This window comes from Lathyrus oleraceus, chromosome 2 (genome assembly GCF_024323335.1).
Source record: "Lathyrus oleraceus cultivar Zhongwan6 chromosome 2, CAAS_Psat_ZW6_1.0, whole genome shotgun sequence".
In the NCBI taxonomy this organism is placed as follows: domain Eukaryota; kingdom Viridiplantae; phylum Streptophyta; class Magnoliopsida; order Fabales; family Fabaceae; genus Lathyrus; species Lathyrus oleraceus.
Genome location: NC_066580.1, coordinates 402170616 through 402242704, shown reverse-complemented (window position 1 = coordinate 402242704; position 72089 = coordinate 402170616).

Genomic DNA, 72089 nt, shown 5'->3' with positions numbered 1-72089 from the left:
CTTCGGCTCCATAAATTTCCAAGGTGCCTCGGGAGAGTAAGTTCGGGTTGTGTCTTTCATCCACTAAACATCCTTCCATCACGCCTCTGGTTTTTATCCATCAATCTGTAACCCAACACCAAAACAGTTGAAAGTAACAGAAATCAAAGTTAACTTAAAAAAAACATGAAAAACCAAAACGGAAAATAACTAAAACAAAAAAACATGAAAAACCAAAACGGAAAATAACTAAAACAATGAAAAGAACCCCCCCACACTTGAACTAAACATTGACCTCAATGTTTAAACCCAAATGCAAGAGGGACTTACAGTGCCTACTGCGGAGGAGGGTGCTGTGGAAAGTGCAACATCATCTGTTGCATCATCCTCTGAATATCATCAATGGCAGCCCCTTGACGGAGCTGCTCTGTCACGATCCGATCAATCTCCGCTCCCTGGCGAGCCTGCTCGACACGGAACTGATCCATGTCCATGGGTGTCCATCCAGCAGAGGAGGCTCCCATACCTCGGTGGTGAGAGGTGTAAGGGTGAGGAACACCCATCTCCCTTGTCGGTGCATCTTCCTCCATCGTTTCACCTGCACGAACATCATCTTCTCCTGCCTCTTCGGGGTTAACAGAAGTATACAACCAATTTTCATTGTTATCAACATGAGTTTTATCAGTGTTCGGTAAGCGGAACAGCCGGCGTGTCCGGCTTACCAACACATACCCCTGACGGCTTTGTTCAAGCATCCCTTGCGTGCACAGAGCATTGAGGTCAAGCTTGCCCAACACCTGCATCGGGGTTTCTCCGTCCAAAACTGGCCTACACCCACACCAATCAGCAATTTGTGTTATCATACCACCCACAGAAATGGCACCTGAGCTGGCACGCCCCATGGTACCTAAATGGTCGGCGGCGAATGCCGCCACATTCACTGGTTCCTCATTAACCATGGCATGCATCAAATATAACTCCCGCTTTGCCGCTACACCTGTACTATCTCCTCGTCCGAACAAGGTGAACGCTAACCCTTTTTGAGCATATCGGAAGCACGGGTTTTGAATCCACGATGCCTTTGCACTCCGGGGTTCGTACTGCGGTAAACCTGTAATAGAGGACCAAAAGGAACCTGCAGAAAAGTCATTTGGCACTGCCCCAGATCCTACCAATGGTAACAAGAGGCATTGCCCAAGCTAAATAACCGACATCGAATAATCTTCGTTATAAAGCCGAAAACTCATAGTACCAAAATATTCATAAACATGACCAGTCCAGTTCTTTTCCAATTTAAATTTAACAGTGCTTAGGAACTCTAGAGTGATGCGTTCATAGGAAGGCACATCAGCATGCATAAATTTAAAAATACCTAAATTGGGGAACATTTGAGATACATCATCTAGAATTCCTAAAGCACTCATAGTATCATCACACACATACCTTGTAGGTACAAGGTTCCTTTTAAGGTGAGTCTTGTACCTTTCAACATGATCATCATCCTCAAAAATGATTCCGTGTGCATTTGGCATCCTCCGGGCCCTTTGTCTCGGTCTTGAGGTCTCTACCACAGCCTTTCCTCGCTCGGCTCTTTTCGGGGGCATAATGGTCACCTGAAAAAAAACGGTGGAGATAGAGAAAAATAATACTATCACGGTGTAGAGTGCGAGAAACGGCCCAGCTTTTGTGAAGGAACTTTGAAAAAAAATGGTTGGATGATGATGAAATATGAGGTTTAAGGTGAAGGTGGTTATGGAGTTTGAGAGATTTGAGAGAAAAATAGGGTTGGAGGAGATGAAGTGGCTGAAAAGTGAGTGGGGGAGTGGTAAAAGGCATTTAAAGACGTATGGGCCCCACTCCAACGTCTCTAAATTTTAAAAAAAAATCTGAGTTACGCACTGCAACACGGCCCGTGCTAGCCCACCTGGCCGGCCGTGTTGCACCCCTGGAAAATGTATGGGGACAAAGCCATATGAGCAACACGGCCCGTGCTGGCACACACGGCTGCCCGTGTTGCTCCTCTGGAAAATGTATGGGGAAAATGGTAAGCATGCAACACGGCCCGTGCTAGCCCACACGGCCGGCCTCCAGGATAATTAATTTTTTATTTTCTTCTTTAACTCTTCCATCCTCTTCCATTGTTGCCTTGACACTTTCGACTCTTCAACTACTTTTGAAATATGCACAATACCATGGAAACGACATCAAACGCATCTAAAAACTTAAATTAACATCAAAAGCAAAATAAGCATAAAAATACTCAAATATGAAATACTTAAAACTCAAATACTCAAGCTCAAAATAAAGTGTTACCACATTGATGAATTTTTGCCGAAAACATGATGAAAATCAAGTAAAATGGTGACCGATCACTGAACAACTCCAGTTTGACGCAGCTTTGCACCAACCCGCAACCAACTTACGAGGCACTGACCTTGGAATTCCTTAGTTCTTCCTCCTACATTACCCCTCCTGGCGCAACTCAGTTTCTCACCGGAGTTGCCACATTTAGAATGTTCGGGTGGTCAGAAATAGCATTTGGAGTGTGGCATAGCCTTACCAACATCAACGTCGCAAGCTGGGATGCGCTCAACGTAACTTACATTCACAACCCAACTATAAGATATTTCCACCGAGTCCTAGGGCACACGGTTTTCGGAAGAGTCAACAATCACAAGGTAAACTCTAAGGAGCTCTTCTTTCTTCACTGTGTGTTCACCCCGATCGCATTCAATGCCACCCCATTCCTATTGGCCAACATATAGGCTGCATGCATGAGAGGCAGCTTGCGTTCTGTTTTGGAGGAATCATCACCTCCATAGCACTAGGCTAAAATCTGGGGGATAGGCTCGGCGACTTACCCTCCTTGCCATTCGAGTTCCTCAACATCGACTATTGTCATTCCTCACACATCATCAAGGCCAGAGACAACGGGAAGTACCATCCTGTGGTTAGAAACAAGATAGTTCGAAGCATCATTATGCCCAACAGGAACCGTACAGATCCGCAGAATATGGCGAATTGGATTTTTATTCTGAACGCCCCTGAACCAAATGAAGGAGATCCTAATAATGGAGCAGATGAAGTCGAAGAGGAACTTGACCGAGAAATGCCACAACCACCTTCTGAGTACACTGCGGAGACATCTTTCCGAGGCCAACGAAGAAATGAGCGACGACGCGCCACCATGGAAGACATCTACGCTAAGATGTTGCGACACAACTAGAGGATGAAGGAGCGCTAGACATAAATGATGCAAACGATCCAACAGATACAGAGGGACCAACACGACTATGCAAATTGGCACGACTAGGGGATGGCAGAGCTTTCCGAAGAGATGAATGCCCTGACACGTCGAGTTGATGCCATCCATGAGTACACTCAGCATGTGGGGTTGGATCCTACCCAACGTGGAAGAAGTGAGTGTTCACGAACAAGAACCAGAGCGCGCAGAGGCCAACCTCGTGACGAAGAGTAGTGATCTTCGTGTTTCCTCGTGGGAGGAAATCCTTATCTTTCCTTTACTTGTTTCTATTTTTAGCCATAACAAAAAAAAACTTTATCTAATTGTTCATATCTAATTTTCCATTACAAAAATTTTGTTTTTAAGTTAAATGCATACCCTACGAATATATAGGTTGCCTTATAGAGGTTCGGTTAGGAAGCTGAGAAAAATCTAACAAGATTGATACCGTCCTAACACCTTAGATCTCTCACTTTTATGACATCAGTTTGAATACCCATTATACCAATACCTAAAGTCTCCATTCTAGATTAACCCCTAGTAGTTTATACTAGCAGTCAGCACCGTCTTAAGCACAAACCATGTGAAGAGCCGATGAATATAAGTGATTGATGCCTACGAATTAAAAAAAAATCCTTCATACTTCTACCAAAGAAATTGAAAAATGCACCATACAAACGGTTGCAAGATAGAAAAGGAAGGAACAGAAAAACCCGGCTGGTTGGTTCAGAGGTAACTGGTACTGGACACGATAGGGAGAACTACGGTTCGATCCCCCACAACCTTCAAATGGGATATATAAATGGGTACCACACTAGTGTACCATACCCCGTTCTAAGAAAAGGATCAAAGTCACTAACCGGCTACTTCACTAAGTGCGTGTGAAGGAAAATGGCTTAATGTGATTGCGCTAGAATGAAACCGGGTGAAATTGGAAAGAGAAACATTAGGTTGAGCTATAATAGCATGATTCGAACTGGCTTATACAAAGGAGAGATCTACGTTAATGCTTATTTCTTGTGTCGTCACGGTATCTTTAGTGTTTTACTTGAGTATCTGTCATCTTAACAAACTACCTAGCAACCACGTACGAATTGGAAATGTATTCGCGTTTAACTAGTGTTTTCAAATTTTATTTTCTTGAGGACAAGCAAAGATTCAAGTTTAGAGGAGTTTGATAACACGAAAATACCTCGTATATTTGCCTTGATTTACACTCAATAATCGTTACACTTTTATTTATATTCTGATTATTCCGCAAGTGTTCGAGTTATTTTTGTAGGTATTTCAATCCCCATGCTTAAATGAGCAAAGTATAGAAAAGGAAGGAAAAAAAGAAGAAACAGAAGAGAAAGCAACAGAAAAACAGAGAATACAAACTTTGTGGATGTGACGACCGTCACAAAGCATGTCACGACCGGCACCCCCATTCTGTGACGACTTTCACAGTCCCATCATGAACGTCACGCAACCAAAATCAGCGCCTAGAAACAGTCAACAGAAGAAGTGATCCAACAGGCTTAAATTCTCGTTGTTCAGCCACTTGCCCGTGAGTTCCTCACTCAACCAAGTCATCCTTGTTTCTCTCAACTGCCAAGACCTAATGGGGGATATAAAAAGACGGAAGTTGGAAACCTACGTGGGACGCTAAATTTATCTCTTGGAAGCCAGCTTTGAAGACCTTTTTCTCTCTGCATTTTTTCACAACAATTCTATTTTGTCTTTTACTTTTCTTTAGCAACATTAATTTTCTTTTACCGTTCAGAGCTTTAATTTTCCCCTTTTCATTTCCGCCTTTCATTTAGCCAAAGTAGTAGTTTCCTACACTGGGGAACTACTACAATTTATTTAATTTAGTTTGAGCCAATATTTCGAAGACGCAGAATCCTACCGACCTGTGGAGGACTACTCAAGTACTTCAAGATTCGGCGTATTCTATTAATCCAATTTCTAGGTTTTTATTCAATTGTTATTGCTTTATTATTATTGTAATCATGTATGTTTTATTGTTGATTTGTTTATGTTCGTCTATGCCTGCGTTGTTTAACATATCCGGCTAAACTACCGGTATCGGTATGTAACAATTTAATTAGACAGGATTTAGTAATAATCGGTGTAAAACTTCTTTCCTCAAATAATCTTTTTGGCTGTGGCTTTTAATTTAAATTTAATTAACTTTGTCACAAGAGTGAGAAGCTATTTAATACGATTCTGCCACGAGAGTGGCAAAATTAACTAAGGTGAGAACCAACAATCGCGAAAGCGTGAGGGTCGAACTGGATAGTAAAAACTAGGCATTGATTTTAAAAACAGCGAGAGCACTTTAAAAGCAATTTGAACTTATTTATCTTCAAAAAGTATTTTTAACTTCAAATGGGACAGCGAGAGCGTACATTTTGACTTAAAGGTATAGTCCGAATCAACAATCACAAGAGTGTGAGATAAAGCCTTTTAAATAAGTATTTTCTACTGAAAGATATTTGGCACTTAAATTATACACCGGTGACTTATCGAATCCCTGACGATTAATGCGTTGCATACTGACATCCTTATATTAATATTTTCTTAAAACTTAACTTCCCTTAGATTTAATTTTCTTCAACCAAACTTCCAAAAATCATTCCCTTAGCTAAACATAGAAACGTCGGTAGCATTAGTTTGACCATCGGTCCTTGTGGGTTCAATATCTTTTAAAGCTAAAACGATTGGACTGTGCACTTGCAGTCAAGTACTTGATAGACTATATTCTATATACAGTCACGAGACGTATCACTTATTGGAATTCATGGTTATGGCTTGTACTTCTCCCATAAGTTGTCTTTTAGAATTATCACCTGCAAAATGTTCCTCCCCATAGTTAGCACATAATACAAATACTACCTCATTTGAATATTCTTGAGTTGTACTTACTACGTTCAACTTTTGATTTAGCACTTCCAACTTTTTGAGAAGTTCTTTGTATCTTCTAAAGTCAACTCACTATGAGATATGTTCTTTGTTTCCACCTTTTTAACCCCTTTAGTATTTGCAAAGTTGTACTCATTTAGACTCATCTTCTCTATCAGCTTTTATACCTGCGGTGTGGTCAGTGTTGAAATTCTGTTATCAGATATGAGATGTCGAAGGTAATGTCACGACACTAATATCTGAATAATATAAACACGATAAAAGATAAAGAACAGTAGTACAAGTGACACAAGTAATTGTTAACCCAGTTCGGTGCAAACTCACCTACGTCTGGGGGCTACCAAGCCAGGAAGGAAATCCACTAAACAAAATTAGTTCAAAGACTCTCAGTAAACAACTTCAAGTTACAGTCTTTTCACCTAATCTCTACCCGTGTGACTTCTATCTAAGAACTCTTAGATATGAGATCATACTCACTCCCCCTCAGTCACAGCAGTGATGTAAAAACAAATATTACAATGAAAGAAGACACTCTTCAAGAACACATACTTGATTTTGCTTAAAAGCTTCAACCAAGTAAACATACACTCATGCTTAAAAGCTTAGAGTGGACATATTACAACTCAAAAGTCAGTCCAATTCAATCATCAATGGATGAATGAATGGCTCATAATACACACGACCACACAAGACTAAAACCCTTATTCTCTCTCACTATTTCGTTCGTTATTTCTTGTGTGTTAAAACCAGGTTTTCCATGCCCTTTATATAGAAGTGTTTGGCTGGGCTTGGACATCATAAAACCCTAAAACTATTTTCCATTCGTATCTTCTTATGACAGCTTATCATATCTTGTTGGAAAGTAAATCACCCTGGTTTTAATTACTGATAAAATGACGCGTTCAATCATCACATCAATTACACAGAGATTAGCATAAAAAGCACAATCACACAATACATAACATTCAGACTGAATGTTCTGTATACAGATGTCTTGACATCGGCTCTGACGTCTCAGCTAAATCCCGCACCACCATATTTTAAACACCTTGCAGGAACCTGTTATCTCATGTCAAGACAACACTTGTGACAACTTGTGAAAACTCCAGGTTTTATCAAAATTGATGCCAACACACAGAACCAACAAACTCCCCCTTTGGCAAATTTTGGTTAAAACATACATCAGATCATTTGTTTGACAAGAGTTTAATCACAATATCAGTTTATCAGCAGAAGTAATAAAACACACATTACTAGCTAAGATAGCAACTAGTAAACACATATTAAACACACATGCGCTTGTGCTCCACCTCCCCATCAGTCTGCTCAACACAGACAAAACACTTCTCTTCTTTATCATCACCTGTAACATACACCTCCCCATATAACATCACCTTCAACATCACCATACACCTCCCCATATAACATCACCTGTAACATACACAGATTATCTCCAACGTACATCATCTTCAACATCATCTGTCATCTGTTTATAGTATAGCATAGCTACTTTAGCTACTTCTCCCCCTTTTTAGCCAAAAGAGACCAAAGAGACAAAATAAATGTCTATTAGTCAAACAGAATGTCAAAGTAGATTGTTAAGTGTTACAGATCCCAGAACACACACAGCTATACAAGCTGAGATAAAAACCCAGAAAAACCAAAAAGAACCCAGAAAAAAATACATCAAGGTAGCAGAACATGACTACCAAAAGAAACACCAGAACATTCATCACAACACATCATCAGAAGAGTGGGGGACAACTTCAACAAAACTAGTCAGAGGAGCTTGCATCTTCATCAGCATCAGAACCAGAACTACCACTTGTTTCATCTTTAGATTCAGACCTCTCACTAGAGGTTTGGGCTTCTGTTTCCTTGGCCTGTCCAACATTCTCTCTATCAGCTTGCTCCAAGCTTTCAATCAGAGCCTCCAAAGCTTCCTTCCTGGCTTTTTCTACCCTTATCCATGTATCCAATTCTTTACAAGTTTATTTCAGTTCAGCAATAAGACCATCTTTTGAGGCTGGCTTCTTCACAGCAGATGTCATGACAATGTCTTCGACATGACTACCTTCAAACAATTTGTAGTTAACTGATAGAAGAGATTTTCTTCTACTAGGAAGATCATTTGTGCTCAGAATTCCAGGTTGCTGGCTCAAGATAATCCCATAAATTGTTGAGGGAAAAGCTATGGGAAACTTCACTGCAATTGTAGAAGCATGTTTGACAATTTGTTCAAACATAAATCTACCATAATCAAATTTCAGCTTGGTTCCAACAGCAAAGATGAACCTTCCAATGGCATTTGAAATTGTAGAGATGTAGTTGGTTGGTACCCAATTTGCTGACCCTATCTTGTTCAATATAGCATATTTCACAGACAACTTCCCAGCAGGGAGATGTTTCTTGTTAGGCCACTCCTTTACTTGTCTTGCAGTGATTTCCCTACAGACCTCATTATCTGTGGCTTCTAGTTCACATGCACCTTCTGTTCCTCTTCCTAAAAATTTGTCAATCACAGTTGGAGAAAATGTGATACATTTCCCTCTTACAAACACTTTACAAAATTCTTTGCTATTTTTATCAGCAATGTCTTCAGGAATGTTGACCACAAATTCTTTCACCAGTCCTTCATAACACTGAGATAAACCAGCAACAGTTTTCATTAATCCAGCAGTTTTAATACGGTCTGTGACCTCTTTGACCTCCATAACATCCTTTCCTAATTCTTTCTCCACTGCCACCCTTCTTTGGATTACAAACTTCCATTTTGCTGCTCCATCTTCAAGATGGAAGGAAATATTGTCCAAGTGTACAGCAACAACTTTTGCAGGAGACTTCCTAACAGTTGTCCTCTAGATAGGGGAGATGTCAGGGACATCTTCTTCAACATATTCATCTGACTCAGAACTTTATCTCACTTTCCTCTTCTTCACATCCACTTTGCTCCAAGATTTTAAGGGGCCTACACTAATGGTCTTCTTAGCAGTTTTGGCTGACATCATTTCAGCCACAAACCTACCCTTTCTGGTCTTCATCCTCTTAGCCACACTAGGCTTCAAGTGATGAAGCAAGCTATCATCTTGATCATACGAACTATCAACTTCTAGGTCAATCACCTTCTTTGCAGAATCATGCTTCTTAGACTATGAAGCATTGGTAGTAGGTGATGCCACATATTTCTTACCAGACAAAGTTTTCCCTAAAGAGCACAAACCTTCAGCAGCCATATCTTTTTCAGACCTAGAGGAATCATCATCCTTCTCATTATGAGGTCCAACCTCAAGAGAGGGGTCCCTTCTTGATAGAGGAGTAGAAACTCCTTTTACAGAATGTCCTTCATTGAGAATCCTAGTGACTAGGTTTCTTATGACACGATCAGTGTGATGTATGTCGTCCTTAGGACTAGGAGTATGAGTAGAGCTGGAGGGGATATTAGAACTGTTACCTTGAGTAGGGCATGCAAGACGAGCCAGGAGCTTCGCTTGGAATGACAGACAGGGGAATCACGTCCAAAATATCTTCATCAAGAAAGTCCATAGAAGGTGTTCTATCTTTGTGATTAGGTTTGGTATTTTTAGAACCAGATGGTGTTGGATGTTATGACATCTTGTTGTTTTTGTGGAAAGGTTTTAGTTGCCCTAGCAGAGAAGTTTGATGAAGTTGCAGGAAGTTGAAGATGTTTGAGTAGAGGTTATGTGTGAAAAGGCAATAGATGGAATTTCCAATACTAGGTGATGATTTACCATAAATGAGGCACTTTATTTTAAGTGGGCAAACAATATTTTTATTACCTTTTCCACTCCAAATTAATTGCTACAAATTCTCATAAATACAAATCCCTAATTTCCCTCTTAGAGATTCAAATTAGTTTGCATCCAAGGCCTTTGTAAAAATATCAGCTAACTGCATTTCAGTAGCAACATGCTCTAGGGCTATAATTTTATCTTCCACTAGTTCTCTAATAAAATGATGATGAATATTAATATGTTTTGTCCTGCTGTGTTGAACAGGATTCTTAGAAATATTCATAGCACTCAGGTTGTCACAGTACAATGTCATGACATCTTGCGTGACATTGTATTCAGTCAGCATCTGTTTCATCCAAACCAGTTGAGAATAACTACTTCTAGCTGTTATGTATTCAGCTTCAGCAATGGACAGAGACACACACTTTTGTTTCTTACTAAACCAGGATATTAAGTTGTTCTCCAAGAAGAAGCATCCTTCTAATGTGCTTTTCCTATCATCAGCACTTCCAGCCCAATCATCATCACAGTATCCAGTCAACACCGATCCCGATTCATGAGTGTACAACATCCCAAAGTCGCTGGTGCCATTGACATATTTCAGTATCCTTTTCACTTGGTTTATGTGACTGACTTTTGGTTCAGCTTGATATCTAGCACAAACACCTACAGCAAAAGCAATGTCAGGTTTGCTTGCTGTGAGATATAGCAGACTCCCTATCATGCTTCTGTAGAGACTTTGATCTACACTAACACCATTTTCATCTTTAGAGACTTTCAGATGAGTAGGAGCAGGTGTCCTTTTATGACTTGCATTCTCCATGCCAAACTTCTTAACAATATTTTTGGCATATTTGCTTTGAGATAGAAAGATAGAATCTTCCATCTACATGACTCGTAGCCCAAGAAAATAGGCCAGCTCTCCAACAAGGCTCATTTCAAATTCTGACTGCATTTGTTTAACAAAATGTTCGACCATCTTATTTGATATCCCACCAAACACAATATCATCCACATATATTTGAGCCAACATGAGTTTTCCTCCTTCATTTTTATCAAATAATGTCTTATCAATGCCTCCCTTCCTATATCCATTGTCAATGAGAAACACTATGAGTCTATCATACCAAGCCCTAGGAGATTGTTTCAAACCATAAAGGTGTTTCCTCAACTTATACACATGCTTTGGAAGATTTGGATCTGTAAACCCTTTAGGTTGTTCAACATACACTTCCTCATTTAGGTAACCATTCAAGAAGGCACTTTTTACATCCATTTTGAACACTTTAAACTTCAGAATACATGCCACTCCAAGCAATAGTCTAATGGACTCTGTAGCGGGGTTTTTGTTACCTTTAGATTTATTGACTAAATCAAAAGTAAATCATACAATTCGAGTCGCCATCGCACTTCTATTTATCCAAAGGAAAGGTTAGAGAGCAAACAAAAACCGAGAAGTTTTATCAAATCAAAAACTAATAAAAATGTCAGAGATCTGGGTATGGGAAGGTTTTAAGCACCCAAAACATCCTTAGTACTCTAAGGGAGCCCTTTTTGCAAAGTTGTATGGTAGGTTGGTATTTGTGAAAATATTTGTGCAAACATGATTGGGGAGATGAGAAAAGAATATACAAATTATTTACAATTTTTGTTTTTTGAATGGATAAACCCATTGCCTACGTACCATCACATAGGTAGGACCAAAACCTCGTAGTTCGGGGTAAAAATCTCAAAGATTGGTGAATTGATTTGATCAAAAGCCTTAAGGTCTTTTGTTATCAAAGGGAGAAAACTCAACCTAAACCAACAATCCACCATGTGAGGAGAGCTTCAACATACTAGTGAGGGATCCACCCTATAATAAGTATGGAAGACTTATAGTCCAATCACTAAGGATAAGGTGAGGTTTACATCAACCACTATGATAACTCAAACCTATGGCTAATGTTTATGAAAAAGGTTTTAACAAAGGTGGTCATTGGAACCACAAAAACAAACTTGAGTGAGTTGTATTTACAAATTAGAAGTATTCCCAAAATGAAGTCAAAGTTGACTTAAAGTTAAATTCAAAATAAGTATTAATGAAAAGAGTTGGAAAAATCAAAGGCATATGGCCTAGGTTTCTAGTTTTGAAAATAATGTCAATGTTTGCACAAAATGAGTTTGACTTGGGTAAGAGTGGAGAGAAGAAGAGAAGGGCTAGTCCTAAACATGCAAAGATGAAGGAAGAGATAAAACCATTGGAGTTCCTTTCTTGAGATCATAAAGATGATTCAAGTTTTCCTTTCCTTTGGACTTAGCAAGCAACAAGCAATCAAAACAATATTCAATCAAGCTCCTAGGATCTCCATTTGGCTTGTCTTTCTCTTAACTTGGATGCTTATGACAATGGTCTTTGTAACTATTTCAAGTTTGGAATCCCTATCACACAAGAACAAACAATCAAAAAGTTCAGAATGCAATAAAAAGAATGGACAAAGAAAGAGTTTTGGATTAGGGGTCCTTTGAAGACAACTTCAAGATTAAGCATTCTAAAGGCATGAGGCCTAGTTGCTATTCAACAAAATTAGCATTCTAAAGGAGTGAGGCCTAGTTTCTCTTGAACTCCATTAAGAAATAGGTGAGGTCCTAATTCTAAGTCCTTTCTCCTTTTTGCATTGGGTTCAAACAAACAAAAACAAAACAAGCACAAAGCCACAATATATTTACACAATAATGTGCTCAAATGAGCAAAAGAAAAATGGCATAAACATAAACATGAGCTCAAGTGAGCAAAGGGAAAAGGCAATATGAATAAATGAGCAAGAAATTAAATTGCATTAAAGTAAATTGCAAGAATTAAATGCTTGAATTAAAAGTTAGTAATTAGTAGTTAGTGTTAGTGTGCCATAAGGTAGTTTAGCGCTATGTTAAGCAATCGTAAGTGGACTAATGTAGTAGTCACACCTATCTGAGGCAGGTCAATAAAACTATAGGAAAATAAACACAAGTTAGAGATCATGACTAGTAAGCCAAGCTCCTACAACTTGTCATGCCAAAAGAAAAGAAGAATGACCTTGTATGGATTTTAGGTTTTTTGCTTGACCAAGAAGCAACCTATCTTGGACACAAAGCAATTCACTTGATCTTTGATCAAGTTGAATTTGATTTGGATCAAAGAAGGTTAAGCCTCTCATATGTCAAGGCTAACCACAAATCATTAACTCATTGGTCAAAAGAAAAAGAAGAAGATGAGAGATGAAAATGGAATGTACAAAATGAAAATTCAAATGACATAACCAAAACACAATGATCAAATGTAAATGGAATCAACATCAATCAATGGTAAACAGAAGTGAATTGAAGATTAGATGTCAAGAAAAGGTCAAACATATTTTTTTGGTATTTTTTGGAATTAAAATAATACATAAAATAAAATGAACAAAGTAAGGTCAAACTTTAAATCCAATTCAAATCAACTTGGAAAAGTTCAATTGGACCATCATAAGTCTAACATGGTCAAACAATGTTTGACAAATTTTCTCAACATTTTTTTAAAACAGAAACTATTTTTAAACAATTAAAAATGAAGAAAAATAACACAAATGGACTAAAATCTCAAATAAATCTCAAATCAATTAAGAAATTGATGAGAATATTTTGCATAGACTTATCATCATCCATATGTATTAAGAAAATATTTTTGGAATTTTTGAATATAAAAAATTATTTAAAATGAATTAAAAACAATTAGAAACAAAATAATTCACAAAAAAATATTAAATGGAATTACAAAATTAATTAAAAATCAGATTATGAAACTAGATTTTAAAAGAAAATTTTTGCTATTGGTTCCATATTTTTTTGATTCCAAATAAAAGAGTTATGAATTTTTAAAAATAAAAGGAATTAAAGAAAATAAAACAGAAATTAAGAAAATCTGGAAAATCCACAGCGCTTGGATCAACATTCATTAGTTGACGTGGATGATCCTAAGGTCATGAGGCGCGCGCGCATTGTGTTCATTAGTTAACAGCATCACATGTTGGATTTAAAAAAGTAAACATAATGCATGGCCACGATTAGAACGAAGAAGTGAGATCCAAGGGATACAAGCTATCCACGTGGGAATAGTGGTGGAAACCATCGTCTTCTCTGGCCACCAGTTGCAAGTTTTGCAACCTCAACCAAACCACACGTGCCTTATACTAAATTAAAGTTGGGGTGATGTACATCACCCATGTAACCTTGGATTGTTCTCTAGATCTCTATGGAAGGAGAAATCTGAGATGGAAAATCCAGGTGTTCAATCTGAAATGCATCAATTCATGAAATTAAAGCCACCATTGACTTGCCTCTCACACGAGGACTTTAGAGAACCAAGCAAACACAAGCAATGAATAACATATGAGGAGATTCGAATCAAACCAGTTGAGATGTAAACCTTTGAAGTGCAACTTTGATGAGCACGATCCACTCCAATTCTTGCCTGCAGCTTGCTCTTGAGGTATGGTATAAGTGTAAGGCTAAGGAATAAGTGTTGAAGATCAACTGATTTTGTTGAAATTCAAACGTGAAAAGAGAAATGAAAATTCAAAATTCCTTTGGTGTGATATTGGAATTCAATTTCTGCAGAGCTTTAGGTGCCTTCAGGTTGAGAAATGCATGAAGCATGGTCCCTATTTATAGCTGAAACGGCAAGGAAAGTGTGAAGAATCCGTGTGCATGAAGCTTTGGGTCCTCCATGCATGGGCCTGTACAGGCGCATGTGAGGCCCAAAAGTTGATGCAAATGAATGCTGAACACATACCAAATGGAAATGGACGTGCAACTTGAATGGTATTTGCTTGTGTAAGAAGATTTCATGTGAAATGCATAAATGGTCACAAATGTTCCCCTCTTTGAAAGTCCCGTATGGAAAATCCAAACATAGGCATGTGAGTAATGGTTGGAAAGGTCTTGACATAAGGAACAAAAGCTATGTTGAACAAAAATCCATTTGGAGTTTGGAAAATTGTGAAAATTGGCCATGAAGTTTGATGTACAAAACATGTCTTTGAAAAATTTGCCAAAAGTGGCCAACTTCAAGCCCTTCTGTTTCAACGATGCAAGCCTCAAATGGAAACACATCCAATATCAAACTTGTAGATCTTTTCAAGATGATAAATTTAGACTTACATTTTGCATAATTTATATTTTTGATGAGAAAGTTATGGGCACTTAAATTTGGACTTTTTCAAGATTTAATGGTTTTGGTCCAAAGAGACCTATAATATTTTGTATTATCACATGTGTTTCTTTTAGGATTATGAAATTTTGTCCAACATAACATTTGAAGTAGACATCTTAAGCTTTCCAATTCAATAAGTCTCACCTCAAAATCATAACAAATGAGTGAGTTAGGTCCTTGGGAAGTTGACCCAAAATTAGGGTTTTAGTCAAAATTACCTATAACGTTTTGAAATGAATGATGACCTTCCAAGTTTCAAATAAATTTTTGATGAACATGAAAGTTGTTGATATAGTTCTTAAGAACAGCTTTTCTCTTGGGGTCATCTTCATTTGACAAACACATAAAAAGTTAGGTCTCAGTGGATTTCAATTTAGTTAGATCATTTGACTTGTCAACTTCTCAAGTCCAAACTTCAAATCTTGATGAATGAATAATTGAGGATACTCACGAAGGCTCATATATGCATAAAATGATGAATTAAATAACTTCCCTTGATTGGATTTGATCATAGGTTGAGGTTTCTTCATGAGCAAGGCACAAGCAATGCACAGTTGAATTAGGGTTTCCTTGGGAAACAATCCTCAAGCCCTTTGGGTTATCTTGATCAAATTGGCAAATTGAGATACTTGGGAGACATATATGATGATTTAAAGCTTTGGGAACCATTGTCATGCTTGCTTTCATCTTCATCTAGCCACTTCAATGAGCATAGGAGCCTCCGAGGAGCCTTGAATCACATGACTGCTTAAGCTTCAAGACAAAAGATGTTAGTGACATATTTTTGTGCTTTTGTTTAGTAAAAAAAATAATAAAATCAATAATATACAATTCAAGTATGCTTGGTGATCTCAAACCAACTCACACAAGTCCCAAACCTAGGGTTAAGGAACCAAGATGCTATGATCCTTGAGGCAAATGCAATGAGCAATGATATGATGCCATGAGGGATCTTAGGGTTAAAATTAGGGTCTTACAGATGCCCCTATTTAAGGTCATTCTATCCGGAGATATGAAGGTTAAAATCTTCGTCTCGACGAGGTAGAATGGGCTTAAATAATAACAAAGAGACGAATTTTGGTCCCTAAGAGACCTCATGATGCAAATGTATGCATGCAAAAGTTAATACTCAGTGGGGATATATAGCCACAAAGAAAAAGAAATAAGGAGAAACTGAAAATCTGTAGGAGTAATACGCTCACTAGGGAGAGAGAGACTCTTGGGAGGAATAAAAGGTAAAATGTGTGAGCAGGTCACGACTTGAAACTTGCTGGGAGACACGAAGGGATTCCAAGAAAATAAATCAATGGAAAGACTCGAGTTGACGCAAAGATGCATGTATTGGGGAATATGCCAATACAACAAAACTATCCACAAAGGATACTTCAGATAAAAATCCGGATTCAGGTGGGGGATGTCCACAAAAGACTCAGCTGAGGAAACAACAAATGAGGTGTTACCGGTTACTGGGTAATAAAACTCAAAAAGAGACATGTGATCCAAACACCGGTATAAGGATGAAAGAACAACATGCTCAGGGAGAAAGAATATCTAAGACCGGTATAAGGGTAAGAGATATCAATCATCCAAAATATCTGAGGAAAAACCTAAAAGGCACATTTCAACTTAGGAAAATCTGACTCCACAGGGGACAAAAAGTCATAATAGGGAGCAGAAGGAAGGAACACCGGGGATACCGGTTACTGGGCACATAATAGGTGACCAACCAGGCGTGAATTAGGAACATATCCAAGACACTCATCATCCGAAGGGAGGGCTGAAAAAGCAAACTCGACTTACAGGATGGGCATTCGATTCCATAAGGAAATACGAATCTTACTCGACTGAGGAAGAAAAAGACTTCGACTGAAGAGCGCATGAGATATATTATCTATTACCGTCAGAACATAGATAACATACTTGCATGGAAGATTATCCACAACCAGTTACTAGGTTAATAAAGGATAGATCGACCGAAAAGAAAAGGACATCGGGATACCGGATACTGGGTATAAAATGATGACCAATCAAATGGAGAAACAATCATTACCAAACAAAGGGTAAATGAAAGATGACTCGCCGGGGATAAATTGCTTGATCAAAGCAATTATCCAAGAGATATATCACCGGTTATTGGGTGGTATACTCAAAAGGTGAAGGAATGTCAATACCGAATATTGGATAAAGATAACCAACAGAGAGGGGATTACATCTACCGGTTACTGGCTAGAAAACCAGAGAAATAGGACTTACAACTACTGGTTACTAGGTAGAAGGCCACAACATTCGCTGGGGAGAGAATGAACCATTACTGTTTACTGAGTAATTGATCACCTGAACCACAGGGAACTGCAAGGGAAATAATAAGAAAAGGGTCAATCTAAGAACAAACTAGAGAGACACAATGAAACAAGACTCAACCCAATGAGGATATAACTCAGGGGAGTAATTCCATCCCAATACATATTTAGGGAGGAAACTGAATCAATAATCATCCATGAGGACATAGCTCAGTGGGGAATATAGAAGGAAAGATAGACACTTTCTTCCTATGGGGCTGACTCTAATTGGAGAGATCAGACACAAGCATTTGCTTAGGGAAGAATATTTCACCAATAGCAGGAGATAACAAGCAAAGATATATGGAAAAGAATGCATCATGAGTATCTAAATGTCGTAATTATGCATGTATATGCATGGTCTATGTATGATTAATGCTAACAAACAGACATATCTAACACGAATAGGTCAAAGAATCAATGGACAAACATCCGGTATAACATCTCAAAAGAGAAATCCAGGCCCACAGAAGAAAATCCAATCTGGTGGGGAGCACCAAATACCAGGAAACACCAATCACCGTTGGGGATCAAACAAAGTCGTTGCCAGGGATAAAGACTAATGCTGGGGATCAGAGACCACTGTTGGGGATTAGCAAAAGTTCGCAGCTATCAACTATCGGGGATTAGCAAAAGTTCACAACTATCAACTGCCGGGGATCTTCCAACAGTTCTCGGGAACATGCAGAGATATGGATAAGATCTGTCAAAGAAGAACTCTACTGGGGATCCTATCAGAAAATAATATGAAATTTTGTGGGGAACAACCACCAAAGAGAAACATATCAATCAAATATTCTCCTCTAAATGCTGGAGAAACAATCTCTGCTACCGGGAGGAAGAACAAACTGCTCCGCTGGGGAAGCTATAGAGTCATCGCCAGAGATTTTCCGTTGAGCAGACAAAAGATCCGATGTAGAGGAAAATATACCGAGGAATCCAATACAGATAAGATCCGTCGTAGAAGAAACTCTACTGGGGAACTTATCAGGAGGAAAGATATGAAACTCTATGGGGAACAACCACCAAACAGAAGTTTCAACAAATAAAACACTTCCTTTCATCTGCCGGAGAGACATCTCTGCCAAGGAGAAAGAACCAATGCTCCCCTAGGGAAGGAAGCAACACATCTTCACCACCAGCTTAACTTAGAGGAAACTTTCCAATAGGGAGGGGAAAACAAATATCAAGCTCTGATCAGGAAACTCCACTGGGGGAACTGAAGGCGATCATACTGGGGATAATTTTCTACGAGTAACCCTACCGGGGAAGAGTTGTAAGTCAACCTGCTAGGGAAAGACTACAAGCCAACCTGCTGATGATTTCGACTCATGCCGGGAATTCCTGCTTGCTCCGCGGGAGATTTCCATTTACTTTGAGGGAAGACCAACTTCCTCGAAAGTAGATAGCATATCATTTTTTATCAATTTATAAGGGATTCTAGGCCAGTCCGCTCAAGGGATGAGACCATATAATTGATAAAACACAGATGCTAGACTCAGACTCTTTGGGAATCTGAGGATAGAGATATACATGTCCCCCAAAAGATCAAGGCCAAGACTCTCGACTCTCTGGGGACTTGATGATGTATCGCCCTCTTCTGTGCCTGCTGAGGAGACAACCTGAAAGATGAAGAAGAGAAAACAAATATGCTAGGAATTATGAACGAATGTCTTACCCTTTCGGAGATCGTACTATCCTTGGGAGAGCACTGAAGACATTCCAATTATCCTTTCAGTCATTGTGAATGTTCACTTTTGTTTAAAACAGTTTATAAAACTTTATTTATTTAAAACAATGATATTTATCAATTAAAACATGCAAACATTTGTTAAACAGAAACAAATAAGAGTGCAAAGAATTGGATAAGGCTCAAATTTATTTGATGGAATGGTAGTCTGCAAATGGCGAGACTCCATGGATCTTTACAGATTTTGAAATTGGTGATATATATTGGAAAAGGGCTACATTGAACATAATGACCATTTCTCCACCAACTCAGAATCCAATGTATTTGAAGCTTCAGTTGACGATGACTGAGCGAGAATCTTTGACAGATGACAGCTTGTAGAACAAAGTCTTCTCAAGATGCAGTTACTTGCCAAATCCCTAATTTTTGCCTTGATTGCCCCAGGGTGAGGTACTCAATCTAGCGGGATATATATATATATATATATATATATATATATATATATATATATATATATATATATATATATATATATATACATATATATATATATATATATTTGTGTCTCTAACTTTTGCTTGGATCGCCCTTTCTGGTTTTCAATCCACCGAGACGCTCTTTTATTCCTAAGCCGCCCTTTAGGGTTTTCAACTTAGCGAGCTATTCTGTTTTTATTTTAGGCGAAGTATTTTTTGACTACATCTGAATTCACAGGACGAGTGAAATCCTCCCCATCCATAGTTGTAAGTATCAAAGCACCACCTGAAAAGGCTCTCTTAACAACATATGGACCTTCAAAGTTTGGAGTCCACTTGCCCCTAGAGTCGGGCGCGAAAGACAAAACTTTCTTGAGCACGAGGTCACCTTCTCGAAACACACGAGGCTTGACCTTTTTAACAAAGGCTTTCTTCATCCTTTGTTGATACAATTGACCATCGCACACGGCAGTTAATCTCTTCTCTTCAATCAAATTCAACTGGTCATAACGACTCTGAACCCATTCAGCCTCGGTTAACTTGGCTTCTATCAAGACTCTCATTGATGGGATCTCAACCTCCACGGGGAGCACAACCTCCATGCCATAAACAAGAGAGAAAGGGGTTGCCCCTGTTGAAGTGCAGACAGATGTACGATAGCCATGTAAAGCAAATGGCAGCATCTCATGCAAATCTTTGTACGTAACAACCATCTTCTAGATAATCTTCTTGATATTCTTGTTAGCAGCTTCAACAACCCCATTCATCTTGGGTCTATAAGGAGAAGAATTATGATGTGCAATCTTGAACTCGCTACACAGCTCTTTCGTCATCTTGTTGTTCAAGTTAGATCCATTATCAGTAATGATCTTGTCTGGCACACCATACGGCATATGAGTTGGTTCTTGATAAACTTCAGAACCACTTGCTTGGTCACGTTCGCATATGATGCCACTTCAACCCACTTGGTGAAGTATTCAATTGCTACGAGAATAAAACGGTGACCGTTCGACGCCTTTGGCTCTATCATGCCAATCTTGTCAATTCCCCACATGGAGAAAGGCCATGGTGATGAAATAACATTCAGAAGTGTCGGGGGAATATGGATCTTATCCGTATAAATCTGACAGTTGTGGCATTTCTTCACATATTTGCAGCAGTCAAACTCCATTGTCAACCAATAGTAGCCTGCTCTCAACATCTTCTTAGCCATGGCATGTCCATTGGAATGAGTACCAAATGAACGTTCATGGACTTCAGTCATCAACAGTTCTGCTTCGTGTCTATCCACGCATATGAGCAGAACCATGTCAAAGTTCCTCTTATAAAGCACATCGCCATTGAGGTAGAAACTGCCAGATAATCTCCTTAAAGTCTTCTTATCTTTAACAGATGCCTCAGGCGGGTAAATCTGACTTTAAAGAAAACACTTGATATCATAGTACCACGGCTGATCATCTTTCACTTCTTCAACTGCAAATACATGAGTTGGTCTATCCAAGTGCATCACAGTAATATTGGGAACTTCATTCCAGAATTTCACCATAATCATCGAAGCAAGCGTAGCAAGAGCATCTGCCATCCGATTCTCATCTCGAGGAATATGATGGAAGTCAACCTTAGTAAAGAAAGTTGAAATCCTCCTCGCATAATCTCTATATGGGATGAGGCCAGGATGATTCGTCTCCCATTCACCCTTAGTCTGATTAACAACAAGGGCCGAATCACCATAAACATCAAGATGTTTGATCTTAAGATCAATACATTCCTCTAAACCCATAATACAAGCCTCATACTCCGCCATATTATTCATGCATTTGAAAGCTAGCCTTGTTGTAAAAGGAAAATGTGTGCCCTGAGGAGTAATAATCATTGCCCCAATACCATTTCCATACTGATTAACAGTGCCATCGAATACCAAATCCCATCGGGAACCAGGCTCTGGCCCTTCATAGAGCGTAGGCTCATCGCAATCTTTCATCTTCAAATATAGAATCTCCTCATCTGGGAAGTCGTACTGAACAGACTGATATTCCTTAATTGGTTGATGTGCCAAGTGGTCAGCTAAGATACTACCTTTAATAGCTTTATGAGCTTGATACTCAATGTCGTACTCAGACAACAACATCTGCCAACGGGAAATCCTCCCAGTTAAAGCAGGCTTCTCAAAGATATACTTGATTGGATCCATTTTGGATATCAACCAAATTGTATGATTCAACATATACCGGCGTAAACGCTTAGCAGCCCAAGCCAAAGCACAACATGTTTTCTCAAGCGTTGAATATCGAGACTCATAATCTGTGAACTTCTTACTCAGATAGTATATAGCATACTCTCTCTTTCCTGATTCATCTTGCTGGCCCAATACACAACCCATAGAGTCTTCAGGAACAGTCAAGTACATAATCAAAGGTTTCCATTCAACCGGCGGAGACAGAATCGGAGGCTCGGATAGATACTCTTTGATACTTTCAAAGGCCTTCTGGAAATCCTCGGTCCAATCATGACACTGATCTTCCCGGAGGAGCTTGAATATTGGCGCACATGTGGCAGTCATGTGGGATATAAATCTGGAAATACAATTCAAGCAACCACGAAAACCTCGGACTTGCTTCTCAGTTTTGGGTGCAAGCATCTCTTGTATTGCTTTGACCTTGGCAGGATCAACTTCAATACCTCTTTCATTGACAATAAATCCCAATAACTTGCCGGAAATGACTCCAAAGGTACACTTGTTCGGATTCAGGGGGAGTTTGTACTTCCTCAAACGCTGAAAAAGCTTCAACACGTGATTTACATGTTCAACTTCCGTTCTCGACTTCGCAATCATATCATCAACATATACCTCGATCTCTTTGTGCATCATATCATGAAACAAGGTAGTCATAGCTCGTTGATACGTGGCTCCGGCGTTCTTCAAACCGAAGGGCATCACTCGATAACAGAATGTTCCCCAAGGTGTGATGAATGTTGTCTTCTCCATATCCTCGGGTGCCATTTTAATCTGGTTATAACCGGAAAATCCGTCCATAAATGAGAAGACATTGAATTTACCTGTATTGTCTACCAACATATCAATGTGTGGTAGAGGAAAATCATCTTTCGGACTAGCTTTATTCAAGTCTCGATAGTCCACACACATTCGGACTTTTCCATCTTTCTTAGGCACGAGCACAATATTGGCCACCCATTGAGGATATGTAGAAGTCACTAGAAACCCCGCATCAATTTTCTTCTGAACTTCTTCTTTAATCTTCACTGCCATATCAGGATGAGTTCTTCTAAGCTTCTGCTTCATAGGCACACACTCAGGCTTCAATGGCAGGAAATGATGCACGATATCAGTATCCAGAACATGCATGTCTTCATATGACCAGGCAAAGACGTCGACATATTCTCGTAGCAACTCAATCAACCCCTTCTTCACAGACTCTTCAAGGAGTGCCCCAATCTTCACTTCTCGAACACAATATTCAGGCCCCAAGTTGACTGTTTCCAGATTTATAAGATGTGGCTGAATGATCTTCTCTTCGTGCTCAAGTAGACGGGTGATCTCATCAAGAATCTCTTCAACATCATCTTCTTCGGCCTCAAATACAGGGAACTCAAAGTTGGGAGATGGTGTTGGATCATTATGTTCAATGGGTTTGACCAACCTGCATAATGATTTTGGATATAAAAGAGATTTTAGCATTCAAACAAAGCAAATCATTATACAGATGAAAAGATTGATTTTATTCTATTTTTAGGGTTTTATGGTAATCACCAATTTCATGCGAAAAGAAAAAAGGGAAAATAATTTGGAAAAACAAACATTTAACATGTAATTATTGAATGAATATCATTGTATTAATGTGTGCCAACAATGTCACCACTTCTCCTTTTGACATGGGAGAAGGGTTTTTAAACAAAAGCGAACACATTACGTGGACTTATGGACAACTGTTGGAACATCAATAGCGACCCAATTATTGCAGATTCCTCCAGGGATGACAAAGTTTCCAGAATCTTCCTCTGCATCATCTTCCACTACGGCAGCAACCTCTTGGTCTTCAACAGTGCTGATGAAACCTCCACTCTCGAACAACCCATGCTCATTGAAAATGCCTGAAGAATACCCTATGCCAGCCCGAGATTTATTGTCTTCCAATTTGATCATTTGTCCTAAACCAGTAGTTGCGCCATGCTCAATGGCCAACTTCGCATCATTGTGGAAGCAAATGAATAAGTTCCTTTTCTTGAAGGCTCAGCAATAGTTAAGGCTTGGAACGGAGTCCCAACCTCATCCTCAACATCTATGTAGGAAAAGGAAGATAAATGGCTAACTAAGAGAGCTTTCTCTCCCCCTATCACCACCAACTTCTTATTCTTGACGAATTTTAACTTATGGTGTAGGATGGATGTCACGGCGCCTGCCTCGTGAATCCATGGTCTGCCAAGCAAGCAACTATATGATGGGTGAATATCTATGACCTAAAAATTGATATGGAAATCACTAGGTCCAATCTTGATTGGGAGTTCAACTTCGCCAATCACAGTTTTCCTCAATCCATCAAAAGCCTTGACTACCATTCCAATCTGCCTCATGGGAGGCCCCTGATATGAAAGTTTCGCTAGAGTGGATTTTGGCAACACATTTAGCAACGATCCTCTGTCTACCAACACATTAGAAAAGGCATCATCTTTGCAATTCATGGAAATGTGTAGAGCCAAATTGTGGTCTTTTCCCTCCTCGGGAAGATCAGCATCGCAAAAGCTCAAATTGTTACAAGCAGTTATGTTTGTAACAATGCTATCAAACTGTTCAATTGTGACATCGTGATCCACGTATGCAACGTCCAACACCCTCTACAAAGCTTCATGGTGTGGCTCAGAGTTCATCAGCAAAGATAGGACAAATATCTTTGACGGAGTTTGAAGCAGTTGATCGACAACATTATACTCTCTCCTCTTAATGAGCCTCAGCATCTCATCACAGTCCTCTTTCAGAATGCCATGCTGGCCAACAGGGACAGGAGCTTTAGTAGATTTATCAACAACAAGTTCTGGATTCGGAGAAGAAGAATTCCCCACAGGACTGGCAAAATTATCAACAGTAACTTTTCTTATGTCATCTTGGGGTTTCGGCGGCGCCGAGAAAACACGACCACTGCGGGTCACACCACTGACATCATATATACTCACAACAAAAGTGGAGGGCAACGACACCTCCTTCCCATCTTCTAACGCGACCACGTTATATCTGTAGGGAACAACTTTATCTGATGAGTACGGGACAGGGCCCGCTGGCTTTATAATAAGAGATGGAGAAACCTTCTTCTTGCTGCCATCATATCTGACAACAACAGGCTCAGGTATTCTGAATACAGGCGATAAAACATTCACTTCATCCTCATCACGATTCTGAAGCATCTCGATCACACCTTGATCCAGCATCTCTTGGATATCCTTCCTGACTTGGCGACATCCTCTCTCATTGACAGTGCACACTCGGCATCTGTCATGGTCATGCTCATAGTGACTGTATCCACATAACAGTCTGTGCATCTCGACCAATGATTGCCTGATATGACTAACATACAAGACTTTGTATTTGCTAGGCCAACCCTGGACCATGTTCACAGTAGCTTTCCCATGCTCGGGCAATGGGTTCTTTTTTACATTCGGACCTACATCCTCGAAAAACAAAATCCCACTTCTAACAAGGTCTTGAACCTTGGTCTTCAGGGGATAGCAGTTTTCCATATCATGTCCGGGAGCACCAGAATGATATACACAGGGTAGCTCGGGCTTGTGCCACCATTGAGGGTTGGTCGGTACAGCGGGTGGGTCACGTGGAGTGATCAGCTTTCGATCTATCAACGAAGGATAGAGTTCAGCATAGGTCATTAGAATTGGATCAAAAGCGACCCTCTTCCTATCGTAGTTGGTGCTGGTATTGTTGTTGTTTCGAGGCTGGTAGGCCTGCTATTGTAGACGATCCTATTGTTGATATAGTTGTTGTTGATGTTGATAATGTTGAGTTTCTCTGAAGGCATGTGCTATTTGAGCCACCTGGTGCTGGTTACTGGAAGGGAGAACAGTCTTTCTCTTCACAAAGGGTCTTCATTTAACATGGGAGGACACATAATGTTCCTCTCCCTCTTTCTTCTTTGCAAAACACCCATACCGTTTTGCAGAATAGCCTTCATCCCGGGTTAGACGTCCTTCCCAGACTCCTTCCTCTAGCCTCATCCCCATGTTCACCATTTCGCTGAAGTCCGGGGGAGGACTAGCTATCATCCGCTTGTAGTAGAAAGAGCTTAAAGTCTTTAAAAAGATCTTCGTCATTTCTTTCTCTTTGAGTGGGGGCACAATCTGTGCGGCCAATTCACGCCACCTCTAGGCGTACTCCTTGAACGTTTCCTTCTCCTTCTGGGACATAGCCCTCAGTTGGTCCCTATCGGGAGCCATATAAACATTGTACTTGTACTGCTTGACGAAGGCTTCGCCAAGGTCGTTGAAGGAGCGGATGTTCGCATTATCCAGACCCATATACCATCTGAGTGCGGCACCGGATAGGCTGTCCTAGAAATAGTGGATGAGGAGTTGATCATTCTCGGTTTGTGTTGACATCTTGCGTGCGTACATCATAAGATGGCTGAGAGGGCAAGTGTTTCCCTTATATTTTTCAAAGTCAGACACTTTGAACTGGATAGGGATTTTGACGTTGGGCACAAGGCACAACTCAGCAACAGATTTACTGAAGAAGTCTTTCCCTCTTAGAGTCTCCAGTTCCTTGCGCAGCTCAAGGAATTGGTCATTCATAGCATCCATTTTCTCATAAACATCTGGGCCCTCAGATGGCTCAGAATGATAAATGGTGTCTTTCACTCTCGGTAACGTGTGCACAATGGGAGGTGGCACAACAAGGACCGGGCTAGATGCCGTCAGAGAATCAAAGGTAGGAGCAAGACCCTTAGGCACAAAATTTGCGGGCATCCCCCAGGGAAACCCGGATGGCATAGAAGGCGCGAAGTGAGCAGTGGAGGCAGGCACAGTAGAGGAAGCAACCTCTGAGATGACCATCCTCTAGGGAGGAGTTACAGGTGTTGGAGAAGACTGGCTCTGAGCAGCCAGCACTGACTCCATCATGGCAGTCAGCCTAGCTACTTCCTCCTTTAACTCTCTGTTTTCTTGTTCAAGATGATCCATCAACTTTGGTAAACTGGCCCTGGTATTGTACCGGTGCGTCAGCTTGTCTTCAAAATAAATGAAGAACACAGAGTTAGACCACTAATCAAGAAACCTTGAACAAAACCTGCTTATGCACATAATGCATGCAATGTTTGTGCATATGATTTATTTTTAATCGAATAAACTTTATAAAGATCTATTTAAAAATATTTGGAAATATTAATCTTTTAAACATATATGGAATATTCATATCAGTAATATTTGGAAAAAAAATTTACACCAAAAAAGTACAGTCTTGGTAACCAAATGCAATACAAGAGAGAAGGAAAATGAACATCCTATGGAAACCTAGAAAAAATCGTCCAAAGCTCTCGAGACCGGAAGATAAGCTTCACGAAGCCTCTTCACCTCTCTCTCATAGGCTGCCTCCATATCTGCCTTCTCCTTGGAGAGTCGATCGTACTTCCTCTTCCAAAACCTGGATGACTGAGGAAGAAGAGAAGTAACCACATCATCAGGCTCGTCGATAACCTGATGCTCCAGAAATTCTATCAAAGCATCCTTATCTCTGAGTTGCTGAAGTAGCTCCTCTCGCTCACGGACCCAAGCACGCGAACGGTCTTCATCTCTCAACTCCTCTACTCTTTGGTTAGGGAGGGTTGAAGGACCAACCATAACTATAGGGGTATGTCTCGGATATTCATATGGCATGCGGTACTCAAGCGCTCTCGTCCTTACCCAAGCGATGTAGGGTTCCAAAGCAATACAATTCTTCGGACCAAGCTCTTTCCTTCCCTTCCTATGAATAGTGCGCCAAGGGTGGACCATCCTGCCCTTCAAGTTTTGGGGATCATTACCCCTCTTGAAAGAATACACCTTCTAACAAAATGTTATTAGGTTTATCCTTTAAGGGGAACCCAAGCTGACGGCGGGCCAAAATAGGGTTGTAGTTAATTCCACCACATGTACCAAGAAGAGGCACATTGGAGAATTCACCTCAAGAATCAATAATTTGGACACCATCATAAACACGGTTATACTAAAAGATATCATCATTAGTGAGAGACATAAGTCTCATGGACCACCGTAGACATCATTTGTTCTCCTTGAAGGCCAGCGTCTGAGGCAAGTGCGAAATAAACCACTTGTACAACAGAGGCAGGCAGCACACAATGGATCCACCACCCTTTGCATTCCTCATATGCAAAGAGAAATAAGTGTCACCCAACAGAGTAGGAACGAGATTAAGAGTAGAGAAAATCCTAATAGCGTTCACATCCACAAAGTTGTCGATGTTGAGGAATAACACTAGCCCATATATGAGAAGTATAAATATGGCTTCAAAGGCATCCTCACTCATGGCCTTCCCAAACAAAGTAGCTTAGGCAATGAGGAAATCATATGGGAGACCTTGAATTCCACCTTTGGTAGTCATATGAGCACCAATATCGGATACATCTATGTGCAACAGATCAGCAATCTCTTGGGAAAAAGGAACTCTCTCCAAGCCACTGAACGGCAACTGATCTAAGGTAGGTATACCTACAAGATAGGCATACTCCTCAAGCGTAGGCAAAAGCTAGAAATCCGGAAAAGTGAAGCAGCGGTACAGAGGATCATAGAACTGCACCAACACACTCATCAGACCTTCATCCACTTGAGTAACAAGAATAGACAGAAGCTTCCCATGGCGAGCTTTGAACTCCAAGGGGTCTAATACATAGGATGTCAAACTCCTTAACTTTTTCAAGTCGGGTTGTCTGAAACTGTACTTCTTCGTATTCCTTCTTTGCTTATCCATGTCTCAAATTTACAAATAGACCTCTTAAGTTCCTTGAAATGTTTCTCATTGTTGATGATATGGATGCAAATGGATGCATGAATGCATGGATGCAACAATCACACTCAAGGATCAAGCAAGTCACACCACACAAAGGTCACAGGACGGATCAAGTCATCCTTAATATCAATCATCCATTTTGGTGGATTGTGGTTTACACCTCATCAACACCCAAGTTCCATTGATATTAAGGATATACGAGAACGAATCAACCGTGAATCAAGGGTTTGTTGCAATTCACGAGCATGGAGTCTCGATTAAGAACCACCCAAGGGGAGTGTACTATGGTTAAACCTGGCGATCATGTTCTAAAAAATTTCCCATAGTCATCATCTCATCTTTTGGATATTATCAGATAAAATGATTACTCGTATTCCAAAAATATTCTCAAGAGAGACTCTTATGAGTGTAGTATCGCGTAACAATCGTCTCAAATCTTACACTTGAACGACCTTCGCACTATGTCCTAAAATAGGCCAAGATGGGCTAGATTATCTAAGGTCCTTGGCTTCTAAGGTCTATATTGGAAAGAGTAATGCCTAACCACGACTACTCGTGTGACATTATTGATCCCAACATAACCTTCACCAAGTGAATGGGCTTGCAAGTCAACTTGCTAAGGAATAACTCCACACAAGTCAACAAGACTATGCCATTCTCCTATCATAAGTGCACTCGAGTTCGGGTATAGAACTCATCTCGCAAGAGGCCAACAAGCACACAAGCAATTGATATATATCAAGCAATTCATACATTACAAACAATAGAGTCATCCCAAATTTGAACAAAAATATGTCACAAAATAAATATATACGTACTATACAACAAGCAAGAAGTAGGCTAAACCCACTAAGAAGATATTCCCCAGCAGAGTCGCCACTTTTCTTTAGTGGGGTTTTCGTTACCTTTAGATTTATTAACTAAATCAAAAGTAAATCATACAATTCGAGTCGCCACCGCACTTCTATTTATCCAAAGGAAAGGTTAGAAAGCGAACAAAAATCGAGAAGTTTTATCAAATCAAAAACTAATAAAAATGTCAGAGATATGGGTAAGGGGGTTGGTTATGCAATGGGAAGGTTTTAAGCACCCAAAACATCCTTAGTACTCTAAGGGAACCCTTTTTGCAAAGTTGTATGGTAGGTTGGTATTTGTGAAAATATTTGTGCAAACATGATTGGGGAGATGAGAAAAGAATATACAAATTATTTACAATTTTTGTTTTTTGAATGGATAAACCCATTGCCTACGTACCATCACAAAGGTAGGATCAAAACCTCGTAGTTCGGGGTAAAAATCTCAAAGGTTTGTGAATTGATTTGATCAAAAGCCTTAAGGTCTTTTCTTATTAAAGGGACAAAACTCAACCTAAACCAACAATCCACCATGTGAGGAGAGCTTTAACATACTAGTGAGGGATCCACCCTATAATAAGTATGGAAGACTTATAGTCCAATCACTAAGGATAAGGTGAGGTTTACATCAACCACTATGATAACTCAAACCTATGGCTAATGTTTATGAAAAAGGTTTTAACAAAGGTGGTCATTGGAACCACAAAAACAAACTTGAGTGAGTTGTATTTACAAATTAGAAGTATTCACAAAATGAAGTCAAAGTTGACTTAAAGTTCAATTCAAAATAAGTATTAATGAAAAGAGTTGGAAAAATCAAAGGCATATGGCCTAGGTTTTTAGTTTTGCAAATAATGTCAATGTTTGCACAAAATGAGTTTGGCTTGGGTTAGAGTGGAGAGAAGAAGAGAAGGGCTAGTCCTAAACATGCAAAGATGAGGGAAGAGATAAAACCCTTGGAGTTCCTTTCTTGAGATCATAAAGATGATTCAAGATGCTCCTTTCCTTTGGACTTAGCAAGCAACAAGCAAGCAAAATAATATTCAATCAAGCTCCTAGGATCTCCATTTGGCTTGTCTTTCTCTTAACTTGGATGCTTATGACAATGGTCTTTGTAACTATTTCAAGTTTGGAATCCCTATCACACAAGAAAAAACAATCAAAAAGTTCACAATGCAATAAAAAGAATGGACAAAGAAAGAGTTTTGGATTAGGGGTCCTTTGAAGACAACTTCAAGATTAAGCATTTTAAAGGCATGAGGCCTAGTTGCTCTTCATGAAAATTAGCATTCTAAAGGCGTGAGGCCTAGTTGCTCTTGAACTCCATTAAGCAATAGGTGAGGTCCTAATTCTAATTCCTTTCTCCTTTTTGCATTGGGTTCACACAAACAAAAACAAAACAAGCACAAAGCCACAATATATTTACACAATAATGTGCTCAAATGAGCAAAAGAAAAATGGCATAAACATAAACATGAGCTGAGGTGAGCAAAGGGAAAAGGCAATATGAATAAATGAGCAAGAAATTAAATTGCATTAAAGTAAATTGCAAGAATTAAATGCTTGAATTAAAAGTTAGTAATTAGTAGTTAGTGTTAGTGTGCCATAAGGAAATTTAGCGCTATTTTAAGCAATCGTAAGTGGACTAATATAGTAGTCACAACTATCTGAGGCCGATCAATAAAACTATAGGCAAATAAACACAAGTTAGAGATCATGACTAGTAAGCCAAGCTCCTACAAATTGCCATGCCAAAAGAAAAGAAGAATGACCTTGTATGGATTTTAGGTTTTTTGTTTGACCAAGAAGCAACCTATCTTGGACACAAAGCAATTCACTTGATCTTTGATCAAGTTGAATTTGATTTGGATCAAATAAGGTTAAGCCTCTCATATGTCAAGGCTAACCACAAATCATTAACTCATTGGTCAAAAAAAAATTAAAAAGATGAGAGATGAAAATGGAATGTACAAAATGAAAATTCAAATGACATAGCCAAAACACAATGATCAAATGTGAATGGAACCAACATCAATCAATGGTAAACAGAAGTGAAATAAAGATTAGAAGTAAAGAAAAGGTCAAACCTATTTTTTGGTATTTTTTGGAATTAAAATAATACATAAAATAAAATGAACAAAGTAAGGTCAAACTTCAAATCCAATTCAAATCAACTTGGAAAAGTCCAATTGGATCATCATAAGTCTAACATGGTCAAACAATATTTGACAAATTTTCTCAACATTTTTTGAAAACGGAAACTATTTTTAAACAATTAAAAATGAAGAAAAATAACACAAATGGACTAAAATCTCAAATAAATCTCAAATCAATTAAGAAATTGATGAGAATATTTTTCATAGACTTATCATCATCCATATGTATTAAGAAAATATTTTTGGAATTTTTGAATATCAAAAAGTATTTAAAATGGATTAAAAACAATTAGAAACAAAATAATTCACAAAAAAATATAAAATGGAATCACAAAAATAATTAAAAATCAGATTATGAAACTAGATTTTAAAAGAATTTTTTTGCAATTGGTCCCATATTTTTGTGATTCCAAATAAAAGAGTTATGAATTTTTAAAAATAAAAGGAATTAAAGAAAATAAAACAGAAATTAAGAAAATCTGGAAAATCCACAGCGCTTGGATCAACATTCATTAATTGACGTGGATAATCCTAAGGCCATGAGGCGCGCGCGCATTGTGTTCATTAGTCAACAACATCACTCATTGGATTTTAAAAAGTAATCATAATGCATGGCCACGATTAGAACGGAGAAGTTAGATCCAAGGGATACAAGCCATCCACATGGGAACGGTGGTGGAAACCATCGTCTTCTCCGGCCACTAGTTGCAAGTTTTGCAACCTCAACCAAACCACACGTGCCTTATACCGAATTAAAGCTGGGGTGATGTACATCACCCGTGTAACCTTGGATTGTTCTCTAGGTATCTATGGAAGGAGAAATATGAGATGGAAAATCCAGGTGTTCAATCTGAAATGCATCAATTCATGAAATTAAAGCCACCATTGGCTTGCCTCTCACCCGAGGACTTCAGAGTACCAAGCAAACATAAGCAATGCACAATATATTAGGAGATTCGAACCAAAATAGTTGAGATGTAAACCTTTGAAGTGCAGCTTTGATGAGCACGATCCACTCCAATTCTTGTCTGCAGCTTGCTCTTGAGGTGTGGTATAAGTGCAAGGCTAAGGAATAAGTGTTGAAGATCAATTGATTTTGTTGAAATTCAAACATGAAAAGTGAAATGAAAATTCAAAATTCCTTTGGTGTGAGGTTGGGATTCAATTTCTGCAGAGCTTTAGGCGCCTTCGGGTTGAGAAATGAATGAAGCATGGTTCCTATTTATAGCTGAAACTGCAAGGAAAGTGTGATGAATCCGTGTGCATGAAGCTTTGGGTCACTATGGCAAAAATGACTTTTAACAGCGCATCTTAGACAGCGCTTTTAAAAGAAAGCGCTGTCTAAGGGTAAAATTAAAATAGCGCGCTGAAAATGTTCCAAGAAAATAATGAAAGCGCTGTCTAAGGGGGGGTCTTAGACAGCGCTTTTAAAAAGCGCTGTCTAAGACCCCCCCTTAGACAGCGCTTTTAGAAAGCGCTTTTAAATATAGACCTTAGACAGCGCTTTTGATAAAGCGCTGTCTAAGGTCTTTAAGTTTTAAAAAAAAATTAAAACCAAAAGCGCTGTCTAAGGGGGGGTTTAGAAAGCGCTTTTGGAAAGCGCTGTCTAAGGCATACCTTAGAAAGCGCTTTCCACAAAAGCGCTGTCTAAGGTGTAATTAAAATAAAATTTCAGACTTCATTTCTATTTTCGTTCTCTGTTCTTTTGTTTTCAAGCTTCAACCAGCGGCGACAACCCTAACGGCGAAAACCAGCGGCGACAACCCTAACGGCGAACACCAGCGAACACGAATACACTTGCGGTATGTTCTTCAATCTTTCTTCATTTCTATTGTTCATGTTATTACAACTGGTTTTTCAAGTACAGTACCCACCACTTCATACATTCTGCAGCGTCATTCCCTTATGCATCATTGTGAAGCTTTAGCTTTTAAGTAGCTGATTGTTGTACTAGTTCATATACAATTTTGATTGGAGTTGTGGTGACTAAGGTAGTATCTCACCATAAGTTAGTGCTTGACAATGTTCTTCATGTGCCCTCTATCACTAGGAACCTGATATCTGTCTCCAAATTTTCTGTTGATAACAATGTTGTTTTTGAGTTTAGGGTTGACAAATTGTGTGAAATGTCAGGTTTCTAAACAAGTTCTTATTGAGGGATTCCTTGATAATAATGGCTTGCACTGCCTTCCCAAGCTCTCATTGAAGCTCTCAGGGTTCAATTGCTTAAATAAATCCTTGCCTACACAGCTTGATGCTCAAGGCTACACTGTTGTCAAACCTAGTTTAGATGAGGTTTCCTCTTGTAATTCTTTGGCTGTATGGCATCATAGATTAGGTCATGCCAATTTCAATTCTGTCAAACAAATTCTCAGAAAGTGTAATGTTTCTCTACCTAATAAACATGATTCTTTGTTGTGTAAATTCAAAGTTTAAAATTTATGCTTAAAATTTATGCTTAAAATTTTAATGTGTAATGTGTTAACTTTAATGTGTATATTCAAAGTTTAAAATTTATGCTTAAAATTTTACTTACATATTTTCCTTGATTATGTTAAATAGACTCCCACAAAATCCAAATCAAGAAAAGAGGTAATATACAATTATATGACATATATTCATGGAAGTTGTTACATTCTTAATTTGATCTAACTATTTATATGACATGTAGGTTCAAGAAAATGAGGTTAGCAATGCCTCCGCACAACAAATAAAGGAGGTTAAGAACGCCTCCGCACGGGTAAAAAGTTCTGGTGCTAAGAAGACCGTAGCTAGGAAAAAACCTACCACCAAGTATAGGTCGTGCCTCAGGACATTTATAGAGATGACCGATATACCGACCGGAGGTGTTCGGACTATACATATGGAGGAAGGGATTTTCGGCTTTGCTCACGACCAAATGATTGGTAATGAAGACTTCATGCAAGTATTTGGTCATGAAGAAATCGGCGTCAACGTTGTCAATACATATATTAGGTAAATCCGGTCTACTTTGTTTTATTAATTCGGTTTACTTTATGTTAATCCGGTTTACTTTATGTTTCAAAAGAGGTGTTAATGATGTTTTTATATTAGGTTTTTGTATGACAAAATGATGCGCCCCAATGATTTGGACCAGTCATTCGGATTCTTAGCACCAGCGAGCATCAACTTAGGTGCAATCTTAAATAACCCGGATTCCGTGACGGAGTACGTTCTTCGGATCCTCAATGACAATAAAAATGCGGAGAAGTTGTTTTTTATACCGTTTAATACCGGGTTAGCATTTCATTCTAAATTCATATTTTATAATTATTTTCCAAGTTACCATCTAACATTTGCCTAATCATTACAGTGGACATTGGTTGTTGCTCGCAATCAATCCTATCCGAGAAATTGTGTATTATCTTGACTCGTTAGGAAATGATTGGACAACATACCCGGATATGAAGCGCCTAATTGACACGTAAGTGAGAATGTTCAAAAATTTTCTTAGTTTATGTTAATTGTTCTAATTGCTTCATTTTTATTTTATTAGCATCCTACAAGCTTTTCGGGCCCAACGAGATATCCAAACCTCAAGGAGGGGCGCCAACCGCATTACATGGATTAAAGTGGCGGTATATTTTTAATTACCACATTTTTTATTATATTAGTGATGACACTTGATAAAACTTAGGATTTATAATCCATATTTTTTTTTCATGTAGTGTCCTCAACAACGTAATCAAATAGATTGCGGGTATTTCGTGTTGAGGTTTATGCGGGATACTCTTGCTTTGGGCCGATTAGTGATTCCCACCGATGTATGTATTACTAACTTATGAGTTAATTTTATATTTACACATATCTCATATAATTAAATAGTTGGAATTAATTCAAAATATTTTTTGCTTCATATGTAGTACTTTGAGGAATTCAAGTGTGCATTTTATACAAAGGATCAAGTGGACGAAATCAAAGAGGAGTGGTGTCAATTCATGATAGAGCTCAAAGTTTTTTCATAAATTTGTGTAATTTTGTAGTATATTTGTAATATATGTAATGACTTGTAAATGTGTACATAAATTTCGAGTATAGGTAATGACTTGTAAATGTGTACATAAATTTGTATATATTTTGATACATTTAAGGCAAAATTGGTTTGAATTGGTATATATATATTTGTTAGCCATAAATTGGTAGAAAAAAGGCCAAAATGGCATGTATAAAATGTGATTCTGTCTGTCAAAATCTGGTTGAAAACAGGTAGAAATTCTGGTTTATAAACCTGGAAAAAATGTGGTTTAAAACAAAAGCTACAAAAATTTTCGTATACATTAGACAGCGCTTTTGGAAAAAGCGCTGTCTAAGGGGGGCTTAGAAAGCGCTTTAGGCAAAAGCGCTGTCTAAGGGGGGGGCTTAGACAGCGCTTTTTGAAAAGCGCTGTCTAAGCCCCCCCCTTAGACAGCGCTTTTGCCTAAAGCGCTGTCTAAGGTATACCTAAAAAAATTAAAATAGGGGGGCTTAGACAGCGCTTTTCAAAAAGCGCTGTCTAAGCCCCCCTATTTTAATTTTTTTAGGTATACCTTAGACAGCGCTTTTGCCAAAAGCGCTGTCTAAGGTATACCTAAAAAAATTAAAATAGGAGGGTCTTAGAAAGCGCTTTAGGCCAAAGCGCTGTCTAAGGGGGGGGCTTAGACAGCGCTTTTAAGATTTCAAAAAGCGCTGTCTAAACCTTTAGCAGCGGAGGTTTAGACAGCGCTTTAAAGCGCTGTCTAAGGCTAAAAAAAGCGCTGTCTAAGGTCTTGTTTGGCGTAGTGGGTCCTCCATGCATGGGCCTGTACAGGCGCCTGTGAGGCCCAAAAGCTGATACAAATGAATGCTGAACACATACCAAATGGAGATGGACGTGCAACTTGAATGGTATTTGCTTGTGTAAGAAGATTTCATGTGAAATGCATAAATGGTCACAAATGTTCCCCTCTTCGAAAGTCCAAACATAGGCATGTGAGTAATGGTTAGAAAGGTCTTGACATAAGTAACAAAATCTATGTTGAACAAAAATCCATTTGGAGTTTGGAAAATTGTGAAAACTGGCCATGAAGTTTGATGTACAAAACATGTCTTTGAAAAATTTGCCAAAAGTCGCCAATTTCAAGCCCTTATGTTTCAATTATTCAAGCCTCAAATGTAAACACATCCAACATCAAAGTTGTATATATTTTCAAGATGATCAATTTAGATTTAAATTTTACATCATTTGAATTTTGGATGAGAAAGTTATGGGCACTTAAAGTTGGACTTTTTCAAGATTCAATGGTTTTGGTCCAAAGTGACCTATAACGTTTTGTATTATCAAATGTGTTTCTTTTAGGAGTATGAAATTCTGTCTAACATAACATTTGAAGTAGACATCTTATGCTTTCCAATGAAATCAGTACCACCTCAAAATCATAAAAAATGAGTGAGTTAGGGTTTCAATCAAAATGACCTATAATGTTTTGAAATGAATGATGACCTTACAAGTTTCAAATGAATTTTTTATGAACATGAAAGTTGTTCATATGGTTCTTAATAACATTGTTTCTCTTGGGGTCATCTTAATTTGACAAACACATCAAAAATTAGGTCTCAGTGGATTTCAATTTAGTTAGATGATTTGACTGGTCAACTTCTCAAGTCCAAACTTCAAATCATGATGAACGAATAATTGAGGATACTCACATAGTCTCATATATGCATAAAGTTATGAATTAAATAACTTACCTTTATTGTATTTGATCATAGGTTGAGGTTGCTTCATAAGCAAGGCACAGTCAATGCATAGTTGAATTAGGGTTTCCTTGGGAAACAATCCTCAAGCCCTTTGGGTTATCTTGATCAAATTGGCAAATTGAGATACTTGGGAGACATATATGATGATCGAGAGCTTTGGGAACCATTGTAATGCTTGCTTTCATCTACATCTAGCCACTTCAATGAGCATAGGAGGCTCCTAGGAGCCTTGGATCACACGACTACTTAAGCTTCAAGACAAAAGAGGTTAGTGATATATTTTTGTGCTTTTGGTTAGTAAAAAAAATAAGAAAAGCAATAATATACAATTTAAGCATGCTTGGTGATCTCAAACCAACTCACACAAGTCCCAACCCTAGGGTTAAGGAGCCAAGATGCTATGATCCTTGAGGCAAATGCAATGAGCAATGATATGATGCCATGATGGATCTTAGGGTCAAAATTAGGGTCTTACAGACTCAAGGAGAGCTACAGGGGAAAATGTTTCATCAAAGTTAACTCCTTCAACTTGAGTGTATCCTTGTGCTACTAATCTTGCTTTATTTTTAGTAACCACCCCTTGTTCATCAGATTTATTCTTGTAAACCCACTTTGTTCCAATAACATTTATTCCTTCAGGTCTTGGAACCAGTTCCTATACTTCATTTCTCTTGAATTGGCCTAACTCTTCTTGCATGGCATTGATCCAGAATTCATCAGTTAAGGCTTCCTTGACATTCCTAGGCTCAATCTTGGACACAAAACAACCATGTAAGATCACTTCCCTTGATCTAGTTGTGACCCCTTTATTTGGGTCTCCTTTAATGAGATATTTAGGATGATCCTTCTGAATTCTGATAGAGGGTCCCTTATTAATTTTGTCAGCTTCAGGTTCAGCTTGAGTGAGTTTACTCTCATTACTTTTGTCTGGGAAATCAGCTGGGGAATCATTTAAAGATGTCTCAACATCGTCTGTGACATCAGTCTATTGATCATCAACCACAACATTGATAGATTCCATCATTACTTTTGTTTTGGAATTAAAGACTCTAAATGCTCTGCTGTTTGTTGAGTAACCCAGAAATATTCCTTCATCACTCTTGGGATCCATCTTCCTTCTTTGTTCACGATCAGTCAAGATATAACATTTACTACCAAACACATGGAAGTATTTTACAGTAGGTCTTCTTCCTTTCCAGACTTCATATAAAGTAGTAGGAGTCCCTTTTTTCAAGGTTACTCTGTTGTGAACATAGCAGGCTGTGTTCATAGCTTCAGCCCAGAAGTGGTAGGGCAATTTTCTTGGAGAGTTCTATTTTTCCTTTCTACCACACCATTTTGCTGAGGGGTAATGGGAGATGAGAACTCATGACTAATTCCTTTAGATGAACAGAATCCAACAAATTTGTTGTTCTCAAATTCTTTCCCATGATCACTTTTGATTCTGATAACCTGACTTTCTTTTTCTCTTTGAAGTCTTAGGAAAATATCTTTGAATACCTCAAATACATCAGATTTTTCCCTTATAAAATTGACCCAGGTGTATCTAGAGAAGTAATCCACCACCACACAAGCATACTTTTTCCCACCAAGGCTTTCCACCTGCATAGGTCCCATCAAGTCCATGTGAAAAAGTTCCAGCACTCTGGAAGTGGTGTCATGTCTGAGCTTCTCATGTGACATCTTTGTCTGTTTTCCAATCTGACACTCCCCACAAACTCTTCCTTCATCAATCTTTAAGTATGGGATTCCTCTGACAGCTTCAACAGATATAATCCTCTTCATTCCTGTAAGATGCAGATGGCCCAATTTTTGATGCCATAGCTTCACTTCTTCTTCTTCTTTGGCTAGGGTACACATTGATGAATAACCAGTTTCTTGAGAACTCTACATATAGCAGTTGTCCTTAGACCTGACTCCTTTCATGATCACTTCATTTTCTTTATTAGTAATCAGACATTCAGTTTTTCTGAAGTTTACATTTAGACCTTGGTCACATAGTTGACTGATGCTGATTAGGTTTGCAGTCATTCCTTTAACAAGTAGCACATTGTCAAGGTTAGAGACTCCAGGGCAGTTTAGCTTTTCAATCCCCTTGATTTCACCCTTTGCTCCATCACCAAAGGTTACATAGCTGGTGGCATGAGGATGAAGGTCAATTAGCAAGTTTTTGCTTCCAGTCATGTGTCTGGAGCATCCACTGTCAAAATACCAGTCTTCTTTGGCTAAAACTCTGAAGGAAGTGTGAGCTATCAGGTTAGTAGCACCAGTCCTAGGAACCTATTATTATCTGATGACATGGATGTGGTGTTTGGGTCTAGGTTGATGATGAGAAGGACTAGGATAGACATACAACTTAAAGCAGAATGGTTTTATGTGGCCAAATTTTCCACAGTAATGACATCCCCATCTTTGGTGTTTTCCTTTATGTTGTCTTTCCTTATGATGTTGTGTTACATGATGTGACATATTTGGTTTGCTACCAGTGTGACTACACTCAGGTTTGGATTCATCGAACCCAAGGCCAAACTTGTCTCCTGCCATTTTTCCAGTCTGGAGAATTTTGTCTAAGGTGTCAGATCCATTGTTTAGCATTTTGACATATTTTGTCATCTCATCCAGTTTGGAGTTCAAGATCACTACTTCAGTCTTCAACTTAGAGATGGTTTCCAAGTGTTCTGCCTTGTCATCCTGCAATTGTGTTATCAATTTCTTCTGACTTTCCACTTGTTGACACACTTCTTCACTTTTGTAGCACAACTTTCTGTAGGTAGTGGCTAACTCATCAAAGGTTACTTCATCATCACTTGAGTCTTCATCAGAACCCCGTCTTCCAGTCAAGGCAATCACAAGATTGGCAGACTCTCCTTCTGGTTCACTTTCATTAGACCAAGTAGCAGCAAGACTCTTCTTCTATTTCTTAAGATAGGTCCCACATTCAACTCTAATGTGTCCATACCCATCACATTCATGGCACTGAACTCCTTTTCCTTGTTTGGACTTTTCATCATATCTTGTTCTTCTTCCAGCATCATTGGACCTACTGATGTCAGATGAGATGTTCTTGACATTAGACTTAGACCTTACATGCATCTTTTTTAGAAGTTTGTTGAACTGTCTTCCTAGTAATGCTACATCATTTGCCAGATCTTCATCAGTATCTTGACCACTTTCTTCCTCTTTCTCTTCAGTGTTTGACATGAAGGCTATGCTTTTGACTTTCTTTTCAGATCCATCACACATTCCCAACTCAAATGTTTGGAGGGATCCAATTAGCTCATCCACTCTCATATTGCAAAAGTCTTGAGATTCTTCTATGGTTGTCACTTTCATGGAAAATCTCTTGGGAAGTGACCTGAGTATTTTCCTCACTAGTTTTTCATCTGACATCTTCTCACCCAGGGCTCCTGAGGCATTAGCAATTTTAAGGATATTCATATGAAAGTCATGAATATTTTCATCTTCTTTCATCCTCAAATTTTCAAACTTGGTAGTAAGCAGCTGCAATCTAGACATCTTCACTCTAGAGGTACCTTCATGAGTGGTTTTGAGAATATTCCAAGCACCTTTAGCCACCCCACAACTGTTCACCAGTATGAAGATGTTCTTATCAACCCCATTGAGTATAGCATTCAATGCTTTAGAGTTTCCAAGGGCTAGTTCATCCTCCTCCTTGGTCCATTGTCCCTCAGCCTTCTTATTAGTTGTAAATTCTCCTTCCTTAGAAATAACTGGATGTTCCCAGCCTGTTAGAACAGCCTTTCAAGCCTTATTATAAAAGATTTCAGGAAGGCTACCATTCGAGGTTTCCAGTAGTCATAGTTAGATCCATTTAGAATTGGTGGTCCGTGAACAGATCCTCCGTCTCTATCCATAGTACCAGAAAGTAACGTCCCTAGATCTCACCCAGAACCAGAGCAGGATGCCTGCTCTAATACCAATCGAAATTCTTGTATCATATATGAGATGTCAAAGGTAATTTCATGACACTAATATCTGAACAATATAAACAGGATAAAAGATAAAGAACAGTAGTATAAGTGACACAAGCAATTGTTAACCCAGTTCGGTGCAAACTCACCTACGTCTGGGGGCTATCAAGCCAGGAAGGAAATCCACAACAGAATTATTTCAAAGACTCTCAGTAAACAACTTCAAGTTATAGTCTTTTCACCTAATCTCTACCCGTGTGACTTCTATCTAAGAACTCTTAGATATGAGATCCTACTCACTCCCCCTCAATCACAGCAGTGATGTAAAAACAAATATTACAATGAAAGAAGACACTCTTCAAGAACACATACTTGATCTTGCTTAAAAGCTTCAACCAAGTAAACACACACTCATGCTTCAAAGCTTAGAGTGGACAAATTACAACTCAAAAGTCAGTCCAATTCAATCATCAATGGATGAATGAATGGCTCACAATACACACGACCACACAAGACTAAAACCCTTATTCTCTCTCACTATTTCGTTTGTTATTTCTTGTGTGTTAAAACCAGGTTTTCCATGCCCTTTATATAGAAGCGTTTGGTTGGGCTTGGACATCATAACACCCTAAAACTATTTTCGATTCGTATCTTCTTATGACAGCTGATCATATCTTGTTGGAAAATAAGTCACCCTGGTTTTAATTACTGATTGAATGACGCGTTCAATCATCACATGAATTACACAAAGATTAGCATAAAAAGCGCAATCACACAATACATAACATTCAGACTGAATGTTCTGTATACAGATGTCTTGACATCGGGTCTGACATTTCAGCTAAATCCTACACAACCATATTTTAAACACCTTGCAGGAACCTGTTATCTCATGTCAAGACAACACTTGTGACAACTTGTGAAAACTCTAGGTTTTACCAAAGTTGATGCCAACATACAGAACCAACAAGTGTTCTGATTGTGCCTCCCGCATATGCATCTAAAAGCATCCGAGATTGCATTTGGAGACCCTTTACAAAATTTTACATTTGTTACATATTGCTCATATTGTGATTAGGGGATCTGTGTAACAAAAATTCAAACCTCTCCCAAGAATCATAGAGATATTCGGTCTCTTTTTATTCAAAGTGTGTAATTTCAACTTTCCTTTCCGTCTATTGTGCTGTAATGAAGAATCTTTCTAGAAATTTGTCTTCCAACTCTATCCAAGTTCAGATCACTCCATTTGGAAGACATAATAACCACTACTTCGCTCTCCCAACCAAAGAAAAGCTTAATAATTTCAGTTTAACTTTATCCTCTATAATAACCTCTGGTGGACACATCAACGTTGTCTCATAAAACATTGCTAGATGTTCCCATGAATCATTGGTTGCTTTCTTGTCAAATTTCTTATCACTCATATCTGAGAGCACTGAGATGCTGGGATGAACCCCAGAGAAACCTGTGATGAGTTAGTAGGCCTACAATAGTCCCCCATAGTTTGTGCTCTTGGTTCTGCCATGGTAAGCTTTTCAACACCTACGACCGACACTTCACCAACAAGACCAAATACCTGCAATAGTATTTCTCGAAAATAGAAAGAAAATAAAATAAAAAGAATTTAATTAAATATTGTAAAAGTAAAAAATAACACGTTTCACAAATGTCGCCTTGTTGAAATATCAACAATCCCCGACAACGGCGCCAAAAACTTGATGACTTCTCTTCAAGTGTACGGATAGTGTTGCAATAATTAAAATATCAAATCCATATGGACTGCTTTTTAACAAGACAAAAGGTGTGAAATATGTAGAAAATAGTAAATGGAGGGGGGGTTTCTGATTTTAAAACGAAAATAAACAAAGAGTTCATACAAAATTATGAAAGCGGTCAAGTTGTGTATAGAATCAAATATATCTCTATTATTGATGTTTAATGATTGGCATGAATAATCTTAACACTATAATCCCACGGTGATGCATAAGCTAGATTAGGTGATGCAACAGAGCATTAACTCACTAGCCATTACTCAAGCTTTCCTATCCCTAGTTAACCAGCATAAGCATGACAATTTCCCTAGGTCCAACACATAGACTAATGGTTAGTATTCCCTATGTGTCCAAAATCAGATTAAAAGAATATCTCACATAAAAAGCATTACGAACAAGAAACAATTGAATAGAATTATAGATAAAAGCATTCTTGCAAGGTCAAATCAAAATATTTCTCGACAATATTGAAACAGGTTCATCAAAACTCAACCTACCCTATAGGAGTTTAGCTACTCATAATTCAAAATACAATACCAAAAATAATTAAGAAGAATTGCATATGAGACTCCTTGAAGGATTGGCCTCCAATGACTTTAAATGCTCTCAAAATCACCCTTGATGCTGCAAAAATCGTCCTTCTCATGCCAATTTTCGTAACCCTTGAGAAAGTGTAGAAAATCCCCTTCAATAGCCTTTAGAATGGACCAGAACGCAACAGAAAAGCCCATAAAAAGGAGCCCTTGCACACTTGATGAACTACACTATGCACATGATACAACCTTTATGTCCCTATCGCGCGTGTGCGATGTTGTGTGTGATTATTCCAGTGGTTGCACGCTTTTGTTCTTTTTACCCCCTAATTTTTCACTAAGTCCAATTTCTTCATACATATCTAATTTTTCCTCATTCTTTGGTCTTTCTTATTCATTTTTCCTCCTCTATCACTTGTTTTTATCCGTTTCTTCGGTTGGATTCATGCAATGACGGGCCATCATCAGTATTCTAAACTTGCAAAAAATATTTGACCTGACAAAGTATGCAACAACTTTAGAATAATCAATCCATGTGGGGATTGCTTCCACCCACTTTGAAACATAATCAACAAAAAGTAAAATTTAAACGAAACTGAATGGTACAGGGAAATGACCCATAAAGTCGATTCCCCGTACATCAAACACCTCACAGAAAAGCATCAGTTGTTGAGGCATTTCACTATTATGAGTGATGGTTGTACTTGTTATCTCAAATTGTTTACAAGTGTGATAAGTCTCATAAGAATCCTTAAAAATAATGGGCCAAAATAAACTTGAGTCTAACACTTTGCTTGCAGTCCTTTGAGGACCGAAATGTCCTCTAACTTGTGATGCATGAGAAAATTGTAAAATAGAGTCAATCTCATGGTCAGGGCACATATCATAATTACCTGATCAATACCGAATTTCGAAAGATATGGATCCTCCCACTCTCATACATAATATTTTTCATCAGTTTTGAGTTTGTAAATTTGTGATCTAGATGCACCTGCAGGAAAAACTACAGCAACAAGATAATTAACTAAATCAGCATACCAAGTGGTCATCAGAAAAGGATCTTCATCCCATTATATTTTTCTCAAGTGTTCAGCCACCAAATTCTCAGCTCCACTTTTATCTTTAATCTCCAAATTGAAATCTTGGAGCAACAACATCCACCGAATCAATATCGGATTTGCTTATGGTTTCTTCAACGCTTACTTCAAAGTTACATGGTCAGTAAAAAAATTACCTTGGGACCTAGAAAATATGATCTAAATTTATCAACAACAAAAACAATATCTAGAAGTTCCTTTTCAATAGTAGTGTAATTAACCCTGCATGAAATCTAATATTTTATAAGCATAATAAATAACATGGGCAGCCTTGTCAACTTTTTGTGCTAGGGTCGTCCCCACTATATAGTTAGATGTATCACGCATAATTTCAAAAGGGAGGGTCCAATCAAGTGGCTTGATGATAGGACTAGAGGTTAGTGCTTTCTTGAAGAATTCAAAATCCTTTTTGCATTTGTCATCAAAGTTGAAAGTAACATAATTTTTCAACAAATTTGACAACGGAAGAGTTATCTTGTTGAAATCCTTTATGAAACGCCTATAAAAACCAGCATGACCTAGAAAATAACGAATCTCGCAAATTCAAGATGGGTAAGGCAAATTACAAATCACATCAAACTTAGCAGAATCTACCTTTATTCCTCTTCTAGAGACTATATGTCCTAAAACAATTCCTTATTCAACTATGAAATAACATTTCTCATAATTCAATACAAGGTTAGTTTCAATTCATCTCTCTAAAATCATATCCAAACTACTTAAACATGTATCAAATGAATAACCATAAATAGTGAAATCATCCATAAACACCTCCATGCAATTTTCATTAAATTTAGGAAAAAAAATACTAATTATGCATCGTTGGAACATGGCAGGAGCATTGCACAGACCAAATGGCATCCTTCTGTAAGAAAATGTACCAAATGAGCATGTGAAAGTTGTATTTTCATGATCCTCTGATGCAATATGGATTTGAAAGTAACCTGAAAAACCATCAAGAAAGGAAAGTGATCATTTCTGGTTTCTTGGTTTAACCTCTTGTAGTCAATACAAACTCTCCAATTATTTTAAACTTTAGTGGCCACAAGTTCATTATTTTCATTTTTGACTAGTGTAAAACCAGATTTTTAAGGTACAACCTGCACTGGGCTTACCCAGTTACTGCCAGAGATAGGGTATATAATACTTGATTGCAATAGTTTGGTTACCTCATTCTTCATAACATCTAAAATCAAAGGATTAAGCCTCCTTTTGGGCTTCCTTACTGCTTCATCCCCATCCTCAAGCAAAATCCTATGCATACTCATGGAGGGGATAATACCAAGTATGTCAGCCAACGTCCATTCAATTTCCTTCTTATGCTTTTTCAAAACCTACAAAAGCTTCTCTTCTTGATCAAAAACAAGGTTAGATGAAATTATTACAAGTAACTTTTCATTCCTCTCCAAAAATTCATATTTCAGATTGTTAGAAAGTGGTTTAAGCTCTAAGGAAGGTAGTTACAATGTGGTTGGGGTAGTCGGGATGTCGATAGCTTCAACTGCATAAATAACTTCACCTACAACTTCATTTGTAGGAAAAATGTCAACCTGCACGGCTACATGAATCTCAACACAAACAAAAAAAAGGGTTAGTGTCAGTACAAGAATCACAAGAGTAAGTATCATCAAAGTCAGACAATGATGGAAAATCATCTAAAAACTCAAAATAAGTATCATGAACTAGCTTAGAAAGTAGTTCAATGTGAAAAACATAATGTTCTTCCATGGGATGTTTCATAGCATCAAAAATGTTAAATTTTGCAATGATATCACCAAACTCCATTGACATTGTTCCATCATCTACATCAATTTTTGTTTGTGTTGTTTTCATAATTGACCTTCCTAAAATTACGGGTGCCCTGTTGTAAGACCCTAATTTTGACCCTAAGATCCCTCATGGCATCATATCATTTGCTCAATGCATTGTGTCATACCCCAATTTTGTCCGGGCATATTTAAATTTTCACAGAATTGATTTCATTTTTATTTTTGCATCATATGCATAGCATGACATACATTCCATCATGAATAATACCTAAAATGTCAGTCAGAATGAATTTATTTGAGAATACAGACAAATCGGTTGAATCATTAAAGTTCGAGGAAACAATGTATTTTTCAATAAATATGTTTTGTGCTGACAATTTTAGTGTGATTGATTTAATTTTCCGAACAAATTTATACTCGTTTTCTATTTGACCAATAATCTTTGATTTAGTTATTTAATTAAAACAATTAAAAGTTATTTAAATCAAATATTAGTTAGATTTTTCTTAAATAAATAACAAGTGTAAAAATAAAATATATTTTACATTGGATTCTCAACCCTCTCTCACCACGTGTCTCACACTCTCCCTTTCACTAAAGACCATCACGTCTCTCTCACATACACTAACAAACTCGCCCATTTAATATCTCCATATCCCCATACCCACTCAGACGGGTCCCCTCACTCTCCTTACCTCACGCTCCCTCACAACAATTCCTCACAAAAATCTCTCGTCTCTCTCTCTGCAAAGAAAAAGAGAGAAGGAGAAAAGCACCACCATCAAAATCCATGACCTTCATCCACCGCCGGAAAAACCCCAAAACGCTCCTTCAAAACCCTCACCGACGAGCTCACCACCACCTACAAACACACGCGTCACTTTCGTTGACGCTCTCCCAACCCCAACCGTCACTCACCTTCGATTCCAACCGCGAATCTCGCCGCTCACTTCGAATCTCCACCGTCAAAACCTCATCTCTCCGCTGTCTACCACCAACACCACCATCAAATAAACCTCCACCCTCTACCACCAACTCCACCATCAAAACTTCATCCTCCGCCTTTCCGTCAAAAACACCATCGCACCCCTTTAAGCCCCTTCAAACCGTGACCCACCGTGAATCGCTTCTTCACCATCCCACTGTCCAAATCCTCCGTCCGCCTATAACGACGACCACTTCATCCACCGTCAAAACCGCTATCATAAACCCTTCTGACCACCACCAAACGCGACCTCTTTCTCCTTCGCCGCTAAAACCTAAACACGCTCGTATCCTCCATAACTCCGTTTTACAACCTTAGCATCGATTCCGTTTCACCAAAGCTACTGAGTTTCGACAGACACCAATTGATATTTGTTCTGCAAACGTTGATCCAACGCTTCTAAAACTCATCATTTATTGCAATTTGATTACATTTGTGGATATCGTTTTGGCAGGTGGTTATATTTGTTGTGGTGTCGGATCCATCATCTATTGAGTTGCAAGCTTTTTACGGTTGCCGACAACATCGGTTCGAGAGTGCATCATAAACTCATCAAAGCTCTCGACACTAGAAAACAAGTCAAGTTACTACCAAGTTCAAATCAAGGTTCAAGACGGGAACGACGAGTCGGTTACGCCTTATTGTTGCTGCACCTTTGATTTCCTACACAGGTATTACAAACAAAGCATAAGCATCAAACTTGTTATATATTTTGCGCAATCCAATGACATTGCGATGGTCATTCACCTGTTACAATTATAGTATGTTGGTGTTTGTTTTGGTATGGCGTCGTTTGAATCTGATGATGATGTGGATTGTTTACTTCCCTACTATTGTTAAGATGACTAAAGAGCTGTGTTTTATTTGTTGTTAATAAAACTTTGTATGTTCTGCATTTTCGGAATACTTGTCCATGACTACTGCTAGTCTTTGTTTGTATGTTATTTGGTTTTGGATTAGGATGCACATTGTGGCTAAATAATACGCTATACTGTTCCCAGGTTATGATTCGCTTATTAAGAAAGGGGTAGCAATGCAAAGTAATGGCTTATTTAACATATGTGCTATCCTACTGCTGGTGTGGGCACCACGAATAAATCTGATTAGTTTTAATTACTAACCATCTATGTGCATTACCTTTTGTGACATACTGAGCAAAATTGGGAATAAATTGTGTGCCATTTTTGTACTTCATTGCATTTTAAATTAGAATAAATCCTTGGATCCGACCATTCAATGTCGTTACGCCATCAAATTGTTGATACATCAATATGACATTTTTTGCCGCGTAATATTTTGATATGACATTAAATCATGTTGTCATTACGAAGAGACCGATTTTTGTGAAACATTATCAATTTAGATTGTTATTTGTTCCATTTCCATTCAGATCAAGTTAATCAAGTAATTATACGGTGTCAATTAAGTTTATTTTTAATCAACCTGATCATTTGATTTAGTTAAATAAAATTTAATTAATTCAATTAACCGATTTAAATAAGTTTTAATAAATTAATTTTGTTAAAAAAAAGAAATTTATTAACTTCTTTCACACTCTCACAACTTCATATTACTTCAAACAAAAACCATTTCATGTCATCATCAATCCATGATCATTTCAAACAAATTCAAACCAATTCAATTCATCATCAATCCAAACTAATTTCAAAAAGCACAAATCACAATTCTTGATTTAAGAGTCAAGCCCATTTTAAAACACCCTTGTAAGTCGATTTCTCTTCGCATCGCCATCAACCTCACATAGCTTGCTCTTGGGCTTTCTTACAACGAAACCTATTCGGTTATTGATTAATCGAGTAGCTGAACGATACACTAAATAAAATTCATTTCATAAACACAAATTCAAACCTTTTTTCAAACCATTCAATTTCAAAATAATTTTGTCTTTTAAGCATAAACTTGGGATGAAAAGGAGATAGGAAGCGTACGCTTCACTATTTCTTAAGCACTTGAATAATTGGCGTACGCCATATTGCTCGAGTTCTTGTCGCCCGATTAAACCTTAATCATTTACATTCAAATCACATTTTCTAAATCAATTACAAATGTTAAATCCTTTTAGTTCTACATTTCAGATAATAAGAGGATAGGAGGCGTACGCCTCACTATCTTTTGATCATTCGAATAATTGGCGTACGCCACATTGCTCGAATTTTCATCATCAAAAATAAATCTTAATTATACACATTCAAATCACATTGTCTAAATCAACTACAAATCCTAAGTCCTTCAATTCTAAATTTCCGATAATAAAGGGATAGGAGGCGAACGCCTCACTGTAAGACCCCAATTTTTGACCCAAAGATCCCTCATGGCATCATATCATATCATTGTATAGCCTCAAGGATCATTGAGCACCTTGCTTCCTTCCCTGTGGGTGGGATCTTTTTGAGAGTGGTTCTTGATCACCAAGCATGCTTGCATTTGTATATCATTGCTTTTCTTTTAATCACTAACCAAAAAGTACAAAAATATGTCATCTAACCATTTGTTTTGCAGTCTAAGTAGCACATGTCAAGGCAATTCAAGGAATTTCTTTGTACAGGAAGTGATGGTATTTTCTTGATATGAGGATCATATTATCATTATCTTGAGCTTATATGAGCTAAAGGTTCATTTTGGAGCAAATTCCCCAAGTGGTTGAGTCCCAAATTCATCAGGCATTGTTCAGGTCATCTGAGGACCATTCAGTCAAATGTACAATCAATTGGAGGCTTTGAGGTGTGGGAATTGATCTTGACATCCTCATTCATGTTCAAACAAGGCCTATTCATCATGTCAAACATCCATATTGAAGAATGTGAAGTCAGTGCAAAAGTTTCCCAAAATGGAAAGTGACCTATAATTTCAAGTTTCCAAAAATAGCAAGTTTTTGGTCCAAATTCAACTTAACTTTCCAAAATCAAAGAAGCTTCAAATGAATTTTTGTCCAACATGAAAGTTGAAGATCTCTCTCTCCCATTTCCAAAAAGTCCAAGATCATGAGCATCTGATGGATGGTTGAGGATATATGGTCAAATGATTGCCATGTGTGCATGGAACTTCAACAAGCCATAACTTTTGATCCAAAGCTCCAAATTGAGTGCCTCTTTTTGCATTATGCTCCTCATGACATATAATTTCCAAATCCATCATTACATTGCATGAAATTTACTCATATGATCATTTTCCCATGCATGTTCATTTTGAAGGGAAAGTTAGAAATTCAAATTTGGTGCATCATATGGACAAAATTCCAATTCCATCTTGCTTATGAGCTGATTTTAAGTGAAATTACACCTCGATATAGCACTGTTCATGTGCTCATTCACCATGCATAGGTGTTTTCACTAATTTTGCCATGCACCTCATTCTCACTAATCTTCCATTAACCATTGCTTAATTAATTTTTCAGCATGATTAGCACATAGTATAAAGCCTTAATCATAACAGAATTGTTCATAACATCACATTCTAGATCTCAAATTTTTCTCTCCCTCCATTTTTGCTATCAATTGAAACTTCAAATTTTTCCACATAGCATCTGAATTTTATTGGATATTCGTGTTCTCTGATCATCATTGAGTGCAGATCAAGCTCTTGATTGAAGAATTCGAGCCAGAATCAAGCACATCAAGCTCAAGAACATGAAGATGGAAATTGCCATTTGAGCTAGATCCCAGCCTTTCCAAGTTTCAATTCACACATAAAGCTTCAAGTCATCAATATAGAAGGAGATCTGGACACTTTTGGAGCTTGAATCGCTTGTTTCCTCATTCTGCTCTTCAAGAGGTAGGGATTTCGAACCTCTTAATTCTCCTTTTTATGTGCATAGACTTGTAAAGCTTTGAATGTTGATTATCCTGATATAAATTTCCTGAAAAATGGTGAAGAATTTCATGAGATATCTGGAATTGAAGTTTTGAATGCATAAATGTTTTTGTTCGATTCTCTTGATTCATTGGGAATTAGGCCTAGATAATACTCGATCTGTGTTCCTCATTGAATGAGCTTTCCATTGATGTATGATTTGCTGTATTCTGGAATTTTTTTTGACGCATGTTACTGTAGCGCCACCGTCTTCATGAAGAAGACGGTGGAAACCACCGCTCCCGCCGCCGTCTGCAACTGGTGGTTTTAGCTAGGGTTTTATCCGCGTGTGCATCCACGCATGCGCCTGTTGGCCAAATGGTTGGCTCTCGTTTCATTGACCGAGCCTTGTGTGCATTGACTTGATGACTGGCTTGCCACGTCAATTATTTAAACGGCTGCGTTTTGATTCTGGCGCGCCCTACTTCGCTTCGAGTCCCAGCGAGCGCATTTCATTTTACCTTTGATTGCCTTAGTCCAAACGACCGTGTTTTGGTGATGCCTGGTTCGATCCTCATATGTTGCATTTTTCATTGCAAATTCCATTTTCAACATTAATTTCACATTATTTCAAATATTTTCATCCAACTTTGAAAAATCATAACAAATTGAAATTTAATCCAAATCACTTCCAATTTTTTGCTACATGTTCATATGGATGTCTATTATTTTGTGATGTTGATTTCATGATTTTATCATTTCTGGATTTTTAATTGTGGATTGATATTTGAACATGTATGCAAATGTGACATGCTTCATTCATTCTATTGTGAAATGCTCATACTTTGGCCAATTGATTTGAAATTTGGTATGCTGATTCCCAACATGTTGCATGATTTTTGAGGCTTGGTTGTGCATTTTTATCATTTTCCATCTCTGTTTTAGGCACATGAATGTATGGTGTGACAATGTGTGTCACACAATTTGATGTTGATCTTGTTCATTTTCATTCCTAGGTCAATTGAGCTTTTCTGATTCCAATTTTTTGCATGATGCTTGCGTTTGACATGTTATGTGCACATAAAAAATTTCATGATGGTTTGATTCATTTCTGTTTTAATATGGAATTTTCATTCTTGATGACCAATTGTGTGCTTTGTAATTGTCTTTGCCATATCTTGCTCATGTGATGACTTTGCTTGATGCTTTAGTCCTGGTCCTTTTTAGGACATGTTCTTACTTGATTAAATGTGATTCATGTTGAATATTGGTTACTGTTTTGACTTTTTGCTTTGCCTTTGACCCTAGTCTTTGCACTAGTGGTTTGTACTCACCTTTTGAGCTTTGCATTTCAGGTTCAAGCAATTAGCTCTAATGATTAATGTGATCTCATTACTTGAGATGCAAGTTACCTTGGTTAACTAACCTTGCTGTTTTGTAGGTCATTTGAATGATGAAACAATTTGAGTTGCTTGCACTTTGTACTATGCTTGGTGTAACACTGTTGATTGGTTTTGTCTGTTTTCTGTTTATCTGTCTGGGTTACTAATTGACTAGCCTTTTGTACAGGTACTTTAGCCGCTTTAGCTCATTATTTGAGCTTTGCTTTGCGTGTGGTTGGCATACCACTTAGGTAATTTCTCTAACTCCATGTAGTCTGGAAGCCCTGTCGTTTCTGTTTGGCAGGCACTTGGCTGAAGTCCTCCTTAAGAGGCAATGTTTGTGATTGTTTATATTTGTGCCATGTACTTCAAGTCCTCCTAAGTGAAGAGGCGATTGGCAGATAGAAGGGATTTGCAATCAATCCCCTGCTATTCAGTTGAGTCTTTCATCTTGCTCGCACTACGTGCTGATGCATTTGAATAAACACCCAAGATCATTGTATGTAGAGTCAGTCATGTGGAATAGAGTTCCTCATCCTGGACTCCCACACCTTCTTTGATTCAAGCTCACCCTGACCAGGGTTAAGAGCTATGAGGTCTAACCCTCATTACCTTTCATCTGCTCACCCTGACGATCAATGTGAGTGGTTAAGAGCATCTCACCACCCCATAATAGTACCGACTTGTTTGTCAAGGTCGATATGACCCCTTGACTAAAGCCCAACTTTGATTGAGCCTCTTGCTTATGTATAGAGTGTGCTAATTGATTGATGTGATTGATTGTGTTTGCTTTTGCATATTGTTTTGCATATTGTTTTGCATATTGTTTTTGCATTTGTTATTTGCTTAGTTTGAGGAGTCAGATGTAACACCAGTGATTGGCTATCTGTTTCCTGTTCCTTTTGGGGAGCTGGATATAAGACCATTGATTGGCACTCCATTTCCTATATTGTTTCGTTTTGTGGAGTCAGACGTAAGACCATTGATTGGTTGTCTGTTTTCTATTCTGTTTTCTTTTGTGGAGTCAGACGTAAGACCATTGATTGGCTATCTGTTTCCCATGTTGCTTTGTGGAGTTGGACGTAAGACCATTTATTGGCACTCCGTTTCCCATCTCGTTTCGGAGTTGGATGTAAGACCATTTATTGGCAATCCATTTCCAGTTTTTTGTTGCTCCTTTGAGCTTGCTTATTTGCTTATTGCTTCGTATTGCTTAATTCCCAAGGAACTTCCTTGGATCATTTCTATGATCTTGAGAAAGCAACTCCTATTTGTGGCTTTGTCCCTTAACCCTTTTGTGCTTAACCTTGAACATTGTTTTCATCCTTAACCCAAACCAGAAAACTTTTGTGCAAACATTTTCACTCGTTTTCAAAACTAGAAACCTAGGCCATATGCCTTTGATTTTCAAAATCTCATTTCCTAATACTCATTTGTAAATGAACTCTAATTCAAACTTTGACTACCTTTGTGAATACTTCTAATTGGTTAATTCCACTTACTCAATTGCTTTTGTGGCCCTTGTCCACTTCTTAATCAAGTTTTCATGCATTAGCCATAGATCTGAATTATCTTAGCTGTTGATGTAAATCTCACCTCATCCTTAGTGATCGAATTGTAAGTCTTCCATACTGATAACAGGGTTAACCCCTCTAGTATGTCGAAGCTATTCTCACATGGTGGATTGTTGACTCAGGTCGAGTGTTCTCCCTTTGATAACGAAAGACCTTAGGGCTTTTGTTTAAAATCAATCCACTCATCTTTTTGGAAATCTTTTAGCCGAACTACGACGTTTTGATCCTTATCTTGCATGAAAGGTACGTAGGCAATGGGTTCATCCATTCAAACACAAAAATAACTAACTTGTACATTCTTTTCTCATCTCTTCAATCATGTTTGCACAAAATACTTTCATAAAAAAATAATTTTACAACAAGTTGTGAAAAGAGGTTCCCTAGGAGTACCTAGGATGTTGTGGGTGCCTAACACCTTCCCACAACATAATTACCCCCTTACCCAGATCTCTGTACCCTTTTTATTAGTTTTCTTTGTAAAACTTCTTAGGCTTTTGTTCGCTTTCTAGCCATTCCTTTGGATATATAGAAGTGCGGTGGCGACTCTATCTTTGTATGCTTTGCTTTTGATTTAGTCAATAAATCATAAAGTGACGAATACACCGCTACAGAAAAGTGGCGACTCTGATGGGGACCTAAACTTCCTAGTGGGTTTGCCTACTTTTCACAATTGTTATATTATATTGTTTATGACATATTTTTGGTGCTATTTGGGATTACTATATTGATTGTAATGCTTGAATTGCTTGATATATCAATTGCTTGCTTGCTTGGTGATCTCTGTGAGATGAGTTCTATACCCGAACTCGAGTGCACCTTAGGATAGGAGAATGGCATAGTCTCGTCGACTTGTGTGGAGTTATTCCTTAGCAAGTTGACTTGCGAGTCCATTCACTTGGTGGAGGTCATGTTGGGATCATAATGTCACACAAGTCATTTGTGGTTAGGCATTATCTTTCCAATGTGTGCCTTAGAAGCCAAGGACCTTAGTTTACCAAGCCCATCTTGGCCTATTTTTAGGAAGTAGTGCGGAGGTCGTTCAAATGTCAGATTTGATGCGATTGTTACGCGATACTACACTCACAAGAGTCCCTCTTGAGAATCTTTTTGGAATACGAGTATTCGTTCCTCCGAAAATATTCGAAAGATGGGAACCTCGGGTAGAACATGTTCGGCAGGTTTAAACCCTAGTACACTCCCGTTGGGTGGTTCTCAACCGAGACTCCATGCTCGTGACTCACAACAAACCCGTGATTCATGGTTGATCCGTTCACCCCTCCTTAATATCAATGGAACTTGGGTGTTGATAAGGTGTAAACCATAATCCACCAAAATGGATGATTGATATTAAGGATGGTTGAACCGTTCGTATATCGTTAATATCAATGGAACTTGGGTGTTGATAAGGTGAAAACCACAATCCACCAAAATGGATGATTGATATTAGGGATAACATGAACCATCCCATGACCTTTGTCTGGTGTGCTTTGCTTGATCCTTGAGTGTGATTGTTGAATTCATGCATTCATGCATTCATCTGCATCCATATCATCAGATAAAAAGAATTTTTTCAAGGAACTTAAGGGGTTTATTTGCAAAATTTCCAGATATGGAAAGACAAAAAAGGCATACAAAGAAGTACAGCTTCAGACAGCCCGATCTGAAAGAGTTAAGGAATATGACATCTTATGTACTAGATCCCTTGGGTTTCAAAGCTCGTTATGGGAAGCTTCTGCCTCTTCTGACTACTCAAGTTGATGAAGGGTTGATGGGTACTTTGGTGCAGTTCTATGATCCTCTGTTTCACTGCTTCACTTTTCTAGACTTTCAGCTATTGCCTACCCTTGAGGAGTATGCTCATCTTGTGGGTATTCCTATTCTGGACCAGTTGCCGTTCAGTGGCTTGGAGAGTATTCCTACTTCTCAAGAGATAGCTGACATGTTGCACATAGATGAATCCTTGGTTAAAGCTCATATGACTACCAAAGGTGGAATTCAAGGTCTCCCTTCTGGTTTCCTCATCGCTCAAGCTACCGTTTATGGGAAGGCCATGAGTGAGGATGTCGTTGAAGCCATATTCGTGCTTCTTATCTATGGATTTGTATTGTTCCCCAACATCGACAAATTTGTGGATGTGAACGCTATTACGATCTTCTCTGTTCTTAATCCCGTTCCGACTCTGTTGGGTGATACATATTTCTCTTTGCACCTGAGGAATGCAAAGGGGGGTGACGCTATTGTGTGTTGTTTGCCTCTGTTGTATAAGTGGTTTATTTCTCACTTACCTCAGACGGTCGCTTTCAAGGAGAACAAGGGATGTCTACGGTGGTCCACGAGACTCATGTCTCTCACTAATGACGATATCTCTTGGTATAATCGTGCATATGATGGTGTCTAGATCATCGACTCTTGTGGTGAATTCTCCAATGTGCCTCTTCTTGGTACATGTGGTGGGATCAGCTACAACCCTATCTTAGCACATCGTCAGCTTGGGTTCCCCCTAAAGGATAAACCTAATAACATTCTGTTAGAAGGTGTGTTCTTTCAGGAGGGTAAAGATCCCCAAGGCTTGAAAGCAAGGATGGTTTGCGCGTGGCGCAAGATTCACAAGAAGGGTAGAAGCAAGTTGGGTCCGAAGAACTTCATTGCTTTGGAGCCGTATACTACTTGGGTAAGGAAGAGAGCATCTGAGTATCTCATTCCTTATGATTATCCGAGACCTACACCTTTGGTTGTGGCTGGGCCTTCAACCCTCCCTAACCAAGGCGTAGAGGAGTTGAGAGACGAAGACCTTTCACGTGCCTGGATCCGTGAAAGAGAAGAGTTGCTTCAACAACTTAAGGAGAAGGACGCTCTGATCGAGTTCCTCAAGCATCAGGTCATTGATGATTCGAACGATGCATGGACTTCTCTACTTCCTCAGGCTTCCAAGTTCTGGAAAAGGAGGTATGACAGACTCGCCAAAGAGAAGGCGGATATGGAAGCAGCTTATGAGAGAGAGGTTAAGAGGCTTCGTGCAGCTTATCTTCCGGCATCCCGAGCTTCTAGGGATCCATAGGATGTTTACTTTCCTTTTCTCTTGTAATGATTGACAATGCTGTACTTCTTTTCTCAAATATATTTGATAAGATATTTTCCATATGTGATCAAATGCTTAATATTCAAAATTTGCAAATAATACCCTAAAAGTTCCTTTGAATAAAACCAAATCATGTGCACGAGCATTGCATGCATCATTTGCATAAGCAGGTGTTGTTCTCAGCTTCTTGTTTGTGGCCTAACTCTGTGCTCTTCATTTATTTTGAAGACAAGTTGACTCATCGGTACTACACCAGAGCCAACTCTTCTAGATTGATGGATCATCTTGAGCAAGAGAACCGTGAGCTCAAAGAGGAAGTCGCCAGACTGAGTGCTTTGATGGAGTCTTTCCTAGCTGCTCAGAACCAGCCGTCTCCAACACCTGCAACTCCTCCCTAGAGGACAGTCATTTCTTAGATTGTCTCCTCTATAGTGCTAGCTGCCAGTGCCCACTTCGTGCCAACAACCATGTCGTCCGGGTTTCCGTGGGGGATGCCTCCCGGCTTTATGCCTGATATTCCTGCGCCAACTTTTGCTTCCATGTCGGCATCTAGCCCGGTCCTTGCTATTCCTCCACCTGTCGTGCATACTGTTCCTAGGGTAGACGACACCATCTATCATTCTGAGCTGTCTGAGGGCCCAACTTTTCATGAGAAGATGGATGCGATGAATGACCAATTTCTTGAACTCCGCAAGGAATTGAAAACCCTTCGAGGAAAGGATTTGTTCGGCAAGTCTGCTGCCGAGTTGTGTTTGGTTCCCGATGTGAAAATTCCGTTGAAGTTCAAGGTCCCAGACTTTGAGAAGTACAAGGGGAACACCTGCCCTCTCAGCCATTTGGTCATGTATGCCAGGAAAATGTCTACTCAAACGGATAATGATCAGCTGCTTATTCATTATTTCCAGGACTGTCTATCTGGTGCTGCACTGCGATGGTATATGAGTTTGGATAGTGCAAACATCTGTTCCTTCAATGATCTTGGAGAAGCCTTCGTCAAGCAATACAAATACAACGTGGATATGGCTCCCGATCGGGATCAGCTCATAGCTATGTCCCAGAAGGACAAAGAGACATTAAAAGAGTACGCCCAGAGGTGACGAGAGTTGGCAGCTCAGATTACTCCTCCGCTGGAAGAGAAAGAAATGACCAAGATCTTTCTGAAGACCTTGAGTTCATTCTATTACGAGCGGATGATTGCTAGTCCTCCTTCTGACTTCACCGAGATGGTGAACATGGGGATGCGTCTAGTGGACGGAGTCCGTGAAGGACGTCTGACCAAGGATGAAGGCTCTTCTAGCAAGCGATATGGGGCGTTTGCAAAGAAGAAAGATGGAGAGGCAGATGCTGTGCAATCCCATGTGAAACCCAGACGACCCTCCGTAAGGAGGAAGCCTGTGCGTCATGCCAGCAATCAGCACCAGGTGGCTCACATAGCACCTGTCTTCAGAGACAACAATCAGCAATATCAGCATAATAATCAACAACAATCTCAGCAGTATCAGCAACAACATCGTCCTCAGCAGCAGGCCTATCAGCCTCGCAACAACAGTAATCAAGCTAGTACGAGTTATGAAAGGAAAAAGATCACTTTCGATCCGATTCCAGTATCATACGCAGAGCTGTATCCCTCTTTGATAGAGCAGAAATTGATTACTCCCAGGGATCCTCCTGCTATACCTGCTAACCCTCAATGGTGGTATAAGCCTGATCAGTATTGTGTTTACCACTCTGGTGCTCCGGGCCATAATGTGGAAAACTGCTTTTCGTTGAAGACTAAGGTTCAAGACCTTATGAGATGCGGTATTCTGAGCTTTGAGGACGCAGGTCCTAATGTTACAAAGAACCCACTGCCCGAGCATGGGAAGTCAGTTAACATGGTCCAGGGTTGCCCTGGCAAATACAAGGTCAAATATGTTAGCCATATTCGACAGTCATTGGTCGAGTTGCATCGTCTGCTGTGTGATTATAGTCATCTAGAGCACGACCATGACAAATGTCGTATCTGCTCTGTTAACAGATTGGGTTGTCGCCAAGTGCGGAAAGATCTACAAGAATTCCTGGACGATGGGACCATTGAGATTCTCCAGAACAGGAATGTTGATGAAGATGAAACAGAGGTTAATGTGATTTCTCCGGTGTTCAGGATCCCTGAGCCTGTTGTCATTCGGTATGATGGTAGCAAGCAGAAGGTTTCTCCTTCTCTGATTATCAAGCCTGCAGGTCCTGTGCCTTATTCATCTGATAAAGCAATTCCCTTCCGTTATAGTGTTGTTGCTGTGGAAGATGGGAAAGAAGTGTCGTTGCCTTCATCCTCTGTTGTGAACATTGCTAATGTCAGTGGGTTGACCCGTAGCGGTCGTGTGTTTTCTGCACCCCCGAAGCCTCAGGCTGTCGCTGACTCTGTTGAGCGTCCGGTTGGGAATGCTGTGAATTCTCCGAACCTGGCACCTGTTGTTAAACCCTCCTCGGTACAAAAGACTCCTACTTCTTCTGTTGGCCCTAGTGGCATTGTGAATGAAGACTGTGATGAGATGCTGAGGCTCATCAAGAAGAGTGAGTACAATGTTGTAGACCAGCTTCTACAAACGCCGTCCAAGATCTCCGTGTTATCGTTGCTTCTGAATTCAGAACCGCACAAAGAGGCTCTGCAGAAAGTCTTGGATGTAGCTTATGTTGATCATGATGTCACTACTGAACAGTTTGACAACATTGTTGCAAACATTACTGCTTGCAACACTTTGAGTTTCTGTGACTCTGATCTCCCTGAGGAGGGAAGAGACCACAACATGGCTTTACATATATCCATGAATGAATTGCAAGAACGACGCCATGTCCAACGTGCTGGTGGACACTGGGTCATCTTTGAATGTATTTCCAAAGACCACTCTCTCGAGATTGTCATTTCAAGGGCCTCCCATGAGGCAGAGTGGGGTTGTTGTGAAAGCTTCTGATGGGTCGCGTAAGACTGTGATTGGGGAAGTTGATCTCCCAATCAAGATTGGACCAAGTGATTTCCAGATCACCTTTCAGGTTATGGATATCCACCCATCTTATAGATGTCTCCTTGGTAGACCATGGATTCACGAGGCTGGCGTCGTGACATCCACCCTACACCAGAAGCTGAAATTTGTTAAGAACAAGAAACTGGTTGTAGTAGGGGGAGAAAAGGCTCTCCTGGTTAGCCACCTGTCTTCCTTCTCATACATTGATGCTGAGGATGAAGTTGGAACTCCTTTCCAAGCTTTATCTATAGCCGAGCCTGTTGAGAAGAGGTCTTCTTCATTTGCTTCCTATCAAGATGCGAAACTGGCCATTGAATGTGGTGCAGTTGCTGGTCTAGGAAAAATGATCGAGCTTGAAGACAATAAGTCTCGGGCTGGCATTGGCTATTCTTATGGGGTCTTAAACGAGCAAGGGTTGTTCAAGAGTGGAGGTTTCATCCACGCCGATCAAGCTGACGAAGTTGCTGCTATTCTGGAAGAGGATGCAGAGGACTCTGACAACTTTGTCATCCCTGGTGGGATCTGCCGCAATTGGGTCGCTGTGGATGTTCCTACGGTCATTCATAAGTCAGAGTAATGATTCACTTTGTTCAAAAACCCTTCTCCCATGCCAAAAGGATAAGTGATGACATTGTTGGCAACATTTTATACAATGATATTTCATTCAATAAATATATGTTAAACATTTGTTTTTTCCAATTGTTTTCACTTTCTGCTTTTTGCATGAAATTGGTGATCACAAAAAACCCTAAAAAACAAGAATAAAAGCAATCTTTTCATCTTCATAATGATTTGCTTGTTTAAATTCTAAAGTTTCTCATTATCCAAAATCATTATGCAGGTTGATTCTAAAACCCATTGAACATAATGATCCAACGCCATCTCCCAATTTTGAATTCCCTGTATTCGAGGCAGAGGAAGATGATGTTGAAGAGATTCCTGATGAGATTACCCGTCTTCTTGAGCACGAAGAGAAGATCATTCAGCCACATCTTGAGAATCTGGAAACAGTCAACTTAGGGTCTGAAGATTGTGTTCGGATAGTGAAGATTGGGGCACTCCTTGAAGAGTCTGTGAAGAAGAGGTTGATCAGTTTGCTACGAGAATATTCTGACATCTTTGCTTGGTCGTATGAAGACATGCCAGGTCTAGATACAGATATTGTGCAACATTTCCTGCCTCTGAAGCCTGAGTGTGTGCCAGTGAAGCAAAAGCTCAGAAGAACTCATCCAGATATGGCAATGAAGATCAAAGAGGAAGTTCAGAAGCAAATTGATGCGGGGTTTCTGGTGACTTCTACGTATCCTCAATGGGTGGCCAACATTGTGTCTGTGCCTAAAAAAGATGGAAAAGTCCGTATGTGTGTCGATTACAGAGATTTGAATAAAGCTAGTCCAAAAGATGATTTCCCTCTACCACACATTGACATGTTGGTAGATAATACAACCAAATTCAAAGTCTTCTCATTTATGGACGGATTTTCCGGATATAATCAAATCAAAATGGCACCCGAGGATATGGAGAAGACAACATTCATCACACCTTGGGGAACATTCTGTTATCGAGTGATGCCCTTCGGTTTGAAGAACGCCGGAGCCACGTATCAACGAGCTATGACTACCTTGTTTCATGACATGATGCACAAGGAGATCGAGGTCTACGTCGATGATATGATTGCTAAGTCACGAACGGAAGTTGAACATGTTGAGCATTTGTTGAAGCTTTTTCAGCGTTTGAGGAAGTACAAGCTTTGTCTGAATCCGAACAAGTGTACATTTAGAGTCCGTTCTGGCAAGTTATTGGGCTTTATAGTCAGCGAGAGAGGTATTGAGGTTGATCCTGCAAGGGTCAAAGCAATACAAGAGATGCCTGCGCCCAAAACTGAAAAGCAAGTCCGAGGTTTTCTTGGCCGCTTGAACTATATTTCCAGATTTATATCCCACATGACTGCCACATGTGCGTCGATATTCAAGCTCATCTGGAAAGATCAATCTCATGATTGGACCGAGGATTGCCAGAAATCTTTCGACAGTATCAAAGAGTATCTGTCTGAACCTCCGATCTTGTCTCCACCCGTAGAAGGAAGACCTCTGATCATGTATCTAACTGTTCTTGAAGACTCAATGGGTTGTGTCCTTGGTCAGCAAGACGAATCGGGAAAGAAAGAATGTGCTATATACTACCTGAGTAAGAAGTTCACTGATTGTGAGTCTCGATACTCAATGCTTGAGAAGACATGTTGTGCTTTGGCTTGGTCCGCTAAACGCTTACGCCAGTACATGATAAATCATACAACTTGGTTGATATCCAGAATGGATCCAATCAAGTATATCTTCAAGAAGCCTGCTTTAACAGGGAGAATTGCCCGTTGGCAGATGTTGTTGTCTGAGTATGATATCGAGTATCGAGCTCAGAAAGCTATCAAAGGTAGTATCTTGGCTGACCACTTGGCACATCAGCCGATTGAAGATCATCAGTCTGTTCAGTACGACTTCCTAGACGAGGAGATTCTGTATTTGAAAATGAAAGATTGCGACGAGCCTACACTTGATGAAGGTCCAGAACCCGGTTCCAGATGGACGATGGTGTTTGATGGCACTGTAAATCAGTACGGAAATGGAATTGGGGCAGTAATCATTACTCCTCAGAGCACACATATTCCTTTTACAGCAAGGTTAATTTTCAAATGCACGAATAGTATGGCTGAGTATGAAGCCTGTATCATGGGATTAGAAGAATGCATTGATCTAAGGATCAAGCATCTTGATGTGTATGGTGATTCGGCCCTCGTCGTCAATCAGATCAAGGGTGAATGGGAGACGAATCAACCTGGTCTTATTCCATACAGAGATTATGCGAGGAGGATTTCAACGTTCTTTACTAAAGTTGACTTTCATCATATTCCTCGAGAGGATAATCGGATGGCAGATGCGCTCTCTACGCTTGCTTCAATGATTGTGGTCAAATATTGGAATGAAGTTCCCAATATCACCGTGATGCGCTTGGATAGACTAGCTCACGTATTTGCAGTTGAAGAAGTGAACGATGATAAGCCTTGGTATTTTGATATCAAGAATTTCCTCCAGAACCAGGTTTACCCGCCTGGGGCATCTGTGAAAGACAGGAAAACTTTGAGAAGGTTATCAGGCAGTTTCTACCTCAGCGGTGAAGTGCTTTACAAGAGAAATTTTGACATGGTTCTGCTCAGATGCGTGGATAGACACGAAGCAGACCTGTTGATGACTGAGGTCCATGAGGGTTCATTTGGAACACATTCCAATGGACGTGCTATGGCAAAAAAGATGTTGAGAGCAGGCTACTATTGGCTGACAATGGAGTCTGACTGCTGCAAATACGTGAAGAAATGCCACAAGTGTCAGATTTACGCGGATAAGATTCATATTCCTCCGACACTTCTGAATGTGATTTCATCACCATGGCCTTTCTCCATGTGGGGAATCGACATGATTGGCATGATTGAACCGAAAGCGTCCAACGGGCACATGTTTATTCTCGTAGCAATTGACTACTTCACCAAATGGGTTGAAGCCGCTTCGTATGCGAATGTGACCAGGCAGGTGGTCGTGAAGTTTGTCAAGAATCAACTGATATGCCGTTATGGTGTGCCTGATAAGATCATTACTGATAATGGATCTAACTTGAACAATAAGATGATGGAAGAGTTGTGCGCTGAGTTCAAGATTGCACACCATAATTCCTCTCCTTACAGACCCAAGATGAATGGGGCTGTTGAAGCTGCTAATAAGAATATCAAGAAGATTATCCAGAAGATGACAGTCACGTACAAAGATTGGCATGAGATGATGCCATTTGCTTTGCATGGATATCGTACATTTGTCCGCACTTCAACAGGGGCAACCCCTTTCTCTCTTGTTTACGGCATGGAGGATGTTCTCCCAGTAGAGGTGGAGATCTCATCAATGAGAGTCTTGATGGAAGCCAAGTTGACTGATGCTGAATGGATCCAGAGTCGTTACGACCAACTGAATCTGATTGAAGAGAAACGATTGACTGCCATGTGCCATGGTCAGTTATATCTGTAAAGGATGAAGAAAGCATTCAATAAGAAGGTCAAGCCTCGTGTGTTCCGAGAAGGTGACCTTGTGCTCAAGAAAGTCTTGTCTTTCGCGCCCGATTCCAGGGGCAAGTGGACTCCAAACTATGAGGGTCCATATGTTGTCAAGAGAGCCTTTTCAGGCGGTGCTTTGATGCTTACAACAATGGATGGGGAGGATTTCACTCGTCTTGTGAATTCAGATGCAGTCAAGAATTACTTTGCCTAAAAATAAAAAAACAGAATAGCTCGCTAAGTTGAAAACCCGAGAGGGCGGCTTAGGCAAAAATGAGCGTCTCGGTGGATTGAAAATCCGAAAGGGTGATCCAGGCAAAAATTAGAGACATGAAAAAAAATGAATTTGCATCCCGCTAGATTGAGTACCTCACCCTGGGGCAATCTAGGCAAAAATTAGAGATTTGGCAAGTACCTGCATCCTGACAAGACTTTCTGTTTCACAACTGTCTTTTCGTCAGAGATTCTCGCTCAGTCATCGTCAACTGAAGCTTCAAATACATCGGATTCAAATTGGTAGAGAAATGGTCATTATGTTCAATGTAGCCCTCTACCAATATATATCACCGATTTCAAATTTGTACAGATCTATGGAGTCTTGCCATTTGCAGACTACCATTCCATCAAATCAATTTGAGCTTTTATCCAATTATTTCAACTCTTATTTGTTTCAATTCAACAAATGTTTTGCATGTTTTAATTGGTAAAATGTCATTGTTTTAAACAAACAAATTTTTTCATAAAAATTGTTTTTAAACAAAATGAACATTCACAATGATGAAAGGATACTTAAGAAACTCTCAGTGCTCTCCCAAGGGTGGCATGATTTCCAACAGGGTAAGACTTTTGTTCATATTCCTGGCATGGCTGTATCCTCTTTCTCCAGATTGTTGTTGGGGTTTCTCCCCAAGCAGAGCTTCTGTCGAGATTTTCTTCCCCAAGTAGGGTGTTTGTTGGGGTTTCTCCCGAACAGATTTTTGTTGAGCAGAGCCTTTGTTATGACTCCTCGTCATTCAGAGTGCTTGTTGAGGTTTTTCACCTCCCTTCCCTTCAGCAGAGCAGTGATTTCTTTCCTCCTCAGCAGTTGTGATTCCTTGTGGAAGGTTCGGTATTTGGTGGTTGATCCCAGTTCTCCTCCTCTTCCCCAGATGAATCCCCAGTAAATTGGTGGCATGGTGGATTGTATCTGTGATGATTCCTCCCCTGCAGAGATTTGGTGATTGCCTGATGTCTCTGATCCCCAGTAGAGTTGCTTGTTTGGCAGGATCTACTTGTGTGATCTTTTTCTCCCTCAGTGGGTTTCCCCCAGTGGATGTGTTTGGAGTTGATTTTGTGGCAGTTTTCTCCAGTGCAGTGAGCTCCTCCTTCCCAGGTGAGACGAATGATCCATCCTTGCAGAGATCTTGTTGTTTCCTGATCCCGTCAGAGTTGATTATTCTCCGGTGATCCTGGTTTTCTCTCCTGTGGTGTAGTACCGGGCGTTAGATTCCTGGACTTCTTTGTGTTAGATATGTCTGTTTGTCAGCATTCATCAAACATAAATCACGCATATTCATGCATATTTTATACATTCAGATATTCATGTTGCATCTTTTGCCATATATCTTTTGTTTTTTGTCTCCTGCTAAGTGGTGATATAGATCTCCTCAGTAGATCTCCACAAGCAGATGTCGGGTGTCTAATCTCTCAATATAGAGTCAGCCCCTTAAGCAGAAAGTGTCTGTCCTTTCCTTCTGCATTTCCCCACTGAGATATATCCTCGTGGACGACGGTTGTTTCCGTTTCTTCCCAACACATATATTGGGATGGATTTTCCCTATTGAGTTATATCCTCATTAGAACGAGTCTTAATTCAGTTTGCCTTTTTAGTTTGATCCTAAATTGGCCTTTTGTGACTGTCTCTTGTGCTTCCCTGTGTAATAAATGAATGTTTGCTCAGTAACAGGCAATCGTTCACTTTATCCTCAGCAGAGTTTGTGGCTTCTACCCAGTAACCAGTAGTTGTAAGTCCTATCCTTTGTGGTTTTCTACCCAGTAACTGGTAGTTGTAAATCCTATTTTCTTGCTCTCCAGCAGAGTTTGTGGCTTCTACCCAGTAACTGATAGTTGTAAGTCCTATCTTTATGGTTTTCTACCCCATATTCGGTAGTTATAAATCCTACTTTCATCCCCTAGCCGAGGTAACCTTTGTGGTTCATCCTGGTTGATGACGGATTTTGTGGTTTTCTACCCAGTATTCGGTAGTTGTAAATCCTATGTTGTTGCTTTCTCCCTATCGGAGTCTGTGCTTCCCTGTGGGATAGATGGATGATTGCTCAGTAACCGGCAATCATTCGCCTTATCCTCAGCTGAGTCTTTGGTCTTCAACCCAGTATTCGGTAGTTGTAAATCCTATTTTCTCCCCTTTGCAGAGTTAACCTTGTTGTTCATCCTAACCGATGACGGTTGCTCGTCTGTGGTTTTCTACCCAGTATTCGGTAGATGTAATCCCCTCTTTGTAGTTATCTTCATCTAGTATTCGATGTTGATATTCCCTCCTTCTTGTGGATAATTGCCGTATGCTAGCAATTTTATCCTCAGCGGGTCCTGTCACCGTTTGCCAGTGATTTGTTCCCCGGATCATTGATTTTTTATCAATGCATCCCCGGTGAGTCCTCTTTCATTTACCGTTTGACGGTAATGTCTGTTGCTCCCTTTGATTGGTCATCATTATATACCTAGTTTTTGGTATCCCGATGCCTTTCTTTTCAGATGATTTATCCTTTATTAACCTAGTAACCGATTGGGGATAGTCTTCCATGCAAGTATATTATCTACGTTCTAACGGTAATAGATAATATATCTCATGCACTCTTCAGTCGAAGCCTGTTATATTATCTACCCTTTTTTGAGCATATCTCCCAGTAACCGGTGATATGTCTCCTGGATAATTGTCGTATGCTTGCAATTTATCCCCAGCGAGTCATCTTTCGTATACCCTGTTGTTGTTGGTAGCGATTGTTTCTCTTTTTCGGTAGGTCACCTATTATATACCCACCGGTATCCCTGGTGTTCCTTCCATGCGAGTATATTATCTATGTTCTGACAGTAATAGATAATATATCTCATGCACTCCTTGGTCAAAATCTTTTGTTTTTTCTCTAGCGAAGTAAGATTCGTATTCCTTGTGGAATCGAATGTCCATCCTTTAACAAGTTTGCGTTTTGCTCTCTTCAGGATGATGAGTGTTTTGGCAGTAAAAACCAATTCACGTTTCGGTCGGACACCTATTATATACCCAAGTAACCGGTATCCCTGGTGTTCCTTCCATGCGAGGTTACTATCCACGTTCTAACGGTAATGGATAATATATCTCATGCACTCTTTGGTTGAAGCCTTCTGTCCTTCCCCATTTGAGTAAGATTCCTTTTCCCTTTGCGGAGTCGAATGTCCATTCTATAAGTCGATTTGCTTTTTCAAGCCCTCCTTTCGGATGATGAGTGTTTTGGAAGTAAACCCCAATTCACGCTTTGGTTGGTCACCTATTATATACCCAATAACCGGTATCCCTGGTGTTCCTTCCTTTCTGCTCTCTATTATGACCTTGGTCCCCTTTAGAGTCAGATTTTCCTGAGTTGATGTACCTTTTTTCAGGTCTCCCTCAGATGTTTTCGGTTGATTGATATCTTTCACCCTTATACCGGTCTTAGATATTCATTCTTCCTGAGCGTGTTGTTCTTTCACCTAGTAACCGGTGTTCAGATCACATGTCTCTCTGAGCTTGTTACCCAGTAACCGGTAACACCTCACCCCTTTTGATTCCCTTGGAGAGTCTTTGATAGATTTCCCCATCGGAGTATCTCTGTTGTGATTTTTCCCTTGTGCTGTATTGGCATAACTCCCCAATACATGCATTTTCTAGGCAGAGTTGGCTTGTCAGCTCTTTCCTCAGCCTGAGTCTGGATTTTTATCCGAAGTATCCTTTGTGGATAGTTTTGCTGTATTGGTGTTCTCCCCAATACACGCGCTTTTGAGTCAGCTTGTGTCTTTCCAATGGATTTGTCTCCTTGGGAAACTTTCTTTCCCCAGTGTCAGTCTTTTATTCCCCAATATAGTATCCAGTTTCAAGTCGTGTCCTGCTCACGCATTCTTTTCCTTTCTTATCCCCATGAGAGTCCCCGTTTGAGTCTTTGTGTTCCTAGTGAGTGTATTACTCCAATGGATTATATTTTCTCCTGATTTTCTTTTCTTCTTTGTGGACCCATATTCCCACAGAGATAATTCGTGTTGCATTCATACATTTGCATCATGAGGTCTCTTAGGGACCAAAATTTGTCTCATTGTTGTTATTTAAGCCCATTCTACTGCGTCGAGATGAAGATTTTAACCTTCACTTCTCCGGCTAGAATGACCTTAAATAGGGGCATCTGTAAGACCCCAATTTTTTACCCTAAGATCCCTGATGGCATCATATCATAGCATTGTATAGCCTCAAGGATCATTGAGCACCTTGCTTCCTTCCCTGTGGGTGGGACCTTTTTGAGAGTGGTTCTTGATCACCAAGCATGCTTGCATTTGTATATCATTGCTTTTCTTTTAATCACTAACCAAAAAGTACAAAAATATGTCATCTAACCATTTGTTTTGCAGTCTAAATAGCACAGGTCAAGGCAATTCAAGGAATTTCTTTGTATAGGAAGTGATGGTATTTTCTTGATATGAGGATCATATTATCATTATCTTGAGCTTATATGAGCTAAAGGTTCATTTTGGAGCAAATTCCCCAAGTGGTTAAGTCCCAAATTCATTAGGCATTGTTTAGGTCATCTGAGGACCATTCAGTCAAATGTACAGTCAATTGGAGGCTTTGAGGTGTGGGAATTAATCTTGACATCCTCATTCATGTTCAAACAAGGCTTATTCATCATGTCAAACATCCATATTGAAGAATGTGAAGTCAGTGCAAAAGTTTCCCAAAATGGAAAGTGACCTATAATTTCAAGTTTCCAAAAATAACAAGTTTTTGGTCCAAATTCAACTTAAGTTTCCAACATCAAATAAGCTTCAAATGAATTTTTGTCCAACATGAAAGTTTAATATCTCTCTCTCCCATTTCCAAAAAGTCCAAGATCATGAACATCTGATGGATGGTTGAGGAGATATGGTCAAATGATTGCCATGTGTGCATGGAACTTCAACAAGCCATAACTTTTGATCCAAAGCTCCAAATTGAGTGCCTCTTTTTGCATTATGCTCCTCATGACATATAATTTCCAAATCCATCATTACATTGCATGGAATTTACTCATATGATCATTTGCCCATGCATGTTCATTTTGGAGGGAAAATGAGAAATTCAAATTTGGTGCATCATATGGACAAAATTCCAATTCCATCTTGCTTATGAGCTGATTTTAAGTGAAATTACACCTCCATATAGCACTGTTCACGTGCTCATTCACCATGCATACGTGTTTTCACTAATTTTTCCATGCACCTCATTCTCATTAATCTTCCATTAACCATTGCTTAATTAATTTTTCAGCATGATTAGCACATAGTATAAAGCCTTAATCATAACAGAATTGTTCATAACATCACATTCTAGACCTCAAATTTTTCTCTCCCTCCATTTTTGCTCTCAATTGAAACTTCAATTTTTTCCACATAGCATCTGAATTTTATTGGATATTCGTGTTCTCTGATCATCATTGAGTGCAGATCAAGCTCTTGATTGAAGAATTCGAGCCAGAATCAAGCACATCAAGCTCAAGAACATGAAGATGGAAACTGCCATTTAAGCTAGACCCAAGCCTTTCCAAGTTTCAATTCACACATAAAGCTTCAAGTCATCAATATAGAAGGAGATCTGGACACTTTTGGAGCTTGAATCGCTTGTTTCCTCATTCTTCTCTTCAAGAGGTAGGGATTTCGAACCTCTTAATTCTCCTTTTTATGTGCATAGACTTGTAGAGCTTTGAATGTTGATTATCCTGATATAAATTTCCTGAAAAATGGTGAAGAATTGCATGAGATATCTGGAATTGAAGTTTTGAATCCATAAATGTTTTTGTTCGATTCTCTTGATTCATTGGGAATTAGGCCTAGATAATACTCGATCCGTGTTCCTCATTGAATGAGCTTTCCATTGATGTATGATTTGCTGTATTCTGGAAATTTTTTTGACGCATGTTACTGTAGCGCCACCGTCTTCATGAAGAAGACGGTGGAAACCACCGCTCCCGCCGTCGTCTGCAACTGGTGGTTTTAGCTAGGGTTTTACCCGCGTGTGCATCCACGCATGCGCCTATTGGCCAAATGGTTGGCTCTCGTTTCATTGACCGAGCCTTGTGTGCATTGACTTGATGACTGGATTGTCACGTAAATTATTTAAACGGCTGCGTTTTGATTCTGGCGCGCCATACTTCGCTTCGATTCCCAGCGAGCGTATTTCATTTTACTTTTGATTGACTTAGTCCAAATGACCGTGTTTTGGTGATGCCTGGTTCGATCCTCATATGTTGCATTTTTCATTGCAAATTCCATTTTCAACATTAATTTCACATTATTTCAAATATTTTCATCCAACTTTGAAAAATCATAACAAATTGAAATTTAATCCAAATCACTTCCAATTTTTTGCTACATGTTCATATGGATGTCTATTATTTTGTGATGTTGATTTCATGATTTTATCATTTCTGGATTTTTAATTGTGGACTGATATTTGAACATGTATGCAAATGTGACATGCTTCATTCATTCTATTGTGAAATGCTCATACTTTGGCCAATTGATTTGAAATTTGGTATGCTGATTCCCAACATGTTGCATGATTGTTGAGGCTTGGTTGTGCATTTTTATCATTTTCCATCTCTGTTTTAGGCACATGAATGTATGGTGTGACAATGTGTGTCACACAATTTGATGTTGATCTTGTTCATTTTCATTCCTAGGTCAATTGAGCTTTTCTGATTCTAATTTATTGCATGATGCTTGTGTTTGACATGTTGTGTGCACATAAAATTTTTCATGATTGTTTGATTCATTTCTGTTTTAATATGGAATTTTCATTCTTGATGACCAATTGTGTGCTTTGTAATTGTCTTTGCCATATCTTGCTCATGTGATGACTTTGCTTGATGCTTTAGACCTGGTCCTTTTTAGGACATGTTCTTACTTGATTAAATGTGATTCATGTTGAATATTGGTTGCTGTTTTGACTTTTTGCTTTGCCTTTGACCCTAGTCTTTGCACTAGTGGTTTGTACTCACCTTTTGAGCTTTGCATTTCAGGTTCAAGCAATTAGCTCTAATGATTGATGTGATCTCATTACTTGAGATGCAAGTTACCTTGGTTAACTAACCTTGCTGTTTTGTAGGTCATTTGAATGATGAAACAATTTGAGTTGCTTGCACTTTGTACTTTGCTTGGTGTAACACTGTTGATTGGTTTTGTCTGTTTTCTGTTTATCTGTCTGGGTTACTAATTGACTAGCCTTTTGTACAGGTACTTTAGCCGCTTTAGCTCATTATTTGAGCTTTGCTTTGCGTGTGGTTGGCATACCACTTAGGTAATTTCTCTAACTCCATGTAGTCTGGAAGCCCTGTCATTTCTGTTTGGCAGGTATTTGGCTGAAGTCCTCCGTAAGAGGCAATGTCTGTGATTGTTTATATTTGTGCCATGTACTTCAAGTCCTCCTAAGTGAAGAGGCGATTGGCAGA